Source organism: Mustela putorius, unplaced genomic scaffold, assembly GCF_011764305.1.
Source record: "Mustela putorius furo isolate JIRA1106 unplaced genomic scaffold, ASM1176430v1.1 tig00003845_pilon_pilon_pilon, whole genome shotgun sequence".
In the NCBI taxonomy this organism is placed as follows: domain Eukaryota; kingdom Metazoa; phylum Chordata; class Mammalia; order Carnivora; family Mustelidae; genus Mustela; species Mustela putorius.
Window position 1 is genome coordinate 91,349,484 of NW_025421998.1, and position 72,089 is coordinate 91,421,572.

At 37.2% G+C, this 72,089-nt stretch overlaps 1 protein-coding gene across 1 annotated transcript; it reads left to right on the forward strand.

Annotated features, from left to right (window-relative positions):
• The first annotated feature begins 6,641 nt into the window (after positions 1–6,641).
• On the forward strand, positions 6,642–49,455 carry AKR1D1 (aldo-keto reductase family 1 member D1). The gene is made up of 9 exons (XM_004741688.2): positions 6,642–6,817; positions 18,744–18,911; positions 22,149–22,265; positions 28,058–28,135; positions 31,400–31,522; positions 36,331–36,440; positions 37,596–37,761; positions 45,625–45,707; positions 47,857–49,455. The coding sequence occupies exons 1-9, from the start codon at positions 6,725–6,727 to the stop codon at positions 47,897–47,899; spliced, it is 981 nt and encodes a 326-aa protein (XP_004741745.1). The 5' UTR covers positions 6,642–6,724; the 3' UTR covers positions 47,900–49,455.
• Positions 49,456–72,089: the final 22,634 nt, after the last annotated feature.

Here is a 72,089-nt window from a genome sequence, read left to right on the forward strand (position 1 = left end):
AAAAGCTTGAGATTATTCCCTGCATATTCTCAGACCACAATGCTTTGAAATTGGAACTCAACCACAAGAAAAGGTTTGGAAGGAATACAAACACTTGCAAGCTAAAGACCATCCTGCTCAAGAATATTTGGATCAACCAGGAAATCAAAGAAGAACTTAAACAACTCATGGAAACCAATGAGAATGAGACATATTGGTCCAAAAACTATGGGATATGACAAAGGCAGTTCTAAGGGGGAAATACATAGCCATCCAAGCCTTACTCAAAAAAAAACAAAAAATTCCTAATATACCAACTTTCTTTATACCTTAAAGAACTGGAAAATCAGCAACAAATTAAGCCAACCCCATGCACAAAAAGGAAAATAATTAAGATTAGAACAGAGATTAATGAGTTAGAAGCTAGAGATATAGTAGAACACATCAACAAAACTAGAAGATGGTTCTTTGAAAGAATTAGTAAGATTGATAAACCATTGGCCAAACTAATCCAAAAGAAGAGAGAGGACCCAAGTTAATAAAATTATGAATGAAAGGGGAGAGATCACGACCAACACCAAGGAAATAGAAACAATCATCGGGAATTATCAAAGGATGCCTAGGTGGCTCAGTCTGTTAAGCCACTGCCTTTGGCTCAGGTCATGATCCCAGGGTCCTGGGATCGAATCCCACATTGGGCTCCTTCCTTGGCAAGGAGTCCGCTTCTCTCTCTGCCTCTGCCTGCCGCTCTGCCTGCTTCTGTGCTCACACACACACTCTCTCTCACTGACAAACAAACAAACAAACAAACAAATAAAATATTTTTTAAAAAAGAAAGAAATTATTATCAACAGCTATATGCAAATAGGTTAAGCAAACTAGAAGGAATGGATGCATTCCTGGAAACTTATAAACTTCCAAAAGTGAAACCAGAAGAAACTGACAACTTGAATAGACCAATATCTAGTAACGAGATTGAAGCAGTAATCAAAAACCTCCAAAAAACAGGAGCCCAGCACCTGACGGATTCCCTGGGGAATTCTACCAAACATTCAAAGAAGAAATAATACCTATTCTCCTGAAGCTGTTTCAAAAAATAGAAACAAGAAAAATTTCCAGACTCTTTTTATGAAGCCAGTATTACCCTTATCCCCAAACCAGACAAAGACCCACCAAAAAGGAGAATTTCAGACCAATATCTGGATGACTATGGATGCCAAGATTCTCAACAAGATCCTAGCTAATAGGATCCAACAGAACATTAAAAAGATTATCCACTATGACCAGGTGGGATTTATCCTGGGATGCAAGGGTAGTTCTACATTCACAAATCAATCAATGGAATAAAACAAATCAATAAAAGAAGAGAGAAGAACCACACGGTCCTCTCAATTGATGCAGAAAAAGCATTTGACAAAATATAGCATTCGTTCCTGATTAAAACTCTTTGAAGTATAGGGATAGAGGGAACATTCCTCAACTTCATAAAATATATCTATGAAAAACCCACATTGAATATCATTCTCAATGGGAAAAAGCTGACAGCCTTCCCTTTGAGATCAGGAACACGACTAGGATGCCCACTCTTGCCACTGTTGTTTAACATAGTACTGGAAGTCCTAGCAACAGCAATCAGACAACAAAAAGAAATAAAAGGTATTCAAATTGGCAAAAAAGTAGTCAAACACTCTCTCTTCACAGATGACATGATACTTTATATGGAAAACCCAAAAGTCTCCACTCCCAAACTACTAGAACGCATACAGCAATTCAGTAATGTGGCAGAATACAATGTACAGAATCAGTGGCTTTCTTATACACTAACAATGAAAATACAGAAAGGGAAATTAGAGAAACGATTTCATTTACTATAGCACCAAGAACCATAAAATACCTGGGAATAAACCTAACCAAAGAGGTAAAGGATCTGTACTTGAGGAACTACAGAACAATCCTGAAAGAAATTGAAGAAGACATAAAAAGATGGAAAACCATTCCATGGTCATGGATTGGAAGAATAAACATTGTTAAAATGTCTGTATTGCCCAGAGCAATCCATACTTTCAATGCCATCCTGATCAAAATTCTACCAGCATTTTCAAAGTGCTGGAACAAATAATCTTAAAATTTGTAGGGAACCAGAAAAGACCCCAAGTTGCTAAGGAAATGTTGAAAAAGAAAAACAAAGCTGGGGGCATCACCTTGCCCGACTTCAAGCATTACTACAAAGCTGTGATCACCAAGACAGAATGGTACTGGCATAAAAACAGACACATAGACCAGTGGAACAGAGTAGTGAGTCCAGATATAGACCAGCAACTCTATGGTCAAATAATCTTTGACAAAGCAGGAAAAATATCCAGTGGAAAAAAGACAGTCTCTTCAATAAATGGTGCTGGGAAAATTGGGCAGCTATGTATAGAAGAATGAAACTCAACCATTCTCTTGCACCATACACAAAGATAAACTCAAAATGGATAAAAGAACTCAAATGTGAGGCAGGAATCTATCAAAATCCTAGAAGAGAACATAGGCAGTAACCTCTTTGACATTAGCCACAGCAACTTCTTTCAGGACATGTCTCCAAAGGCAAGGAAACAAAAGCAAAAATGAACTTTTGGGATTTCATCAAGATCAAAATCTTCTGCAAGAAAACAGTCAACAAAACAAAGAGGCAACCCATGGAATGGGAAAAGATACTCGCAAATGACACTACAGACAAAAAGCTGATATCCAAGATCTATAAAGAACTCCTCAAACTCTACACCCAAAAAACAGATAATCACATCAAAAAATGGCTAAAAGACGTGAACAGGCACTTCTCTAAAAAAGACACACAAATGGCTAAACAGACACATGAAAAAATGCTCATCATTTTTTCTCAATGATGAGATACCACCTTACACCAGTTAGAATGGCCAAAATTAACAAGAAAGTAAACAACAAGTGTTGGAGAGGATGTGAAGAAAGGGGAACACTCTTACACTGTTGGTGGGAATGCAAATTGGTGCAGCCACTTTGGAAGAGTGTGGCGATTCCTTAAGAAATTAAAAATAGAGCTACCCTATAACTCTGCAATTGCACTACTGGGTATTTACCCCAAGGACACTGATGTAGTGAAAAGAAGGGCCACCTGTACCCCAATGTTCATTGCAGCAATGACCACAATCGCCAAACTGTGGAAAGAGTCAAGATGCCCTTCAACAAATGAATGGATAAAGAGGATATGGTTCATATATACAATGGAATGTTACGCCTCCATCAGAAAGGATGAATAACCAACTTTTGTATCAACATGGATGGGACTAGAGGAGATTATGCTGAGTGAGATAAGTCAAGCAGAGAAAGTCAACTATCCTATGGTTTCGCTTACTTGTGGAGCATAAGGAATAACATGGAAGACATCAGGAGAAGGAAAGGAAAAGTGAATTGGGGGAAAGCGGAGGGGGAGATGAACCATGAGAGACTGTGGACTCTGAAAAACAAACTGAGGGTTTTGGAAGGGAGGGCGGTGGGGGGTTGGGTAAGCCTGCTGGTGAGTATTAAGGAGAGCATGTATTGTGTGGAGCACTAGGTGTGGTGCATAAACAATGAATCTTGGAACACTGAAAAAATAAAATTTAATTTTTAAAAAAATATAAAATATAAAATTGCAAAAAAAAAAAAAAAAACTAATGAGCAGGCAAAAGTGTCAGCCTCGTTTTTTGCAGAACTTTGGAGTCTAGTCAAGGGTGGCTCAGTGGGTTAAAGCCTCTGCCTTTGACTCAGGTCATGATCCCAAGTCCTGGGATTGAGCCCCGCATAGGGCTCTCTGCTCAGCAGGGAGCCTGCTTCCTCCTCTCTCTCTGCCTCCTTCTCTGCCTACTTGTGATCTTTGTCTGTCAAATAAATAAACAAAATCTTAAAAAAAAAAAAAGAACTTTAAACAATCAGGGGTATGCTTAGTGAAGAAAGAAGCTGCTGCTTTTCAGTAAGAGAGAGTGTTGGCCTCTCGACCTCACATGGCTTGCCGACCATCCCCCACAACCCTGATCCATGGCAGCCATGAGGACTAAGCCCACACTCCTGGTACAGGATGCTACTGCCACAGGAAACAATGGAGATGTTATTCTCAAAGAATTGTCATTGTGGGTCTCAGCTTGTCTGGTGGCTCCGTGAAGGAACGTGCAAGGGTTTGCTTTTACTTTGCCTAACTTAAAACATTTCTAGGACAAAGGTAGCTGCCCAGGAGGCTTTTGTGGTATGCATTTAAAGACAGAAATTTTAGGGGCACCTGGCTGGCTCAGTCAGTGGAGCGTACAGATCTTGATCTCGGGGTCATGAGTTAGAGCCCCACATTGGGTGTAGAGATTACTTAAATAAACAAACTTAAAGAAAAAGAAAGAAATTTTGGCTCTGGCAGCCTGGGGTTAGTTGGGACAACCAATAGACTGAAAAGCTTGGGAAAGGAGATACGTGATGGTGGGGGGTAGAGGCACTTTAATCAAGAAGGCCACAAAAATGTCAGAGCTAGGCACGTGGTCAAAAAGGCCTGAGAAGACCCTCAGCGTTTTTTATCTAATAAATATATTTATCTCTGACTGGCCTTCAGGCTCCATGCACGCTGGGAGCAAAGACTAAGGCAGCATTGTAAGCAGTGGGGGTAAGCACTGAACTCATGCCCCGAAGAGGTCAATGTGCAAAGACTAAGAGAATTCTTTTTTTCTTTTTTGCTCCAAGTGTTGAAGGAAACCCTCAAAACACCAAGTGACCATGACTGCTAAATTCACTGAACACCACTTTCACATAACAAATAGTTTAGAGAAATGGTTAAAATAGCAACCAATAACAACCCACAAACAAGCAGTAGCAATAAACCCTGAGGAGGAGGAAATATCTGGTTTCCAGACCTGTCACACTGTAATATTCAAAATCTCCAGTTTTCAACCAAAAAACTATAGAGCATGCAAAGAAACAAGAAAATATGGCTCTTTCACAGGGGAAAAAAAGGAAATTACAAGTGTCCAGGATGTTGGGGCATTGGACTTACTAGACAAAGACGTGAAATCAACTCTCTCAAATATGCTCAAACAGCTAAAGGAAGTCACAGGGAAAGAACCAAAGGAACCAGGAAAACCCCATCCCACCAGATACAGAACATCAGTAAAGAGGTAGAAATTATAAAAATGAACCAAACTAACTGGAGAATTTCAACTGTAGATTTGAGACCGCAGAAGAATTAGGGAACTTGAAGATAGATCCATTGAGATCATCCAGTTTAAGAAGAAAAAAGAGAAAAGAATGAAAAACTAACTAAACCAAACTTAAGACACCTATGAGACACCATCAAGTATACCAACATATACATAATGGGAGTCCGGGATGGAGAGGACAGGAAGAAACTAAAAGAAGGTTTGAAGAAATAATGCCTCCAAACTTCCCAAATTAAATGAAAATCATGAATCTAAATATCCAAGAAATTCATTGAGCTTAACGCCAAAAGAGTGAATACTAGTAAAAATAGAGAAACATATACAAGCCAGCATCTAAGCACACAAAGATGTACAATAAGTATTTGTTGGATCAATTTACAAACGATGTTGAAGACCACCATTGCCCGTGTTTCACGCTGCCCCAACCTACTTTAAATCATCATATCCACTGGCTGGTCATGTGTATATAAACAAGAATGGCAGTTCCCAGGGAGAGGACAAGTGAATTCTAGGGAAACTTCAGCACACTTTCACCACCCTGAACACAGTTGTCCTTGAGGTCACTGGGTCCAAAGCTCACATTTTATACACAAAACAATCCTTTGGAGGAAGACTCTAATAAGCTTTTGTTAGTTGTTTCTCTACCCACTACTTCTTTCCTTTTCCTTAACAATCTCCAGATTCTACCCAGAGGACATTAACCCCAACTCTAAATTTAGAAATGGCTTCTAGTTGTCTGCAGGTGATCAATCTTTTATGTCCGCTTTGACCATCATGATCGGCTTAGAGAGGCATACATGAGGGAAGAAAAGCAGTAGAGACCAAAAGATCATGGCTAGGGTGCTGTGTGAGCAATGGGGAAAGTTAAAAATCTCTTTTTTGTGTAGGTTGTATCTGGGACCATGTCACTCTAAGGACCGGTCACCACTCTTTAACAGTAAGGGGTGAGTCTGCTGAGAGAGCAAGGAGGCAGAGACATGGACTGAAAGGTTACGAAACTGGTTCCAGGCCACCTCACTTATTCCTCCAGCCCAGTGTTTCCCAAACTAAAATAGGTAATAAAATCCCAGACCCCTTTTTAGTTCTGCTGCTTCAGAATCTACAGGCTAAGACCTGGGAAACTGCTGTAGTCTCACCTGAAGCCAGTCCTAATGTTGAAGCTTTCAGAAACATTAACCAATAAATGTCCTTTATAATTTAAGAGAATTTGAGATCAGCCAGTTACTTGCCAATGAAAGCATCCTGACTGGTAGAAGCCAGCTAGATTTGTTTCTTTTGGGGGTTTCCCTCTTTATAGAGAAGTAAGCATCAGCTCTAAATGGATTATGTTATTTACATGCCTCTGATAAAGTTCAAAGGACAAGCTCTGGCTTTTCACAACAACCTGGAAAAAAAACAGGTTGAGAAATACATCTGCTAATCTCTTTTCCCTCCCACTGCTCCTCCCTCTGGCTCTTCTTAGATTAATAGGGCCCTAGAAGATCTTTTCAAAGAGACTCCTCTAGAGGCATCCAGAATCAGTGCTAAAATTTGAAACCCAGAGTCTCTCCAGGATGTACCTCAGCGCTGCAAATCACCGCATTCCTCTAAGTGATGGAAACAGCATTCCGATCATCGGTCTTGGGACATACTCAGAACCTAAACTGGTAAATTTTTCTCTCTCTCTTTTATTTTAATGTTTTGAAACTCTCCTAGAACATAATCTTTAACTCATTTTGAGTGGATCTCATTGATTGACTTTTTATAATGAAAGTTATCTCCAGAGTACTATTTGGCATTATGAGTACTGAGCCAGAGGTTAAAACTCTATCAGTTTATAATTTAAAATTATCTTTAAGCTTAGAAGATGGGACCTTTCTTCTTCCTTTGATGAAATTTAGCTGAATACGGATTATTAGAATGAACTGAGGCACATGAAGTTTCTGAGTTTACCACTTGTGGGGTTTTTAAAACTTTTATTTGAGAATTTCCAGTTCAATCTAACAAATACTTAATAAAAATCTCCAGGTATGAAGCACTAGGCTATAGAAGCTTCAGATATGAAGGGAGCAGTGTCTGTGCTACCTAGGTATTAGAAATCAAATAGGGGAGGCAGATTCTTTAATAGCTAATTATAGAAGGATGAAGATAAGAATAAATGCTATCCTAGAACTACAGACTATTTCTCTGAAAACACTGAATTGTTAAATTTGACCTTCAGGAATGAGTGGGTTGCCATTTAAACACAGTTTCTACTTGTAAGAAAAATATCTTTCTGCTTTCCTCATTGCAATTCAAATTTAATGCTGATTATCAGAATGAACCATCGTATGTGTAGAGATGCTACCAGAATTGTAGCATTAGATCAGATTTGTGTGATCACATAGGAATGACCTCCAGAAAGCTAACCACGAGTTAGAAGGCAGAAAAAGAGAGCTGAGGCAGGGCGTTTGGGGCAAAGGAGAATTACAAAGGCACAACGATAAATGATATGTCCAGCAAAGGCCAAGCCCGCAGTGGCTGGCACAAGGAATTAGTGGTGGAAGCAACGGCAGCTAGCTCTGGAAATGCAGGTTGAGACTAGATCATAAAGGACCTTGAATGCCATGCCAATGAGCTGGACCTTCACTCTGTATAAAAGGAGGAATTATGTGAGGTTTGGAAACAAAGGAAAAGCATCATGAGATCAGTACTTTTGAAAGATAATTCTGGGGCAGCACAGAGAATGGAAGACAGAAAAAGAAAAATAAGCCTAGAGTAAGCAGTTAGTTAACGAACTCTCCTATCACAATCCCACATTCCATTGCAATTGCCCAGTCCCCTTGTTTTTGATAATGCGAGGGAAAACCACTATCGGAACAATTACAAGGATCTAAATCATTGGCCCCTTCCTCTTCTTTCTTTGCCCATTATCTGTCTTTGATCTCATTCACAACCTTGGCTCCGACCACATCCATGCAGAGACACCTATTTCTTTTTTTTTTTTTTTGGTTATATGTCCCCATACAACTGTGGACCGGCTACATCAGAACCCCTTGGGGATTAAAAAAAAAAAAAATACAGATCCTCAGGCTTCACCTCTGTTCTACTGACTCTGGATCTTAAGGGATAGAGACTGCATTTAACAAGCTCTTTGGATAATTCTGTTGGACAGTCAAGTATGTACTCTGTCTTCCTCAGACATCTCTAACTCAAAATGACAGAATTACACTATCCATCTCTCCTTCCCCCAGCCCCTGAAATACTTCTCCTCCTAGAAAATAACATTATCACTCTGAGCCCCCCAAGCCAGAAGCCTGACCATATTCCTACATTCTGCCCTCTTCCGCATGTTTCTCCTTGTCCACATTCTATCCAAATGATTGCTATTCAATTTATCTCAGAAATATGTTTTCAATTCATACCATTCTCTCTAACTCCTTTGTCACTGCCTTAGTTTAGGTTCTTAATTTATCAGTAAGTTATTCTCCCAATTTTCTCCCCTCCAGTTAATGATCCAAACTGGGGCTCTCAGGATCTTTCTCAGACCCAAATCTGATCATGTCACTTCTGTGCTGAATTATTTCAGTGGCTCTCTTTCAATTACAGGGTAGAGACCACATTCCTGACCTTGCACACTGAGCTTTCAAGGTTCAGACAAGATCCATCTGTCCAGCATAGTCCACCACCACTCTTCTACCTTTCCCTCTGGGTGTAAAACCCACCTGGATGAGTTCCTGGAACAACTCTCCCATCTCCATGCTCATGAACATGCTGCCTTCTACCTGGAACACCCTTTCTCTTGGCTTTTCACTTAGCCAACTTCTACTAAACCTTCAAGACTCAGCTCAAGGACACCACTCCTTAGAATCCCCACCCTCCATCCACCACAACTTGTCCCTCTTGTGTGTTCACATGGACTCTTTTACTTGACTCTACTGTAGATCTTATCACACTGGATTGTAATCCTTGTTTCTCTACAATCTGCCCCACAAGACTATGAAATCCATTATAAAAGAGATTTCAGTTCTGTATTTCCAAGGTAGTATTTAATAAGTAATGGATATTCAGCTGATGCTTTCCAATTAATTAGTTTATAAAAGGGGATCTCTATGTTTGTGAGCATGTGACACTAGGAAGATATAAATAGACATGACATAATAGCGAACATTTTGAGGACACTTAACATGCACCAGGAACTCCTTTGAGGGCTTCACATTACATGTATTTTCTAATGTAATCCTCAAGACATTAAGAAAGATACACCATGTGACCCCATTTACAGATGATAAAGCTGAAGTATAGAGAGATAAAATTGCTCCAAACTTACAGTGCTAGGGAACAGAGTTTGGATTTGAACAGATGTACTTTGGGTCCAGACCCAATATTCTTTTTTTTTTTTTAAAGATTGATTGATTGATTGACTTGACAGAGAGCGCGTGCACAGGCAAGGGATGTGGCAGGCAGAGGGAGAGGGAGAAGCAGACTTGCAGAGGAGCAGGAAGTCCCAAGCAGGGCTCTATCCCTGGACGCTGGCATCATGACCTGAGCTGAACTCAGATGCTCAACTGACTGAGCCATCCAGATCCAGTGTTCTAATCCCTCTACTCTATTGTCTGTTACGAATATATCTAATGTCAATGAAACTTCAAATTTCTATAACTTTCTGTGTATTTCTATTTATGAAAGTACATAGGAATATACATCCTGAAAGTATGTAGAATGTGTGTGTGTGTGTGCGTGTGTGTGTATCCTGAAACTCACTTGGGCTCAAAGTGTTGTACCTAACAATAAGTACTATTAAGTACTTTCTGGGTGTCTAGTAATATTCAATGCTATAGGTTAGAGACATTCAGAATCACATGTTATTTCCCCAAGAGTTATAATTCACTTCAGAAGATAAGACATACACCAGTTAGACAATATGATGTAAGAAGAATACTATGAAAAATGGAGGTCACGCACACACCAACTACATTTGTGATCAGAAAATATTACCAACTGTAAAATAATGAATGGAGTTAATGGTCTCACAAAATCAGAAACTCTGATGTAACGAAAAATATACCACATTTATCTGGAAGGTTTGTTGGGCTGCAGAGGGAGATGAGGGGTGGGAAGAAAGGATTATCTCACATAAAGCAGATTCATGGCTTTCTATTCCAACCTATATAAGGGCTAATTCCTTTATCATCTTCCCAGGACCGATGAGGAAGAGGCTAGAATTATCCGTGCCCAAGTCAGCCACCTTGAAATGAAAGTACTCAATTGGATTTAACTTCAGAATCAGTCTTAGTCCTAAAGGCAAAGTCTGATGCCAAAATTTAGTTTTCTCTACTTGGCATGCCTGAGAGTCTTTTCAAACCCTCATTCCACAACAAAGGGTAGAAGGCAAATGCCAGGCTGAGGTAACTCTTTACCTGAAATTCATTTGTGTTTTGTGTTTGCGGTCGTGTCAGTCTGTATCTGTCTTGGGATCCTGCTCACTTTTTACAGAGAAGTTAGACAGCAGGAGAGGGCCGGGGAAAGATCCAGTGACATCTTCAGGGGATTACTTCAGAATTCAATTCAGAATTACTTCAGAATTCAATTACTTCAGAATTCAGAATTCAAGGGATTACTTCAGAAAGAGTAAGAGCCCACATGAAAGGCCAAAGTCAGAAAGGCTAACAATGTCTCGAGTGACCTCTGCCCTGGTCAGATTCCACCAGAGCATGTAGGGACAGGAACTGGAAAAGCAACTTGGAGGAGCAGTACCATGAAGCTGTGTGAGGGGCCCCAGCCCAGCTTCTCCTGGCTTTCAAAAAGATTTTTCTTTCTCTGAATGTGCCCAAATTTCTTATAAAGGTGTTTCATGCCCATGGACTCAGAGAATTTAAGATGGAACCAGCACTTAGTGTCACCAATCACTCTGTGCATTACGCCACCTGGTGATGGCTAATGAAAACTAAAAACGTGCAAATTATCTAGGTGACTCTTTTCCTTTTGAAAGCTTCCCAGAACATTTTCATTCAGGAATGCAATAGTTTATAACAGCTTCCCAACAGATTTCCCTACAGCTCCATCTGAAAAGCTCTGCCACATGACAGTGTCTTATTCCTTTGGATCTCACTCCTTTTTTGAGTTTTGATGAAAATTAACTGTGTTTTTATGAACATCAGCCCATGGAGTTAATAGCCCATATTTATAAAAAAAAACTTCAGGTAAAACTCAAGAATGTTACCAGATGTGCAAAGGACACAAGTCCAGGACCACTGGTAAATATTTTCACAGAGAAAGAGACACATATGACTAAAATATAAGGAAAAGCTGAACTGCTTTAAGAGAGATGAAACTGGTTCAAAGTTAAAGTAGAAATGAGAGAATCAGTTACAAGGTAGATCAAGTCCTAGGAAGTGGAGTGGGGGTCGTAAATTGAGATTTCTGTAGCTGCAAGCAGTTTTCAGTCTGAAGAGTGAGCCGAAGGCTTTGTATCTGGGGCAAAGGAGAGGTGAAGTCCAAACCTTTCATGAGTACCAAGGGGGAGCTTTAAACATCAAGTACATTCTGCCCCTGATCTGGATGGGGATGGGAGGCACAGGCTTAGGACTGTTCTCAGGATTTTGCCATCCTTTAAATACCGCATGCTTTCTCCTCAATGCCCATCGAATCCTTCTCCTCTTCTCAACCCAAGGAACCTTGTTTCGCTTTGTTCTCATACCAGGCATATTTATTATACACTGGGAACCACATGTTAAAGGAAAAGAATAATGCAATGACACTTGTTATAGCTTGAAAAGGAGAACTTGATTCACAGGCACGTGCTGTCGTGATAGGTCTAGGAACCACTGTGATGGGATTTTGCACGAGGGGGTACTGAGAGTCTGGGCTTCGACTCTGAATACAGTATGGGCAAGTCGGAATTTACAGCCAAGGTCAGTGGCTGGAAAATTACTGAGAGGAAACATCAGGGATAAGGGGGGATTCTTGTGAGCCAACTAGACATCACCTGGGCTGGTGGTGGCAGATGACGACTCTAACTAGACAGGAAGGGGGAATCAGATATGGAGGGTGGGGGTTGTTCCTAAACAGACTTATCAGGATTCTTGCTGAAGTTGGGTGATGCAAAGGCAAAAAATCCTTGTCTTGTGCTGGTGGTTCTATAGCCTCTACCTAAAAAGACCAGGAACCAGGCAGGAAGTTCGATCAAGTGTCAGGGGAGCTAAGTCTATTTGTCTGTTTTGTCCTGCTTTTCCTTTCTAATAGCAGGCATGAGAGCAAGATTAAGCAGAACCAGAGGTCCACCGACCCGTCCAAGGATAGCGACTTTCTCCACTACAGCCGATTGTATGCATAAGCAAGGGTCCAGTGTGGCCTGATTTTCTAACAGTTTTCGGGAAATCTTATAAAGTAGTTATTAATTTTAAGTAATAGAAGCTCATTTAGAGTTTTGTGAAATGCTCTGTGAGCTAATATTCTGAGGGTCAAGAATTCAGTTGGTGTTTATTTTTACTTTTAATATAGGGTATGTTCGGAGGGTTTGTTTTTTTTAAATTTTTTCAGCATGTTCTGAGTTCTTTCCAGTACATGTGATCTCCTCACCCTCACACACCTGCCACAGAAGCCTTGGCTTTAAAAAATCAAACACCAAGAAATGACCTCTGCATTTTGTTTATATATGTATATATTACCTTCCTTCTATCTATCTTATCTATCTATAGATATATGGAATATGGTGTGTATGTATACACACACACACACACACCATTATATATACATATATACCATTCCTCTGCAGAGTTACTTAGTGCTGTACACCAAGCTACAGCACTGGTATGGGGAGAGGGAGCCATTGGGGGTAACAAAAACATAACAGGGTGTAAAACATAGGTTTATTTTTCAAAAATATTAACCTGCCCACATTACAGTGAATTAAAATGAGAAGAGACAGAACACATAGAGATCAGGTGAGAAGGCCTCCATAACAAATCAGGCAAAAAAGAACAAAGACTTGAACACGGTCGGTCGCTGTGAGGAAACTGATTTGGCTGGAGCCTTGGAAGGAAGTAACTTGGCTGAAGGCCACACATCCCTGGGAGAAGCTCTCCAAAGCTGGCGACCATTCGGATCTAGGCTAAGGAGAACAGATGGGAGACCCAAGGCCAAAAATGAGGCTTTAGACCAAAGTTCTTCAAATCTAAAGCTTTGAAACTTACTGAGTCACTTATCCTCTTATTTTTGATCTACCTCCTTTTCTTTTTTTAACAGTTAACATTTTGAAAGACAATGGACTTAAGGAGGGACAGATACTTAGATAGCTAATATTTCTTTGCGATAAGATCCAAAATGAGAGTGTACCAAACCCCAGAAACTCTGGGTGTGTCTTTTTCAACCTGAAAGCCTTCCTCCGTCACGACAGGATTGCTCTTCTAATTTTTATGATGATAATTTTCTTGCTTTTTTCTAACAGTTACACAACTGTAACATTTCTATACAATATTTGAACTTTATATGAATAGAAACACTGGACGTACTTTTTTTCTGCTTCTTTTTCTAAATATAATGTAAATTTCACCCATGTTATTAATTGTGGTCTTTGGGCACCTGGGTGGCTCAGTTGGTTAAGCCACTGCCTTTGGTTCAGGTCATGATCCCGGAGTTCTGGGATCGAGTCCCACATCAGGCTCCCAGCTCCTGGGAGTAAAATGGGGGTGCCTGGGTGGCTCAGTGGGTTAAAGCCTCTGCCTTCAGCTCAGGTCATGGTCTCAGGGTCCTGGGATGGAGTCCCACATCAGGCTCCCAGCTCCTTGGGGAGTCTGCTTCTCTCTGACCTTCTCCCCTCTCATGCTCTCTTTCACCCTCTCTCTTTCCCAAATAAATAAATAAAATCTTAAAAAAATCATGGTCTTTGACCATTTTTATTACTCTGTAATTGCTTAATTATAAAAATATGCCAGCATCCATTTTACTGTTTTTTTTTAAGATTTTATTTATTTATTTGACAGAGATCATAAGTCGGCAGAGAGGCAGGCAGAGAGAGAGGAGGAAGCAGGCTCCCTGCTGAGCAGAGAGCCGGATGTGGGGCTCGATCCCAGGACCCTGAGACCATGACCTGAGCTGAAGGCAGAGGCTTTAACCCACTGAGCCACCCAGGCACCCCCATTTTACTGTTGATGGACATTTGAATTGCTGCCAGTTTAGGGCTTTGCAGACTCTAGTGCTGCAGATTCCTACACAGGTCTTATTGTACACATGCATGAGTTTCACTAAGATGTACACCTAGGAGGGGGACTGCCATCCCATCGAGTACAGTATCTTCAATTTTAGGAGATGATGTCAATATAAAATAATTTCCAAGCTATTCATATAATTTACACTTTTTCCAGCAATGTATGAGAGTACCCCTGCTCCACATGCTCACCAACATTTGGTGTCATTTTAATTTATGCAGTTCTAGCAAGCGTGGAATGGTCTCTTGTTGTGGTTTAATTTTCATCTCCTTTACTCTAGATGAAACTGACCAGTTTTTCATATTTTTATTAAACATTTTGGTATCTTTTGCAAAGTGCGCCTTCTGTGCATTTTTCTTTATTGGACTTCTCTTATTGATTGTGGATTTGTAAACGATCTGGTATCAGTCCTTTGTCAGTTATACCTATGTGAAAATACCTCTTCCTATTTGTCTTTTTACACTTTTAATGATGTGTTGACAAAGGAGTTTCTTGGCTTTAATGTGGTCACATTTATCACTCTTAATGTATCATTAATACTCTCTGTAGCTTAAGAAATCCTTCTTTACCCTGGTGTCTTGGGTTGGCTACTCTGGAGAACAGCCTCTAAGAAGGAGACTTGCATGCAGGCGGCTTAGTGGGGAGTAGTCTCAGGAATCAGACCTGCAGGGGAGTAAGAAAAGTCAGTCTGTTTGGTGTAAAGAATTGCACTGTGATCCATTTGCTCATTAGTCCCACAGGGAGCTCTGGAATGGTGCTATAGGGTTGTGCTAAGTTGAGGTAAGAGAGCCTGGCTGTTGTGTCCAATATCATTCATAGAGGGGATCAGATGTGAGTAACCAGCAGCCAACCCTGCTGGCAGCTGAGCAAATGAGTGCCTCCATCCTGTGGTACACCGCGACAGCCACTACATTTTACCCCTGGTGCCAACTGAACCTACTGGCTTTGTATGCTGAGTTCACCCCTGGGAAAAGCTCTTCCAGAATTTTGCTGGGTCTGTCTCTTGGAAAAGTTTTTAAAGAGGTAGGTTAGCAGAATGGAGTAGCTCCTGTGACTAAAGCTGCCTTCAATTTGCAACTTCTCTCCCTCCTAGACTACCCATTCTAGATTTCTCTCCTCCTTAACCAACATCTCTTCTGATCTAGGTGGCTTATGAAATATCACAACCTAAATCCTTATCTCTCAAGTTGTCTGAGCCCCTGGTCCACTTCTCCTTCTCAGATCATAGCTGCTGCTTTTATCCATTAACTTTCAAAAGTGGGAAGAGGTATTGGATGGCCTAAGTGCCCAGTGTTTTCCTCCCTGGCTTATCAAGTAACAGTGAAGGAGGCATATCTCTTCCTGGGATATAGTTACTTACCCCTGCCGGCCAGTATGGCAACACCTTTCCGCACATACTGAACTCCTGAAATAAGGGGCCTGGGTTCCCCCTGGGAACTAAGACTAGAAACTACGATCCACAGAGCCTTAAATTCACGGGTGAGAAGTATTCATTTTCTAAGTGAGTCAAAGGGAGTAATGCTAAGCTGAACCACTTCTACTGTGTTTTCAGACTTGTGTATACTTACTGGGGACACAACACCGTCTAAATGGATGTTGACTAGGGTATGCGTTACAGCCTGGAAGATGGCAGTGCATCCTCTCCCCTTTTTTAAGTGGAGGAAGGGTGCTGTTGACCATTTTAGAAAACAGAATTCTTTATTTCACTGATATCATCCTTAATGGTGGGTCAAAATTTTGCATTTAAGATTCTACTATCATATCCTTTATTTAGGTCTCCGAATATGGTATTCTATTTGATCTTTCTGAGTTTTCCTTACAGTGAATTTTCTTAAAGAATCTATCAGAATGCACATACAGTTCTCTTGTGCTACATTTAAGAATTATAAAGAAGCATTTTTCTCACATCCATATTTCCAACTACTTCCTCCATATTGATTAGAATTAAGTCCAAAATAGTAATTCACCTCATTGCTGCTTCTGCCATATGAAGGAAAATATTTTTAGCAAGCAAAGGCTGTACCAGATATTCAGCTTTTAGAAAAGGCTCTTTCATGGTAGCTGAATAATAGAAGACTCTCACTACTATAACTTGCTTCTGTGCCGTGTCTTTATGAAATAAAGCATCATTCGTACGTTACTTCAGACTAATGGTTAATACCATGCTCCTAACTTAATCTTTGTCTTTCTCATCTTCTTTATCCTAAATGCTCTCCCCTATGCCTCTTGTCTTGGGTTGATCTTTGAAAACATGAGCATATATTTTAATATGCATTGTTTTGGGGGGGTTTTCCCCTTGTATTAAATCTATTCGTGTTCTATACTTACATTTACCAATTTCAGCCACAAAAATTTCAGTGCTATTTCTGAGATTGTATTTACCATTCCACATGAAGTCTTGTTCTTTCCATTAATACTATGTATATACTGATAATGGAAGTATATTTTTATCTTTTCCCTTAAATTTCTGGATTCTACCCCAAGCCTCCTCTTCCAGTATACTTTTGTTGTCACACTTGTTGTCGTCCTTAACATCTCATTTTACAGAGTGTTTTGCAGAGCTTTTTGGCCTCAATTTCTATTCAAGCTCTATTAATCATGCTGTCAATTAAAAAATCTGAAGAGGTATTTCTGACATTCCTGGAATGTGTCTCTTTTCCTAGCTATTTGATATTTGTGACTATGAATCTTATTTTCTAATACCATCTGTGTAGCCAATTTGTTCATTTTTCATATCCTCTTATTTTCCTAATAGTGATGACTTTCAACTGAAGTAGGGAAAGAAAATATAATTTATGCTTCCAGTGCTTTTTATTTCCAGCCCAGGACTATAAAGTCACTAGAAATGTACGAGATTTCTTGTCTCACTCAATCTCAATAAATCAACTTCTGTGGGCCAGAATTCACAGGTCTGTTGAGATTTGTCAAGCATTTGGTTAGAACACTGAAGATACAGAAGCAAGCACAAGTAGTTCTCAACATTTGTGAACAAGATCAGAATGATCACCATCTGAATAAGGGATCAATTAAAATCTACAAATAAGATTAACCCTCTCTTCCTTCACACAACCTAAAAGATGATTTAAACATTTTATTTGGCAAGCCTAGATGCTTGTCTTGATGGAAATATCCACCAAAGCTTCCATTTTTCCTTAAGAAAAAAATGTAAGTAAAATGAGACACATTCGGGGCGCCTGGGTGGCTCAGTAGGTTAAGGCCTCTGCCTTCAGCTCAGGTCATGATCCCAGGGTCCTAGGATCTAGCCCAGCATCGGGCTCTCTGCTCAGCAGGGAGCCTGCTATCTCCTCTCTCTCTCTCTCTCTCTCTGCCTGCTTCTCTGCCTACTTGTAATCTCTCTCTGTCAAATAAATAAATAAAAAATATTAAAAAAAATGAGACACATTCATGTTTATTTAAAACATGTTATGTCATGTTTAGTTATGTCATCATAACTAAAGAGCAGTGATTTATATGCAATCTGAAACATGGATAACTTAACACTTCCAGTGTCAAGAGTTTTTCAGGTTTTTTGGTTCTATCAACATCCGGGAGAGAGTATATTCATATGTTTCATGCAGGTTAATAAAATGAACAAATATTTGGCTACCAAATTTAATAAAAATATATCTTGAAAATCTAACATGCCCCCCAATACTCTTCTTTCTCAGTTAATTGAGGAATAATTGATATACAATAAACTGTACTTATTTAAAGTATTCATTTTGATGAGTTTGACTCATGTACACCCATGAAGCCATCACTACAATCAAGATGGTGAACATATCCATCACTGCAAAAGTTCCCTTGTGTTGTTTTATAATCCTTCCCTGCCACCCATGCCTGTATCCCCTGTCCCCCACCCCAGGTCATCATTGATCCGCATCTACACTATACATTAGTTTCCATTTTCTGGCATTTTATATAAATGGAATCATAATGTTTTTATTTTTCATCTGGCTTCTTTCACTTAGTGTAATTTTCCTTATAGTCACCCATGTGGCTATAGCAGTACTTCATTTCTTTTTACTACTGAATGATATTCCATCCTGTGCATGTATCTCTGTTTATCCAAAACTTTTTTATAATGGAGCCTTCTTCAATGAACTAGTGCCTTCCTATAACATAGATGTCATGCAATCTCTTGTCGGTGGTAAAACTGATCAAGTTTCATTTCTGAGGCCACAAAGCTAGGGCAGACTTGGTATGGAAGGAGTCCTCCACTGAAGGTGGGAAGGGAATTCCCTGTGAGGTCAGTGTCCTCAACCTCCCGACGCCATCTTCCAATCACAACATGGAATTGGGAACTTGTCCTTTGTTGTAAAACAATGTCTATGTGCAGAGCATCCTGATGAAGAATGATTAAAGGAAAGGTCCTTTTCTCTTCTTCCCCACCTTGCCTTTTCAGACCCCTAAGGGGACCTGTGCAAAGTCAGTGAAGATTGCCATCGATGTAGGGTACCGGCACATTGATGGGGCCTACATCTACCAGAATGAGCACGAAGTGGGGGAGGCCATCAGGGAGAAGATAAAAGAAGGAAAGGTGCGGAGAGAGGATATTTTCTACTGTGGAAAGGTAAGATCTTCCCTTCATCCTCCAATTCTTTATATTAATAATGGGTCTTGTATCACTTTTCTCTGTTAAAGAATGTTGGGCTCACCAAGAATAGTGAGTTCTCAACTCCTAAATTCCTCATTTGTGCCTAGAAGTCAGGGACTGATTAATTAGCTTGTTGAAGGTTAAGGCAATACTCCTTCTTCATACATGGGCATTGATTTAAGACAGTATGGGAAGAGCCAGAAAAAGAACTGGGGAGTCAAGGCAAGGGGGGGGTGTTGGTGGTGGTTCATATTACATAAGCATTTGCCAAAGCTTTCTTTAAAAGGGCAGCCTTCTTTTTTTTTTTTTTTTTCTATGCCTATTTGTCCATAGATTACTGGTTTTTTGGTTTTTTTTTTTGTTTTTTAAATTGAGCTACAATTCACATACCGTAAAGTTCACCAGTTTAATCAATGGCTTTTCATGTACTCACAAAGTTGTATAACCATCACTACTACCTAATTCCAGAATGTTTTCATCACTCCAAAAAAGAGCCCCATACCTACCAGTAGTCACTCCCCGTTTTTCCTTCTCCCCCTCCAGTCACTGGCAACCACTGACCTGCTTTCTGTCTTTATAATTTTCCTATTTGGGACAACTCATACAAATCAAACATGATACGTGGCCTTTCGCATCTAGCTTCTTTCACTTAGTGTAGCATTTTCTAGGTTCATTCATGTTATAGCATGTATGAGAATTTCATTTCTTTTTTTATGGTCAAATAATACTCTATTGTATGGATATGTGACATTTCATTTATATCATTACTTTTGAGCATTTGAAATTTCCAATGTTAGAAGTCACTATCCACTGAAGAGCAATCAGAAAGATAAAGCATCAAGATAAAGCCTGTGGAAATACAGGTTGCATATTTCCAAGCAGCTTTGCAGAAATTAAGCTGTACAACTTTGGAGAACATGTAATACAACTCTCCTGAGTGTTCTAAAAGAGAACAAGATACCGCTTCTGACTTCATCCACTCCCCAGACACCCCCTCCTCCTAGCTCCCTACTCAGGCTCTTTGCCAAGATCCCTAGGAGTTTGTGGTGCCCCAAGTCTCCAGCCACTTACAGATTATCATTCCAAGGGGCCACATATAGCCACTGTCCCAAAATATCAGCCTGAAGCTTTTTACTTTATCATAGCTTTATAATTTTGATTCCTTAAGATTTTATTATTACGGTCTCTCCTTAGAGTAAATACCAAAGATTAACCTGGTGCTCCCAAATATTTCTGATGAAAAATTTCTTGAACTCAGATCCTGAGAACTAAGACCAAAGAAGCCTGCCCAAAGTGAGGAATATTTTTGAAGATTTATGTCTTATTCAAATTTTTTTTCAGACTTTTACATCCCTCCCCATGATATATTCTTATTTGTTTCATTTTGTTTCAGGGTAAAAATTAGGTTTTTAAGTTACCACTGAGAAAAATAAACCAAAAAACTTTTCTTATCTCCCCTGGTAAACAGTTAATGTTATTGCAGTATCTATCATATTGGAAAAATTGAACCAAATTATGTCATCCATTTCATAAAGTTGCTAAGAGTTAACATTTACAAAGCACTTAAACATAGTACTTGGCTCAGAGCTAGGACTGTTTGTGTTTGTTGAATAAAAATAACATGTATAAGAAAGAGTTTTCAGCTCAATAGGATGGCAGCAATAACACACCAAATGGGCCCACAGTAATGACAAAAACACATTTTTCCACTACTCCTTCTACATTATTTTTGCTTCTTTATACATTTAAGGCAAGAAAAAAATTATTGTCCAATATAAAGGAAAATTAAATTTTACCAATTTTGCTTGCCCTTACTTATGACAAAAAGGGTACAGAAATTTCATTTTTTCCCCCAAAAAACACTTTGAACATATTTGATGCTCCAAGAAAATGTATAAACTTATCCCAAGGTTCGGAGGCTCCCTCAGTGCCCTATGCTTTTTAGACCCTGAGGGGATACACCTGACAGTTTGACAATCTAAGCCTTAATCTTTCATTATCTAATATTTTAGAGACTGAGAATTTCTTTTTCTTTATTTCTTTCTTTTGTTAAGCTAAGTTTCTTTTCTTTTTTCCAGCTTCATTGAGGTGTAATTGACATATAACATTTTATAAACTTAAGGGGTATACCATGTTGATCTGATACACTTCTGTATTTCGCAAAATGATTTCCACCATTGTGTTAGCTAACACCTCCATCATATCACATAATTGCCATTTCCTTTTTGAGGTGAGGACACTTAAGATCTCTTAGCACCTTTTAAATATATGATATAGTAGTGTTAACTATAATCACTATGCTTTATATTAGATTTTATTGTATATTTATATATCTCATATATAAATTAGAAAGTGTTTAATATAGTTAATTGAATGATATAAAATACATATAATATAAAATATATTTATTATATAAAACTAAATTAATAATATTTAGTTAGTTAGTTAGTTATATTGGATCCCTAAAATTTGTTTGCCTTGTCATTGAAAGTTTGTATGGATTGATCAACATCTCCCCATTTTCATCTGTGGATAGCTGTCAAATTATTGACCTTTATTGGAGAGGCCCAGGCTGGGTCCTTCACACCACTATTTTAGTGATTATTATTAGTTTAGCCAGAGAGCCAGTAATTTCATAGTATGAACTGGCAGAATTTCCCTGGGGTCTGAGTAGGACCAAATGAGAACAAAGGAGCAGAAAAAGGATATCGAAACGTTTGCAATAACTTAAAGTTTCACCAGCTTCTGCACCACCTGTCCCAAGGTGAAGGATCCGGTGAAGTCACTCACACAACCATATTTCTTGTCCACTAAAGCACATCTTTTATCACAGTGTCATGAAAATAAAGTGCTAAACCCAACCCTCTAGTGAGACCCATGTTCCCTAGCTACACAATGAGGAAAAGCAAAAGTAATGAAGGTCAATTCAGAAGTTAGCAGAGAGCAGGGCAAGACTTTGTCCCTGAACTAGGTACTCTGTGCTTCAGGTGGATTTTCAGGTCTCTGGTACTGTGTTTGGATAAAGTATATTCCAGGTGTCAAAAGTTGTATGAACTCATCCTATACCCAGATGACACTGCAGCATAAAGATATTTTTGTAAAATGAAAAGAGTGAATAATGTATAGGAGTGCTTTATTAAGAATAAAGGGCTGCATGGTTGTTTTAAAAAAAAGTGCAGATGTTAGTTAACTATCATCTTTTTATTCTTTCAGCTGTGGGCTACAAAGCATGAGCCAGAGATGGTCCGCCCAACTCTGGAGAAGACACTTAATGTCCTCCAGCTAGATTATGTGGATCTTTACATCATTGAAATACCCATGGCTTTCAAGGTAAGTGCAGATGCCTAGAGGCTAGGTCTCTGCTCGCTGGCAACCATTAGCCAGCAGCTGTGCTTGTGATGCTATGAAACCAGTTTATTACTTATCACCATAGAGTGTTAGGGTGTTCTGTTACTATAAATCAGATAGTACTGACCAACCCCAACAAATGCCTACAAAGATTATGTGTAACAGACTCAGTCCTGGAACCCTAGTTTCTTTATTCATAATCCAATGAACTTGCTAATATATCTGCCCTTTACAACTATAGTTTAAACCCTCTCCATCAAACCAACATGAAGTCTCCTGACTGCCCTCTATATTTTAGCTAGCTAGCATTCAGACACACCCTTCTTGTTCACACAGTCATGAAAATGTCCCTGCAGAACATAATGCAAGATAATATATACAACTGAAAACCTGCTCGCCTCCCACTCCCTCCAAAATGACATAGCTCAAAGAATAGTCAGGTTTTTGAAGCCAGATCCAAGGACAGATTATTTATGTGATATCTATTCTTCTAGTTCAAATTCACTCCTCCTTTGAACTTTCTCAGTCTATGGGCTTGTTAATTGAACTACCCACAACACACCTGTATATGCCCTGCTAAAGAGCTGTCACTGCATTAAAATTTCATTGAGGGCAGGAGAGATCGAAAAACAAAATTGGCCGCTTGTCCACAGGATAAATCAGATCCTGCTGCTAGTCAGGAAGAACAAAGACTCTGCCAGTACAGTGGCCAGAATTCCTTTATGTAGCCAACCTGGTTGCCCCTGTTTTGTTCTCTGGAAACATTTCCTTCTCGGCTATCTTCTGTGGTCACATCCAACATGGACTTCAGGAAACATTGCCCTTTTGCATCCTACTTCATGTACATATAGATTTGGGGACTTCATGATGGCCTTGGTAATCATAGACTTTCATAGTTCAGATTTCATGGACAAAGAAATATCCCTTAAAATGTAATATGCTTTCAGTAAATTCACATTCAGTCAAGTCCATGAATGAGCAGTTAAAACTAGAAATCTAATAGGGTCACATTTCCTGTATCTAACTTGTGGCCTATGGTTTCTGTCTCTTAGTCAAGAACTCCTTATTCTACTCACCTCCCCCATCTTCAGCTTACTGACCTTCATCTGACATGAAATAATATAAAACAGGCACAGTTAATGTATTCCTTGCACCCAGTCTGTACCTCATTGCATGGTGCACCTTTGTCCAGTAGGACATCTGTGGCCAGAGATCTTGGCTTCAGACACAATCAGAATTCTCCCAAAGTCCATTACTTCCCTCTAGGATTCCTACCTTCCTGCTTTGGCTGTCACTAACTTCTCTATCTCCTAAAGGCTCAGATCTGAACCTCTGTCATCTTGGATGACATCCAGAAGTACAGAGTATGCATATTAGAAAAATAACATCTTACCTCTCATTTTACAAGCCTAGTAGCAACAAATACATCTTTCTTCAAGACCTCCTTGAAGACTGCAAAAATGACCAACAAATTCTAACACCCAGTGGTTTTCTACTAAGTCCCCTAAAGCTCCAGTCTTAGTAGGCCCATTTGTTTGCATCTCAGGACAGAACAAAGCAACAATTTAACAGATTGTATGCTATTACAGAGCAGGGATTACCAGCAACTTGAGATGGGATTCTTCTCATGGTCCACAAGCCCATGTTGACCTCACCAATTTCCCATTTTGGGCCCACTACTTGCCATAGCCCAGCATCTTTGTATTAGTTAGAACTTGTTATAAATGGCAGAAATCCAACTCAAATTGGTGTTAGCTAAAAAAGGAGCTAAGAATTCCAAGGGGTATCTAATTCAGGCGCAGCTGGATCCTGAAGTTCAAACTATGTATTCACCCCTTCATCTCTGTTTTGGTTGGCTTCATTCTCAAAAATCCTTCTCTATATGATGGCAAAGTGGCCACTGTCATGCCAAACCTCCTTTGTCAGCACAATATGAGAATTCAGAGAAAGAGAGACCACACAGTAAACCTCATGTAGAAATACCAGCTAGCCTTCATTTGGTTGTGTACCTATTACTGACTAATCTTTGCTAAAGGCCAAATGAGTGACTGACTGACATCTATGACCAAACAACATGGAAAGAGCTCCTCCAGAGGGGACAGAGTAGGTATGATAGAAAACAAAATAACAGATATCTACTGTACTTAATTAGAGGCCACTTAACATAGCGGTAAGGAGCATGAGCTCCAAAAGCAGGCTGCCTAGTTTGAATCCCAGCTGTGTCATATACAGGCCAGATGACTTGGTCAGGTCATTACCTGACCACTTTCCACAATACCTAAACACCAGGCAGTAGAAAAAGTCCGTATGGGCTTTGGAATCATGCAGAAGGGGGAATGAATTTCAGCTTTATTATTTACTAGCAACAGTCACTTTGATCTTTCTTTCTTTCTTACTTTCTTTTTGTTCTTTCTGAAATTCAGTTTCTTTATCAGTAAAATGGAGACAATAGGCAACTACCTTGACAATTGTGAGGAGTCATTAAATTATATATGTGACATTGCTGGCACAATATCTAACATTTTATAGATAATAAATGAAAGATGATATTCTGAAATCTTCACATGGAAGGGAATGTTATTAATAAGATATCCCAATAACCTAATTTCACAGAAGAGAAAGTTGAGGCCCCAAACAAGGAAGTAACTCACTCAAGTTTAAAGTTCATTAGAATGGGACCAGATGGTGGGTTCCCTGATGCCAACCTCATTCTTGTTCTCTTACATGACACTGCCTTCTGCCTTGTCTTTCCAAACCTAGCAATCCCAATACTCTGTGGACTATAGTGATTTTTTTAAATTTCAGGTTCTTGGGACTTGTAACTTTAGCCCTTATCCTCACATAGCTAACTTCACTCATGTTCAAATGGTAGATTTCTAAGCTAAGTCTTTAAGATTTGGAAAGAGCCTATATCTAAAAGTGAGAAAATGAAATTTACTTCTCTGTGGCTGACCAATGATTTGTAAAATCTTTTTGGGAAAGATAAAGAATTTCCATTCCTATTCTCAGATGGGATCAAGGCTCAAGGATACAGAGAGACAGTAAAACTTTTAACAGTAAGAAATTACACAGTATAATGACATTACTTCTCACACGAACCTATAATTCCTATAATGGAGAAATCAATCTTTGTAGCCAAAATATCACATGCTTTTTGAATCTCATCATATTTTTAACAAGAAAACGTTCTTGCTAAAATATTTTTACACTTTAATATTTTTTAAATGTCAAGTTAACAAGCAGATACAATTTTAGAACAACAAAATTTTAAAAATCACAATAGGACATTTTTAAGGATTTTTTTAAAGATTTATTTGAGAGAGAGAGCATGAGTTGTGGAGGGGGAGCAGAGGGACGAGGGGAGAGAATCTTGAGCAGACTCCATGTGGAGCTGGACAAGGGGCTCAAACCCAGGACCCTGTGATCATGACCCGAGCTGAAACCAAGAGTCTGACATTTGATCAACTCAGCCACACAGGTACCCCATGATAAGACGTTTTGAAAAGAAAGAAGTTACTGCTGAGTAGAATGAGAGTCAGTAGCATGGGTTTTTATAGGGCTGGATTATTCTTCTAGCAATATCTTACAGTAAGGAGCAGGCATAGAGGACAAAGACAGTGGGTTTATCAGGATGAATGGATTGGTAAAGTAGACACAGAGGAAGGGAGGCATCATAGAAATATTTAACATGGGGACAGTCTTCATAAGGACTTAATTAAATCTGGAGAAGTAAAAATTATTTAACAGAGTTCATAATAGAGGCATAAAAAAAGCCATTTCAGAACAGAAGGAAAACTAGGAAATGCAAAAGGCAAGAAATATGGAGAAAGACTGGAATGAAAAATGTGGGTCATAAGTGTTGAGAAGTTCAAAGAGCTTAATAATCAGAGATAGAAAGGGTAATTAACATGAATGGTTATGGGGCATTGAGGAGAAATGAGCCCTTTTCCTGTTCTCAGTGATACAGAGGAATTGAGAAATTATTTTCACTAAAGAGTGTAATGGAGAAAATGTTATCACCGGGGGGAAGTTTCATTCAGGTGAGATGACAGAAGGAAAATTTTTCAAAAATTTTAAGAGTATAATTGATTTTTCCGGTTGCTTTTCAACAAAAAATTTCTATTATCAAGGTCTACAGACTTCCATCCTACCATCCAATTCTAAAAGACACTTGTCCCCATATTATCTGATCTCTTTCAATACAGGTGACTACTGCCTTTTTCTTTGAACATTTTCAGTTCATGGCTCTATGATAACACCATCTCAGAATGCTTTGACAGATTCTTCCCTGTCAACCTCCAAATGTCATTATGCCAGTACTCTATTCTTAATATTACCTTACTGGGCCACACCTTCTCTAAAGGTGATCAATCAAATGGATTGAACACCACTTTATATGCTGAGGACTTCCAGATTTGTCTACAGTCAAGACTTCTCTCTCAGCCTCTCTCAGATTTCTCTGTTTAATTGCCTCCTCAAATACCCAGTGAATGTCTAATTGCCATTTCAGTCTCAAAATATCCAAAACAAAACTCTTGGTGGCTAGCTTAAACTCAGGGAATGATCACCACCAGCCAGCCAAGGAGCCTAGAAATCATCTTTTATTTCTATCCTGTTTCCAAGCCCATAAGAGAAGGGTCCTATTTTTAGATAAGTGAAAAAGGAAAAAATCTGAAAATCAATGGTCAGTTTGAACTAATCCTTTAGTTGAAAAAGGATTACCCAAAAACTAGGTTTGATACTGAGATACTTTGTGAAGTAGAAAGCAGATGCTAAACTCCTGGAGGGCCCAGAAAAGAAAAGAAGAGAATCATTGGGCAGATTCATCAGAGCTAAGAAGTAATGGGCTGAGTTTTCCCTTATATGTAGGGAGCATTCCACTTATTAGCTACACTTTTCTTAGCTGAAGAACTTCCTCTCACCCTTCATGATGATCTTTGGTTTCTTATCAGAGTAAGAAATTTGCTGTTTTCAAATTTGGCAAGGGTTAGTGTTAGGTCAAAATACTGAACATAAAAGTCTTAATTCTCAACTTCTACTCCTTGTTTATGAGTAATTTTGTTATTAACTATTAGAGTGGCTGGTGGTGAGTGTGGCAAAGAATTGCACGAAGAGTAGAGCAAAGCAATAAACAGGACAGAGTTTATTCACTCTCCAAGGGAGGAAAGGGACGAGACATCCAGAGAAATGTTGGCCCCCAAGGTTCTGTCAGGCTGGGCCTTTTAAGGGACTTCAAAGGATCTGAGAGGGTTATAGCTGTACCCATTGCCAGGAGTGGGGGTTGGGGGGGTGGTGGTAGGGGAAGGGTTGACTCAGCCAGGTAGAGCAGGAGGCAACAGGTTTTTCAAGGGGCTCTGTCCAAGGCTCATCTGGGATGTGGGCTAGAATATATTTTGTAGTTGGTGTCCATTTTCCAAAAATGTAGGGCACCATGATCTAGAAAAACAGGGCAAAGTACTGACACCTGTGAGATTTGTCTGTATGTGTGGCTGGGGTCATTGTGGGAGCGGGGGAATTGAACAGATTCCTTTCATTACAAGAGAACATCATGGTTTAAGAACAATAATAATCTGTCAATAAATAAAGGAAAATGAATGCCTGGGTGAGATAATGAGACTAATGTGTCATATTTATTATATATAAATATAAAAATAATTAAAATTGAATTGCTTTCTCAGGGCCAGGCTATATGGTATAATGACAACTCAAATTCCATAATTTTAATTCCCAGATATAAATAAAATAAATTATACTCATTTTTTTTTTTTTTGTAGCCTGGAGATGAACCCTATCCTAAAGATGAGAATGGCAAATGGTTATATCACAAGTCAAATCTGTGTGCCACTTGGGAGGTAAGTTTAAATGGGTCTCTTTTCTTGAAGACTACATTTTTAAACTGTGATCTGACTATTCCTGTTCAATAAAGGGAGAGATGCAGCCTTTACTCCTAATGGAAAGTAATAGTAAGAGCAGGTATTTTTAAAAATAAAGTTGTGTAAAATTCTCACTTCTTTGCACTGAAAAATTCTTGATTTTGTTTTGATGGAAAAGAAAAATGCCAAAAGAGAGAAGTGTAGAAAGAAAAAGAAAGTAGAGGAAGTAAGTTCTAATGTAACTATAAATAAAAAATGTATAAATGGGATAAATTCACAAATTTTTGAAGTTTCTCAAATAGAATTTACAAAAATCAATAATATGTTTAAAAGAAACAAACTTAAAACAATTCATGAAAAACTGAAAGAAAACTCTGGTTCCAATTCTGAGCAAGCTCCTTCCCCAGGATCATCAGAGTAGGAAAACTAGGAGAGAGTAATGAGAAAACCTGCATGGATTTATGATTGGGGTGGGAGATACAGATATTTTGAACTGGTTTGTTTATGAGGTAATATGACAGCTTTTACCTAGAGTAGAAGGCAGCCCAATAAGCTGTAAGAGGATAACATAGGACAAGACCTTAGAGTTCTTTTTGCTGTTTCTTCTCTTCTGCTATAGCTTGGAGCAAATCTTGTCTGCTCCACCCGTGCAGAAACTTAAGACTCATGTTAAGATGACTTCAGGAATCAAATCAGAGTAGCACTAAAAACCTGCACTTGTGAGAGGGTGAGAAAAACCCAAGTTACTGTCTGACCTCTGGTAATTGTTTCCCTCCTTCTCCCATTCCAAACTCCAGAGGCTGGGAAATTGCACTTTAACAAGTACCTCTTTCTAATGGACTTCCACCCTATAAATAATAGCTGAACTGTGCAATTGTTTTGAAGGGTGAGGAGGCACTGACTGCATTTTCTGGTGCCTGGGACTCTCCACCCAACAGACCATAAACTCATTCTTGACCTCACTGTAGATGACTAGGTTTGGAGTGTAGTGTTCCCTTCCAAGTGACAGACTGATAGCATAGCCGGTATCCCCAGGAAAAAAAATGTGTTCACAGCCCCAAATTACAAGGCATTTATTTTACAAAGAAACTTCATATTTTATTTAGAGATCTGAACATAAACAGAACAGAGAACCAACAACTTTTAACTTTTTAAGCCAAATAATATATTCAAGGAGATAAGATATTAGCAATATGAAACAAGAACAAGAATACATCTTTTTAAAAAACAAGCAAAAATAATAATTAGAAAAATGTAAAAGAATGCAATCAATGGGATAATAATAGAATAGATACGGACAAAGAAAAAATTATCAGATTGAATATCAGAATGAGGAACACTACCACCCAATATGAAGAAGGAAAAGACAGGAAAATTTTTTTAAATATGAAGGAAAAGCTAAGAGATGTGAAGGATAAAATTGGAATTTCTAGTATTCATAAAATAGGAGTCTCAGGAAAAAAGGAAAGCAAAAAGTAAAAAAGGTAATATTTGGGGGGAAAAAAAGAGATAAAGGGCATGGATTGCCAAAGGAAAGAAAGAAAAGAAAACCCTTACCTAGACACATTACAGTGAAATTTCAGAATATCAAACATACAGAGAAAATGTTAAAACTTCCTGAGTATAACAAACAAGCCAGTAAGGAAAAAAAATTGAAGAAACAAAAATAAATCAAGGAGAAAACAGGAAAAGAAGAGAAGAGAGAAAATGAATAGATGGGAAAAATAAAAAACAAAGAGCAAGATGGGAGATTTAAACTCATTTATATTAATAATCACAATATATATAAATAGTCTAAACAACTCAGTTAAAAGGCAGAGATTATCAGAATAGATAAAAAGCAACACCCTGCTACATAAATTTTTAAAAAATCCATTTTAAATAAAAAGATACACACAAATAGGTTAGAAGTAAAAGCTTAAGGGAAAAAGTAAAAGTATAAAAAAGATACACTATGCTGACAGTAATCAAAAGATAGCTGGAGTAACTATTTTAATATCAGCAAAGACTTCAGAGCAAAATGTATTACCAAGCTTGGATAAAGAAGTTTGTTTTATAATAATGAAGAGATTAATCCTAAACATCTTTGTACTTAATAACAGAACTCCAAAATATATAACACTTAAATGAAGAGAACTAAAAAGAGAAAGAGAATAGTCTGAAATAATGGTCAAAGATTTTAAAACCTCTATCTCAATAATTGAGATAATAAGTAAACAGAAAATCTATAGAAGATATTTGAACTTTATCAACCACTTGATCTAATTGACATTTATAGAATACATTACCAAAATATAACAAAATGCTGTTTTTCAAGTGCACATAGAACATTTTAACAAAATTGTCTATGGTCTGAGACATGAAACAAATCTCAACACATTCAATAACATTCTTTATGCAAAGTAGGCTGTCTGATAAAATTAGAATTACATGCTCTACCAACTAAGATGGCCAGGTACCACTACTGAGAATAATTTTTAAAACTCTAAGTAAAAAGATATATCATGTTCTTTGATAGAAAGACTGAATACATTAAGATTTTAATTTCCCCCAAACTGATTGAAAGATTCGATGGAATCGTAGTCAAAATACCAAAAGAAATTGAAAAGTTGATTCTAAAATTTATAGGGAAGTGTAAATAGCATGAAGATAAAAGATTCAATTTACCAAGAAAATATACCAGTTTTTAAACACATATGTACCATATAAAATATCTTCAAAATATGTAAAGCAAAAGTTGATAAACTGACATTGATAAATGCTTCTAATATAGTGGGAAATTTCTTACATGTCCCTTTAAATTATTGAGAAGCCAGGAAAAGCTAGATCTAATTTTGTATATTGTGTGTGTGTGTGTGTGTGTGTGTATGAGAGAGACAGAGCAAGAGGAGAGAGATTTGTATCTAATAAAAGGAGATTATACATTTTCACACACACCAGACATTTTAAAAAATGGATCAGATACCATGCCATAAAGCAAATCTCAACAGATTTCAAGAAGTAAAATCATTCTTAATGGGCTAGTATACATTGTGAAAATTCAAAGGAAAGATAGGCTGTACAATATTTCCAAAACTAATTCAAGTATAGAATTCCTGTCTGTCTCTCCCACTTTTTTTTTCTTCACAGAATGTGTATTAATATATCCAAGGACTGACTTTCTTAAAGAATTCATCAACACTCTCATAAACATCCTCATTTGTTTTGAGGCTTTTTTCTAACCCATTGACCTTTACTCAACAGGCTTTGGAAGCTTGCAAAGATGCTGGCTTGGTGAAATCTCTTGGAGTATCCAATTTTAACCGCAGGCAGCTGGAACTCATCTTGAACAAACCAGGACTCAAATATAAGCCAGTCAGCAACCAGGTATAGTTTGCTAGGAGGTAGGAGGTGAGAGGGGGAGGGTGGGGTGGGGGAAGATTCCAATATTTACTTACCAGGAGAACCCTGGACTAGAAGTCAGAAATCTTGTGGTCACTCTACATATATCTCATCATAAGACCCTGAGAACAAGTCTTTTTATTTCTCTCAATTTATGTCTCTTAAAAAAAGAATTTGCAAGTTCAGATTCAGGCAAAAATAACCCAAAAATATTTTTGAGGAAAAGTGATGAGGAGAAACTAGATGCTAAGATATGCAGCCAGATGCTAAGATATGCAGAGTACTTAAAATTATGTAAGATTAGTGTAAAAACCAACAGATAACCAAATTAATAGAAAATAAGCAATACCTTAAAAACAGGCCCAAGTATAATAAAAACTTAATGTAGAAACGGTAACACAAACTAATGTCAACGGCAAAGAGATGAAATTTTCAGTAAATAGTTTGGAGGAAATGGCTAATTGTATAGAAACAAATACAGATCTTTGCCTCATGTCATACACCTAGTAGCTCTTCAATCAGGAGTTAAAGATAAAACAGGAAGTCACTTGTGAACACTACAAAATGGTTTTAGTTTTCTAGAGCTATAGGTAGAAACAAAGCCATTGGAAAATTATAAAAGAAACTGACATATTTAATAGTATAAAAACAAACTCTAAAAATATTGGAAACAAAGAATAAAAAATGGATAATTATATTTTTAAATATAACAGAAAGGGAGATCATGTCCTTATGAATTAAAGCTTAATAAGAATTAATGAAAAAAAACTAAAAATACTAAAACTCCACAGAAAAGTGAGCAAAAGAACTGTGAATAGAAATTCGAGAAGACAAATTTTAAGACTAGTAAACATATAAAAAATGTTCAACTGCGCTAGTAATTACAAGTATTATTTTGTATCGTATATCAAATTAGCAAAGCTTTTATTTTTTAATGTAATGTTCCATATAAGCAAGTGATAAAGTGCTGCTGGCAAGTAAAAATTTGTTTGTCCTTACTGGAAAGCTATTTGGCAATAAGTGTCAAGAGCCTTAAAAAATGTTTATAGTCTTATATTCCTAAGAATTTGACCTTGTGAAAAAGAAAATCTGAAAGCCTTCAGGTGTGTTTGTCACAGCACTGTTTATAAAGACCAAAAAAAAAAAAAAAAAGGAAAGGAAACAACACAAATATGAAAAATTAGGAGAATATTTAAATTATAAAACTCATATAATGTAAAATCTTAATTAAAGATGTTCTCGAATCATTTTTGAGCAAAAGAGCAATGGCCATAATATTAAGGGGAAAAACCAGGATACAAAATGTAATTCAATATTGATGTGAATATATTATTTAAAGACATGCATAGAAAAAATATTGGAAAGAATCAAAATACTAACTGTAGTTATCTCTGGCTGAGAATTACAAGTGAATTTTGTTTTCTTCTTTATGCTTTTCTATATTTTCCAAGTCTTCTGTAGGGCGCATATGTTACTTTTATAATCACAACAAAGTACTGTTACCCACCAGTTAAATGGGGATAAAGATACTCTAAGAAGCTACATTTAAAAAACGTTTTTTGGGTATTCACGTATTGGAGTTATGGTTGACTTGTTTTCTTGATTCATTGGTTTTAGCAACTCAAAACAGTCTTGAGTTCATAACGGAAAGAATGAATTATTACCTATCATAACAATTACCAGCTAAAAGACCGGTGTTGCTGTGTTTAGAAGTATTACTTCCTATGATACTTAAGCCAACACTATACCATGTGCTCTTAAGGAGCCGAGAGCAACAACCCTTGATTTCGTAACTGATCTCCATCTATCCCTTTGTTCTTACTCTAACCCTCACTAGCACGTCTCCCTCCTGCACCCTACAAGAATAATATTTTGTTATAAAAGGTTAAAATGATAAATGTTTCTTCTTACAAATATACTAAGAAAGATGGTGATTTTTGACCTCAGAATGAAAAATGAAATAAGAATTGCCGGTGTGTCTCCTCATGCCAAAGAAGAGGAAACTAAATTTCCCATTAGAATAAATCTGAAGTAGAATTTGCAAATTTTTGTATTTTTTCATAGACTTTATGAACAAGGGCCAATAGAATATGACCTTACTCTATACTCATTCTCAGAGCCTGAGTATTCCAAGCTTCCTTAGTACTATCCATGGTGTCTATCTAAACAAATGTGTCTCCAGGCTCCATCCCTGGCTTAGCCTCTCTGAAAGCCTTCCTGGTGGACAAGTTGTCATGCAGCATTCTCCCAGCCTAATTCAAAGTAGACTGTGGATCTACCTCGGGCCATTTAATCTCACACACCCGACTCTACTAACAAACGAAGGGAGGGAGGTGGGGAGAACGGTAAGATCTCCAAGTTCTTCAGTTTTTCCTAACCCTATTCATTATGCTGAAGTCATAGATGTTCTGATCAGAATCAATAAGTACTTTTTGAGTGACTTAATGAAATGGAAAACCCAACACCAATTTCTTTTTACAGAAAGACACAGGAAGGGGTTAATGTCTTCCTTCACAGGTTTTGTCCAGCTTAACTTCACCATGTGAGATTTTGGTATCTGAAGTTCTGTACTACCAAATAGTGTGGTAAAAGCCCCAGACCTGTCAAGACACTGACACGTGACATCAATTTTACATAGTATGCAAGAAAAAGTAAAGACTGCATCTCCATTGGCCCATCCACAAAGGGCTATACCCTGTCTGTAGCAAAGAAGGAGCAAGTGTGCTTAGATATGCTTCTCCTTGGAAATGAGCAAGTTCCAGGGCAATGATGACATCAAGGCACTGTGACAACAGAAACCATTACTACCCCCTACCTTAAACTGAACACCAAGCTGCAGTCCTGACAAAGCCCCTCCTGTAACAGTCCCCAGCATCACTAATACTTCCTAAGGTGCTAACTTGGTCCTCTCTGCATCATAACATTTTCATTCAACAGTCATTGAGCACCTACCTGCCCTAGGCCAGGCACTTTCCTAGGTTCTAGGCATGCATAAGTGACAAAAGACAGATAATGCCCTTCTTCTTGGAACACCAGCTGTCTAGTGGGGAGCACACATTAATCAAACAATCACAAAAGTTATCAATAATTAGAAACTGAGATAAACACTCTGAGAAGAAGGAATATGGTTCTCTGTGAATTCATAAGCACTTGGATCTTAGTTTATCCACTCCAACCCCCAGCATTTCCCTTACTGGTTGTCCCTTTAGTGATATGCTGTCAAATTTTTACCTGACAACTATCAATCCAAAGATTTATATGCTATTTTAAGTTATGTTGTTGAGTTTCTATGTTAACTCAAAAGCTTTTGTTGAGCAGAAGTTTCTAGTATGTTGCACAACACAACTCTCTGTGTAGTCCCAAGCTTCAGTTCAGTCACAGATCCTAAATGTGCATACCTATCTGTTTTACTTCTAACTGTAATAGACTCATTCCCCATACCTTCTGCCACAAGCCGTATGCGGTCTTTTTAAAAGGGTAGGTTATAAAACTGTTTGATGTGTATGTGAGCACACACATACGTATATATATGCATACATACTTCTACATATTTAATAGGCCAAAGACAAGCAACAGCACACCAATTTGATTAGAAAGGAGTCCTTGTGAGAAAATGAAATGTTGTGTTTGGAATGAGCAGGTGGCCATTAAGTTAGGGAACTCATACTTAGTTTCTAAGCAGTGGAATGATGTGATATACGTGTTTTCGAGAGACCAGTCTACCAATAATAGACAAGATTGGAATTGAAAAAGTAGGGAGCAATGTTGGAAGTCGAAGAGGGTTAAGGAAGGAAACACTAAGAAGTGTGATTCCTGCCTTATTTTAGTCTGTGTGTTACTTTGTAGAATTATTTAAGAAATGTTCCAAGGGGGAGAAATTCCACAAGTGTTTCTTAGGGTAAGGGAACAAGATTATGTCGAGGGAAAAAAAAAAAGCTAATCAAATTAGAGAACAGAAAGGAGACCCACCACGAAGAAGCCCAGTTTACTTTTTGCCATTTCATAAGCAGCATCTCCTTGTGCCTTCTAGAAATAAAACTTGTCAAATACTCACTATTCCAGACAATGAAGATAATAAATATATGCTTCAATTATTTCAATTCAGCCTTGGTTGATTTTGATTTAAAAAGAAAAAAAAGAATAGGTCAAAAATTATCATGGTGGTTAAGAAGAAACTTTGAGAAGAACTTTCTGACACGGTATTTTTAGTGCAGGAATCTTGCCAGTAAGATACTAAAGATGAACATAGGCCCGCACAGGGTGGTGTAAAGAACTCTTAGCCAAAACGACAAAATTCATCTTTAGATTTCATTTTATACATACTTTACCCCTTGTGAAAATATTCTTAGATGCTTGAGAGCTACAGGGAGAGGGCTTCTGCAACATGTCACTTCTACTTACCAAGACTGTAATCTGAACCTTGAGACTGGGTTTTTTTTGTTTGGTTTTTTTTTTTTTTGGTTACAGAAAATTGTATTTGTGGAATGGTGACTATAAATAATTAAGTCTGTTCCCTCAAAGTTTTAAACTATGATTACTTTACAAAATTGAATTTGTTCCCCACTCACTTACTTTAGAATTATTCCACAGATGGTGACCTCACTAACCTCATTTTAATTAATCTCCCCAACAAACAATGTAAACTTTCTTGTTAGGAAAAGTATTTAGCATTTGCCTCATTATCCATAATACTCAAAAGTGGGTTTTATTGAAAAACTTTTTAAAAACTGTGTAAAACTGCATTCACTACAAGATTTTAATTTTGTGTTCTGCTTTCCAATGCAACCGTGCAGGTTGAGTGCCATCCATATTTTACCCAGCCAAAACTCTTGAAATTTTGCCAACAACATGATATTGTCATTATTGCATACAGCCCTCTGGGTACCGCTAGGAATCCAAGCTGGTAAGCAATACTGAATGTCTCTTCAGCAGTGTTTCCTTCAGTGTAGAGTATGAGACTAATGTGAATTATTTGATTGGCATAACTATATGGCTCTGTGATTTTAAGAAAGTAAGTTAATCTCTTCAAGCCATTCTCTGTATATACAAGTTGGAGCTAATAAAACCTTCCTCACAAATGTAGTATAAGAATTGATTATACTGGGGCACCTGGGTGGCTCAGTGGGTTAAGCCGCTGCCTTCGGCTCAGGTCATGATCTCAGGGTCTTGGGATCGAGTCCTGCATCGGCTCTCTGCTCAGCAGGGAGCCTGCTTCCCTTCCTCTCTCTCTGCCTGCCTCTCCATCTACTTGTGATTTCTCTCTGTCAAATAAATAAATAAAATCTTTAAAAAAGAAAAAAAGAATTGATTATACTGGGGCGCCTGGGTGGCTCAGTTGGTTGAGCAACTGCCTTCTGCTCAGGTCATGGTCCTGGAGTCCCGGGATCGAGTCCCGCATCGGGCTCCCAGCTCCATGGGGAGTCTGCTTCTTCCTCTGACCTTCTCGCCTCTCACGTTCTCTCTCACTGTCTCTCTCTCAAATAAATAAATAAAATCTTTAAAAAAAAAAGAATTGATTATACTGTATGTATAAAATTACGTAACAGTGCCCAAAATATAGGAAATGTTCAGTAAATGTTAGTTTAGGTATTATTATTTGACAAAGAGTCTCCATGACCATATATATCCCCCAAATTTAGGATTTTTTGATCTCTGGATTCAAAGATAGCACTTCTGATGGGATGTGTTCCACAGACTTAAGTAGACATTTTTTACATGAAGATGACTCTAAGAGTTGTATGTAACTCTGTTTCTTCCACTTTGGTCTTCCTGCCTTCCCCTGTGCCTTCATCCAAGTCAGTTCTCTCTCTGAGACCCATCAAAGAAATACTGTTTACCCTCTGAAAGAGACAGCTCGATCAATTTGCCTCTCTTGATATTCTCATGCTAAAAGCAGCTCTTCACTGAGTACTTTGCTCCAGGAGAAATTGGTGATTGAGACCTGACCGTGTCCTGGTAGGGGACCAGGTGGATGGGGAGGAGATGAGGAGGGTGAGTGAGGATGATGTTCTCATTACTTGAGCTAAATATGATGCAGGTTTTGATTTTTCTTTTCAAGGGTGAATGTATCCTCCCCACCTTTGCTAAAGGATGAATTTCTAAACGCACTGGGAAAAAAGTACAATAAGACAGCAGCTCAAGTTGTTTTACGTTTCAACATCCAGAGAGGAGTGGTTGTTATTCCTAAAAGCTTTAACCCTGAAAGGATCAAAGAAAACTTTCAAGTAAGAGAACTGCTTCTGGGAATGTAGAAAGTTGAATTGTTTGGTTTTTTTGAGAACTTTCTGTTCAGATTAATAAGAAACTTGTGATGCCTTCATATTTTATTTTATACCTGCTCCCCAACCCACACTCTGTAGATGTGAATTAACTTTAGCTGAATCTGAGACAGTTCCCCGCACTTTGGGGATTGCTTTACTGCTTGTATATTACCTAGCTCCCTTATGTCTTCTGTTTCCTTACTTATTGACTCTTGGCACTACCTACTCAGTTCTCCACCAGCACAGCAGGAATGGAAGGTATAAAATTTGAAATTCATAATAGTAAACCTTCCACCTTCTTAATGTCCCTGGTAAAAGCTAGGGACAAATTTGGAAATTATTGAAAAGGATCGTTTGACTTCAAGAATGTTCATTGCCTTTATTTCCTCTATAAATAATCTGTATCAGCATCATAACTTACAGGTGAGAAGAAGCCACTAGACAAGGGAGTGATTAGTTTACTCTGCTAGTACTCAAGGTCAAACTTCTAGGTAAATACAGCTATAGAAAAGTACCATGCAAAATTAATTAATTACTCATCAGTTAATAATCTCAAAAAATAAGTTGTTATTATCTCAATTTATAAGTTTAATAATCTCGGTATTTAATAAGTTTTACTAAATAAAATAAAAAAATAAGTAGTTTAATAAGTTTAATAATAATAATCTCAATAAGTAAATTGATAAAGATAAGACAAGATTTATCCCCTCAGATAGGAAAATAATCAGAAATTGAATGTATATAAAAACAGACACTTTCATATACTCCTGTTAAAGATATTAATTGGTATATGATTTGAAGTAGCAGGATGTCACTTCTCCAGATCTATCAAAATTCAAGCCCACATATCCATTTGACCCAACAATCTTGATACTATATTTACACATTCATGCACACATATATGGATATTTACTACAGCATGATTTATTACTTTTTTAAAAAACTGGAAACAATCATTAGTAGAATGTAAAACAAATTATATTTGTACAATGAAATATTATACTATAGCTTTTTTAAAATAATAGAGTGAAAATTGAAGTACTGCCATGGGAAGATATTGATGATACTAGACAATTTATCTTCAGAGTTTTTGCTACTGCATGACAGAATGCAACTCAAACTTACAAAAGGGAGACATGATTTATTGGGCCACATAACTGGGAAGTCCATGGATAAATCAGGCATGACTGGACAGGAGTATTCAAATGATTTATGAAAGGACTGAGTTCCCTTCCCCCCTCTACACTACCTCCACCCAACCTTCTCTGTCTCCACATGGTGACACAACATGTCAACATGACAGCTCTAGGCTAATCTATAACTAATAATCAGTGAAGATGATCACAGGTAAAGCTTCTTATAACAATCTCTATCAATCCTTGATTGTCCCTTTGTGGGGCATGCACCATTCCCAGATTAATCACCGTATCCAGTGAGTAAGATACTTTGATTGGCCCCCTGGGCTACATCCCTAATCCTGTACTAGAAATGGATTCATGTGACAAACAGCCCTACTAGGTGATGGAAGAGAAGTTCATAAAAGGAAAAAGGGGATTCTGTTATTAGCAAAAAGAGGAAAGAATGATACATAGTTATATCACTACTGATAGCATTTTAACATGTAAGAAAATAGCTCTTACCAAAAGGAGTTGACACTGTTTTCAGCCATCTTAAAAGAATAAGATATCTAGATGGCTAATGTGTTAGTTCAACAAAAGTTAAAACAAGTTTTGATGCACCTGAAACAAATATTTTCATGGATTCCAAAGTTTATTATTCAGAAAATGAGAGTGGTTACTAGTGGTCCGTGTAATGGAAGATTAAAGCCTTTGGACTTTATGTTATTTAGTGAATCACAATTTTGTAGTAAAAGTACTATCATTCCTTTAAAAATTTTATTGCAACCATTTCTGTTATAGCCAATATATTTCCATAACCCTAATGATAAGGAAATGGAGTTCAGAGGTTCACATACCACAAGAAAATATGAAAGAGATACAGATCTACAAGGAAAATGGCAGTGGAAATCACAGCCAATTTTCACTCTATGGGGTTTGTATTTGCCCTGTAACCAGAAATTTTGTTGGGTGGTACAACCAAGAATTGACTAAATAAAAAATTATTATCTTTTAGAACTGAGGTAAAGTAATATTTTAAAAGAATGGGAAATAACCACAGAACATAAAGGGAAAAGGGAAAATTAAGTATGTTTACAATAAAAGAAGAAAAAGTTACAGAAATAAAAATTATGTAATAAAAAGTTAAATCATAAATTAAAAACAAAAACTATATCAAATTAAAGGTAAAAATGAAGAAAATTAAAAAGCAGGATATTTTTAACATTAAAACAACAAGAAATCAAATTTTACCACCCACCTTCTGCCTTGTTGCCATCACCCACTGACCCCCATTCCTTGAAGTTTTTATCTCTTGATTCACTATCCCTCTCTCTGAAGCCACTCCCATCACATTCTTGGTGAATTCAACATACATATGGATAGTCCTTCCAATAACATGGCCTGATAGTTCTTTAACCTCCTCGCCAACAATGATCTCGTCCTGTATGTTCCAGCTACTAGCTCCCATTGTTATTCCTGGGAACTACAGTTACTAATACCTAATAACTCCTTCATACCCCTCAAAAATACCCCTCTCTCTCCTGCATTATCTCTCCACTGCATAACTCCTATCAACATACAAATATGCTGCGATCTCCAGTCTTGGAAGCTATATTCCAGTCTAGACTCATGTTCCTCTACAGCTATTATCCAGTTCTTTCTTTCTGTTTACAGCAAACTCTTAAAGGAGAATTCTATTCTCACTACCTACAAGTCTCTTTCCCCAATTCTCCCTTAAACCCATTGAAACCAAGCTTTCTTGTCAAGTTCACCAGTGACTTCCACCTTGCTAGATCCTATAATCATGTCTCTGTCCTTGTCTTAGTAGATCTTTCAACAGCATTTAATACAGTTAACACTTTGTCTTTCTTGAGTCTCTACTACAAGAGAAGTAGATTGGGGGGTGGGGGAAGCAGAATATCAGGAACTAAGTTTGTGAGATCCTGAATAAGTGAGTAACTTTGGATAATTTTGGTCATAAAAAAATGATAATAAATCCACATAAAATAAAGAAAAACATTGCATAGAAAGAATGGAGGGAGAATTTGGATGTTTACCTTAAAATGAAAACTGAAGGGGTGCCTGGGTGGCTCTGTCAGTTGAGTTTGCAGAAAATTATGAAATAATTTTAATTATTTCATATTCAACAAAATTTAAGTTACAATTGTATATGTGTACTAAATCTTAGAAGAAATTTTAAAATATGCTTGACAAAATTATGTGATAACAGAATGTGGCATTCTCTACTTCACAAAGGTTTTTGTAAGTGATCATAAAAAGAATAATTATGGTAAAGTTTCACAGGGCTTCATCTGAAGATTATACATAGTTTGATTTTTTTTCCAAATAACACTCTTCTGATGTATCAACTAGCCTCTAACTGCATCAGATTCCTACTTGAAAAATATTTTGCCTGTAATTAAGGCAAACTAAGATGACTTTCATTGATTTAATGAAATCCTGCATCTTTGCCAAGATTTGCAACTTCACTTTATATTATATATTCACTGAAGACAGAAAATGACTCACCAACACTCAAAAAGTGGACCTAATGTTAAGCAAAAATAAAGTTTGAGTAAGGATTTATTTTATAAGTCATTGGTCATTCATGACTTTTTATGTAATGCAGACTTTTGACTCATGACACAATCTCATAAACTCAACACTTGGATAATAATCAAAGAAAAGCATTCCCTGAAAAGAACACTTGGAAGCAATCCATGGGGGTATGATTAGGTAAATCAGGTTACATCTATACTATGAATGCAGTGATTAAATTAAAGTCAGTCTATCTATTTTGATAGAAAAGAGTCACTGAGACATATTATGTGAATGAAAGTAAGTTGCAGAATAATAAAGATATGATACAATTATTGTATTTTGCTCTTAGTGTGTTGGATGTTTGGAAGGAATGTTTGGGAAGAAGAAAAATACTGGAGTGGTGGGTAACAAAAGGACCTTTCATTTCTTACTCCATGCATGTCCATATACTTCTGTAGTGTTTTCTTTCTCACAAAAAAGCATATATTTATGTATCACTTATATAATTAAAATTGATAAATATAAATTATTGAAATAAAATTTAAGGGATAGCAAATTAAAACAATGAAATAAGAGAAGATCATTATAAATAAACCAAATGTTAAAAATGTAAATAAGCTAAAATAAAATATTAAAATGTTAATAAAGGACAATTATAAAACCAGAGTATAAAATGTACAAGCTAAGAAAAAATAAAACAATGAAAATGCAATAGAATTAAAAGGTAGAAGATCTATTAAAAAAAATAGTGAAAGAAAAGATTAAGAGGATAAAACAAAGCAAATTCAAAGTTAAAAATATGCATAAGCAAACTTAGAGACTAGGGAATGTTTTTAAAAACAAGTGCACAAAGGCCATAGTCCAAAGTCAAAAGTTTAGCATCTCTCCAGCAACAATAAACAACTCCTCACTCTGGGATTTGTAGATGTCCTGAACATAGGTTATTATAGGTTATTTGGAATGTCCTGCAAGATGGCCCCAGCAGGAGTATCTCAAAGACAAAGAGCAGAACAGAACCCTGACTCTGCATAGGGATATGGCTCCCCAGCACCAGCCTAACTTCTCTCACATTTGCAGATATTCATAATTTTTTTTATTTTTTTACTTATTATTTATTTTTAAATGTATTTATTTAAATTCAATTAACCAACATATAGTACATAATTTACATTCATAAATTTTTAACATGAAAATCTTTTATGTGTATGTCACTAATTACAGAGCTTCAACATAAATGAAGAATTAAAACAAAATATCTGACAACTGAAAGAAAAAAACTAACAATTATTTTTTGTATCAATTTTTTATTTACATCCTAATTGGTTAACATACAGTATAATATTGGTTTCAGGGACGCCTGGGTGACTCAGTTGGTTAAGCAGCTGCCTTCGGCTCAGGTCATCATGATCCCAGTGTCCTGGGATTGAGTCCCACATCAGGCTCCTTGCTCAACAGGGAGCCTGCTTCTCCCTCTGCCTCTGCCTGCCTGTGCTCGCTTTCTTGCTCTCCCTCTCTTTGACAAATAAATAAATAAAATCTTTAAAATATATATATTGGTTTCAGGAGTAGAATTTAGGGACTCATCGCTCATATAACACCCAGTGTTTACTACAAAATGTGCCCTCCTTAATGCCCATCACCCATTTAGCCCATCCCCACCCCCCTCCTGTCCAGCAACTTTGTTCTCTATGGTTAAGAGTCTCTTATGGTTTAGTTCCCTCTCTCTTTAGTTCCCTCTCTCTTTTTCTTTTCCATCCCCTATACTCATCTATTTTGTTTCTTAAATTCCACATATGAGTAAAATCATTTGGTATTTGTCTTTCTCTAACTTATTTTGCTTTGCACAATATTCTCTAGCTCCATACATGTTATTGCAAATGGAGAGATTTCACCGTTAATTATGGCTGAGTAATATTCCATGGTATATATGTATCATATCTTCTTTTTCCATTCGTCAGTTGGTGGACATATGTGCTCCTTCCATAATTTGGCTATTGTTGATAATCCTGCTGTAAACATCTGTGTGCATATATCCCTTCAAATCACTATTTTTGTATCCTTTAAGTAAATATCTAAGAGTGCAATTGCTGGATCATAGAGTAATTCTATTTTTAACTTTTTGAGGAAACTCCATTCTGTTTTCCATGGCTGTGTAGAGTGGCTGTACTACCAGCTTGCACTCCCACAAACAGTGTAAGAAGGTTTCCCTTTCTCCATATTCTTGCCAACACCTGTTGTTTCCTGTGTTGTTAATCTGACAGATATGAAGTGATATCTCATCATGGCTTTTATTTGTATTTCCCTGATGATAGAATGATGTTGAGCATCTTTTCACATGTCTGTTGGCCATCTGTATGTCTTCTTTGGAAAAATGTCGTTCATTTCTTCTCCCCATTTTTTAACTGGATTATTTGTTTTTTAGGTGTCAAGGCCTTTATATATTTTGGATACTAAGCCTTTTATCCTGATAAAGTCTAATAGTTCATTTTTTATTTTGTTTCCCTTGCCTCTGGTAACATGTTTCATTAAGAAGTTGCTATGGACAATGTCAGAAAGGTTACTGCCTGTGTTCTAAGATTTTGATGGTTTCCTGTCTCACACTTAGGTCTTTCATCCATTTTGAATTTGTTTTGTGTTTGGTGTAAGAAACTAGTCCAACAAAACACCATTTGTTAAAGAGATGCTCTTTTTCCATTGGATATTCCTTCCTGTTTTGTTGAAGATTAGTTGACCATATAGTTGTGGGTTCATTTCTGTGTTTTCTATTCTGTTTCATTGATTTATGCATCTATTTTTATGCCAGTACTATACTGTCTTGATTACTACAGCCTTGTAATATAATTTGAAGTCCCGAATTATGATGTTCCTAGCTTTGTTTTTCTTTTTCAAGACTGCTTGGGCTATTTGGGGTCTTTTTTTTTTTTTTTTAAATATGGGGTCTTTTGCGGTTCCATACAAATTTAAGTATTTTTTATTCTAGCTCTGTGAAAAAATTGTATATTAATAGGGATTGCATTGAATGTATCGATTGCTTTGGGTGGATTTAACATTTAATAATATTACTTTTTCCAATTCATAAACGTGGAATGTTCTTCCATTTCTTTGTGTCATCTTCAACTTCCTTTCCTAAGCGTTCTCTAGTTTTCAGAATACAGTTCTTTTCCTTGTTTGGTTAGGTTTATTCCTAAGTATGGTTTTTGATGCAATTGTAAATGGGATTGATTCCTTGATTTCTCTTTCTGCTGCTTCATTATTGGTGTATAATACTGCAATAGATTTCTGGGGTCCCTGGATGGCTCAGTTGGTTAAGTGGCCAACTCTTGGTTTTGGCTCAGGTCGTGATCTCAGGGTTCTGAGATTGAGCCCTGCATTGGGTTCTTCACCTAACGCAGTCTGCTTATCCCTCTCCCTCTGGTCTTCCCCCACTAACACACTTTCTCTTTTAAATAAAATCTTAAAATAAAATAAAAAGAAAAAAGAAACCTAACAGATCTCTGAACATTGATTTTGTAGCCTGCAACTGTTGAATTCATGTACCAGTTCTAGCAATATTTTGGTAGAGTCTTGTGGGTTTTCTACACAGAATATCATGTTGTCTGTGAATAGTGAAAGTTTGATATCTTCCTTGACAGTTTGGGTGTCTTTTTATTCCTTTTTGTTATCTGATTGCTGAGGCTAGGACTTCCACTACTATGTTAAATAACAGTGATGAGAGTGGACATCCCTGTCTTTGTTCCTAACTGTAGAGGAAAAGCTCTCAGTTTTTCCCCATTGAGGAGGATATTAACTGTGGGGTTTTTGTATATTGCCTTTATGATATTGAGGAGTATGTTCCCTCTATCCCTACTTTGTTGAGGGGTGTTTTTAGGAATGGATGCTGTACTTTGTCAAATGCTTTTTCTGCTTCTATCAAAAGGATCATATGTTCTTATCCTTTCTTTTATTAATATGGTATATGATACTGATTGATTTGTGAATATGTGAACTACCCTTGCAGTCCAGGAATAAATCCCACTTGGTCATGGTGAATAATTCTTTAAAACATGTTCATAAAAAAAAAAGAAGGGATGCTTATACATTTTTTAAGGGCTCCTGCTGCTGGCCCCATTCCCTTTAACCCAGACCCACTCTCTACCTTCAATAATGTCTTTTACTTCTGTTATTTCAGATCTTTGACTTTTCTCTCACTGAAGAAGAAATGAAGGACATTGAGGCCTTGAATAAAAATGTCCGCTTCGTGGAGTTGCTCATGTGAGTATGGAGGGACCATTCATCAAGTACTGCCCAGTGGTATTAGATTATCCTAGGTCCATAGAAATCACAAGGATAAAGGCCAGTGGGCAGCATGTTCTGAATATTAAACAGGTCCAGGTAAATTACATTTATTCTAGGAAGTTTCTACAAGGTACAAGTTTTATTTAAAAGGTTTCTGACATTTATGACATCCCATGACTTAGGTTAGGGCATGACAGGCTAAATCACTTGATGAGAATTAAGTCATAGTGCATATACTAATACAAATATAGAACCTACCTAATTTTTCCTAAAAATCAAAGTGATGCACAGTTTAGGGCAAAATTATCAACAAAAAAGAAAGAGACATGGGAGCATAGTAGAAAGAGTACCACATTAGAAGCTAAGAACCTAAGATTTTAGGCAAATGCTTGCCTGTAAGATGTGCAGCTTCTAACCCCACCTATTGGCTGACTTCCCACAAGCAAAACTCCTTACGCTCCCTCAAAATGTTGCTAAATTCAGCTAATCAACTGAAGTAGCCCTTTATTCTCTAAATAGTACAGGGCCTTTAAAATAACAAAAGACTACAGTTCATACAGATATGATTATCGTATACATATGTATGTATACACTTTTTTTTTCTTTTTTTCATTACTATTTCCAGTTCTTGAAATCACCTGGATAGTAATCTGCTTGTAATAACTCTACGTGAGCATTTGGAAAATGCTCATCAGGGTGGTTCGTACAGTTTGAACACTTATCTTCCTGGTCCCCTATTTCTCATGAGTCAGAAAGTACAGTGACTATGCTAATATCAAATTTCTGAACCAATTTCTGAATTAATACAACAGCCTCCTAATGTGAATTTGCCAAGGATAAACATTATTTGGCATCAAAAGGTACCACCTAGCCTTGGGAACAAAAAGGTAAACACAAACACAGACCTAACCAAATACTTATTAGTTAATTAATAACTCTTGAAGATGAACTATTTCTATTGAATAAATATCATTAAATTAAGAGATAATAAGAGACAGCCAATCCACCAACATACTGTTGTTGTTGTTGTTGTTAAGATTTTATTTATTTATTTGACAGAAAGAGAGAGAGATCACAAGTAGTCAGAGAGGCAGGCAGAGAGGTTGGGTGGCGGGGGGAAGCAAGCTCCCTCAGCAGAGAACCCCATGTGGGGCTCGATCCCAGGAACCTAGGATCACGACCTGAGCTGAAGGCAGAGGCTTAACGCACTGAGCCACCCAGGCACCCCATTGTTGTTGTTGTTTTACAGTTAGTTGGTGACATTATTTAGTTTGACATATGACCTATTTAATACCTAATTCCCACAACACTGGGAAAATAACTCATGAAATCACTAGAAAGATCAGCAAGGAGAAACAAATAGTAGGCCACACTGATCAAAAAACTGAACCATTTAGGGATGCTAGGCCATGATTCTTCTCTGTGTTTCATCCAGTTGATCGTTGACATTGAAGAGCTTTTATTTATTTTATATTTTAACTTAAAGCTCATAGTACTTGCAGAGAACTGAATCTTAGACATGGTCCATGGCAGGCACAATACACGCCAGTCCTTTTTTATTGACTGTTCCATCACTGTTGTTTAAGGGATAGGTTCATTATCATCATCACTACTGTGGAAACTTACTTCACTGATCACCTTTCTAGGTCTCAAATTTTCAGTTATCAGGAGTCCAGTGAGAAGGGCAGGTAATAACTCTGAGAAGAGAGTGGTACTGATGGGTCATAGAAATTTAAAGAGAAATGTTTATGTGGATATTTAATATGGAAGGCAGACTGTGTCCAAACAGCAGAGGAGAAGAAGGAATTGAAAAGATGCATGAAAAACTACAGGCAGGCATTACTCATCTCCTGTGCTCTTTTTCTGAGCAAAATGTTGAGAGGGACGCAGCCAGCCTTCCAACACACACACACACACACACACACACACACACACACACACGTGCACATGCACTTACCCAGGGCTTCAGTAAAAGATGCTGGCTTGAGGGAAAACAGAGGAACAGAGAGGAAATGAATAAGGGAGAGAGGGAGGGGTCAGTGAAATTGTCAAAGGAGGCTAGTAACACATACAACTGTGTAATGCTTGCAGTGAACTTTTTCCCTTTGGGGAATTGTTTTGACAGGTGGTGTGATCATCCTGAATACCCATTTCATGATGAATACTGACTTCAGAATGCTCCTGAACTGATTTTTCCCTCCCATGAATGTCAGAACCTTGGGCCAGGTAGTTCCCCCAGATGAAGAAATTTTAAAAGTTTTACTATCTTTAGATAAAGTGATGAAGTTAACACGCTTAAGTTTTGTGCAGAGTAAATGACTTTGGCTTAGGTATATAAAGAAAAAATATGTTTAAATCTGTTGAAATAATTATTTGGAAATTATAAGCTAATATTTTATTAGATCAAGGTCTTCTGGTTTCCAGACCCAAAAAAAAAAAACCCAAAAAAACACTAGGCTTTAGAAAAGATAGCAGAGGCAATATAAAAGACAAATAACTCATGAATGTGAGTCCAGCTATTGGCAGTCTGAGGTCCTTACTTTAGCAGTTAACAGTGCAACAAAGAGGGTGGTAAGCTAGTGCGTGCAAGTGCTGTCAGTGACTTTGATGATTTGGACCATTGACTGTAACACACACACAGCCGAGATAAGATCCTCACAAGCATTATTAACAAGGAAGTGATTTGCTACACCTTGTGTAAAGAGAAAGAGCTAAGCATAGAAAAGTCTTAAAATAGAGCTAATTAAACACCACAGTGGTCAGCAAAGACATAATGATTTGGTTGTTGTTTGGCTCCATCCAGTGTGTGTTCATTTAGCTTCTGAGAGATGGCTAATTGCTGGTTCTCTCTTGCATGCTTTCAAGGGTCTGAGAATGAACATAACTGGTGAGCTATTTTTCCACTGTCTATCACTCTTGCCCTACTCATCATATATCCACCATTATGTGAAGTAGCTTGAGACAATCAACCGACACAAATAAAACCCTGAATCATTAAAAAAAAAAAATTCAAAGATGACTATTTTTTTAAAATAGCCTCCATGCTGGGAAACCAGAACTCATGACCCTGAGATAAAGACCTGAACTGAAATCAAGAGTCAGATGTTTAACTGACTGAGCCACCCAGGTGCCCCCAAAGATGACTATTTTAAAAGAAGGCATTTAAAAAGGAAGCCAGTCCCGGCTGGCTCACTTGGTGGAACATATGACTCTTAATCTTGGGATTGTGAGTTCAAGCCCTGTGTTGGGTACAGAGATTACTTAAAAATAAAATCTTTTATAAAAAATAAAGTTAAAATTAAAAAGAGATTTCATGAAATTATTATACTTAGGACTTTGAAAGTGTCATTGGAATTTCAAGAAAGTAGCAAGTTTGAAAGAACACTGGTAATTTTACTGTATGTAAATTTTTAATTTTTGAAAAAGAAGGTTATTAGAATTCTGCAATAGAGATATACCAATTGTCAATTCAACTAGAACAACGTGTTTTTTTCATTCATATTAAGTCGCTCTCATAGGGCAAGAGAGTTCGTCAAAAATTTTGTCTTTCCAAGACCAATTGCTTACAGATAACCTGCAGTGACCTGAAAGCATACACTTCTGAGAAATCAGCACTTTAATTCGATCTCTACTCACTGTATCCACTGATTCTAATGTAATGCTGTTCTCTGGAAAATATTTTGTTTACCAGAAATAATAAAGCGTGATGATTTATTGAACCACATGAATGTCCATTTTGTTGCTAAAGGCAGGGAAAGAGAAGAGTCATCTGAATTCAATTCAACTAAAGGACTTTTGATTAAGTTCTTACTGTACATTTAGCATTGGGAAAAGGGACGATAAAGGGTATCATAGTATAAGAACAGAAACTTAAGCCGTATTCCCTGTTATAAAACTTCTTCAAAATATTTCAAGAGGCTGGTGTGGAGGAGCGACCATACCTTTCAAACCATTTTTAAAAGACAGGCACTTGGAAAGAGTCCTACCACTTCTCAAAGGAAAAAATAGTTGTAAAGATTAGAGGAGGGGAACCCTATCTTAGTTATACAGAGATGAGGGGGGAGGAGTTGAAGACAGAAAACAGGAAGTCCAGGAAAGACTAACGGTCTGATATGAGCTTCTGCATGTCACCTCTCCCTCTGCTCTCACCCTTCACAAGCTTCCCATCTATTTTGGGATGAATTATGTCCTCCCCATCAAATTCAAACCTTAAAGTCCTAGCCTTTAGCACCTCAGAATGTAACCTTATTTGGAAATAGAGTCACTGCAGGTCATAGCATATGTAATTCATTAAGACGAGCTCATAATGGAGTAGGGTGGCCTCCAATCCAGTAAGACGGTACCTTATAAAAAGAGAAAATTTGGACACAAACAACATACAGGGAGAACACCATGTACAGATCAAGACAAAGATACAATGATGCTTTAAATTATTTGTTCCTTATATAAAACAACAAATATAAAGTAACTCACCGATAATAATGCAATAATAGTAGAAGAATGTAATACCCTACTTACATCAATGGATAGATCATCTAAGCAGACAATCAACAAGGAAATAATGGCTTTGAATGACACACTGGACCAAAGAGGCTTAGCAGATATATTTGGAACACTCTCTCCTAAAGCAGCAAAACACACATTCTTTTCAAGTGCACATGGGATATTCTCCAGAATAGGTCATGTACTAGGTCACAACAACACAACAGGTCTTAAGAAGTACAAAAAGATTAAGATCATACCATGCATCTTTTCTGACCACAGCACTATGAAACTTGAAATCAACCACAAGAAAAAATTTGGAAAGACCACAAATACATGGAGGTTAAAGAACATCCTGCTAAAGAATGAATGAGTCAATTAGGAAATTAAAGAAGAAGTTTTTTTTTAAAAAAAAATACATGGTAACAAATGAAAACAGGAACATGATAGTCCACACTTTTGGGAAGCAGCAAAAGCAGTCCTAAGAGGGAAGTATATGGCAGTACAGGCCTACTTCAAGAAGGAAGAAAAACCTCATATAAACAACCAAACTTCACACCTCAAGGAGCTAGAAAAAGAACAGCAAACTAAGCCTAAAGCCAGCAGAAGGGAAATAATAAAGATTCATGCAGAAAAAAAAATAATATAAAAACAAACAAAAACCGTAGAAGAGATCAATGAAACCAAGAGCTGATTCTTTAAAAAAAAAAAAATTAGTAAAATTTATAAACTCCTAGCTAGACTAATCAATAAGAAAAGAAAAAGTACCCAAATAAAATCACAAATGAGAAAGGAGAAATAACAACCAACACCATAGAGGTACAAACAATTTTAAGAAAGTATCAAGAAAATTGGGGTATCTGGGTGACTCAGTCAGTTAAGTGTCTGCCTTGATCAGGTCAGGTCATGATCCCAGGGCCCTGGGTCAAGGTCCATCCACATCAAGTTCTTGGCTCACTGGGGAACATGCTTCTACCTTTCCCTCGCTCTCTGTCTGCCTCTCTGTCTGCTTGCATGCTCTCTCTTTCTCTCTAATAAGTAAAATCTTTAAAAAAAAAAAAAGAAAGAAAGAAAGAAAGAAAATGTTATGGAAATTTCCTGCCAACAAATTAGATAACCTGGAAGAAATGGATAAATTCCTAGAAACATATAAACTTCCAAAACTGAAACAGGAAGAAATAGAAAACTTGAACAGACTGATAGCCAGCAAAGAAATTGAATCAGTAATCAAAAATCTCCCAAAAAACCAAAGTTCAGAACCAGATGGCTTCACAGGGGAATTAGACCAAAGATTTAAAGAAGAGTTGATACCTATCCTTCTCAAACCATTTCAAAAATTAGAAATGGAAGGAAAACTTCCAAATTCATTCTATGAGGCCAGCCTTATTCCCATTCCAAAACCAGACAAAGATTCCACTAAAAAAGAGAACTATAGGGGCATCTGTGTAGCTCAGTTGGTTAAGCGACTGCCTTCGGCTCAGGTCAAGCAGGGTCCTGGGATCAAGTCCCTGCTCAGTGGGGAGGCTGTTTCTCCCTCTCCTTCTGCCTACTGCTCTACCTACTTGTGTGCTCTCTCTCTCTCTCTCTCTTTGTCAAATAAATAAGTAAAATCTTTAAAAAAAGAGAGAGAGAGAGAGAGAGAGAACTACAGGCAATATCACTGATGAACAGGGCTGCAAAAATTCTCAAGAAAATACTAGCAAATCAAATCCATCAGTACACTAAAACAATCATCCACCACAATTGAGTGGAATTTATTCTTGTGCTGCAAATACAGTTGAATATTCACAAATTGATCAACATGATATACCACATTAATAAAAGGAAGCATATGAACCATATGATCCTCTTAATTGCAGAAAAAGCATTTGATAAAAGGTACAACATCCATACTGGATAAAAACCCTCAACAAGTAGGGAGAGAGGGAACGTACCTCAATATCATAAAGGCCATATTTATTGCAGCATTATCAACAATAGCCAGCCTCCTCCCCTCAAAAAATCAATAATCAAATTATGGAGAGCCCAAATATCCATCCACTGATGAATGGCAAAATAAGATGTGGCATATATATACAATATACTATATATATATATATATATATATACACACACACATACAATATACACATATATACAATATACATGTATATACAATATACATATACAGATAGTATATATGTATATTATACGGTATACAACATACATTTGCATACAATGGAATATTTCTTAGCCATAAAAAAAGAATGAAATCTTGCCATTTGCAACAACATAGATTGAGCTAGAAAGTATTCAAAGTGAAATAAGTCAGTTGGAGAAAGCAAATACTATATGATTACACTCACATGTGGAATTTAATAAACAAAACAAATGAACATGGCAGGGTGGTAGGAAGAGAGGCAAACCAGGAACACTCTTAACTATAGAGAACAGAGTTAATGGAGGGAAGGTGCTGGGGGGATGGGTTAAATGGGTGATCAGTATTAAGGAAGGCACTTGTGGGGGCACCTGGGTGGCTCAGTGGGTTAAGGCCTCTGCCTTTGGCTCAGGTCGTGATCCCAGGGTCCTGGGATCGAGCCCCGCGTCGGGCTCTCTGCTCCACAGGGAGCCTGCTTTATCCCCTCTTTCTGCCTGCCTCTCTGCCTACTTGTGATTTCTCTCTCTGTGTCAAATAAATAAAAAATCTTTAAAAAAAAAAAAAAAAAAAGGAAGGCACTTGTGATGAGTACTGGGTGTTGTATGTGAGTGATGAATCACTGAATCCTATACCCGAAACCAATGTTACACTGTATGTTAACTAGCTGGAATTTAAATAAAAACTTGAAATTTTTTAAAAAAAGAAGAAGAAGACATACAGATAGTCTAGGGACAGATGAAAAGATACTCAGCATCACTTACCGTCAGGGAAATACAAATCAAAAATACAATGAGATATCACCTCACAACTATCAGAATGGCTAAACTCAAAAACTTAACAATAGGTGTTGGGAAGGATGTAGGAAAAAAGGAACACCTACGCACTGTTAGTAGGAATGCAAATTGCTACAGCCCCTGTGGAAAACAGTATGGAGTTCCCTCAGAAAGTTAAAAATAGAACTACCTTACAATCCAGCAATCGCACTACTGGGTAATTCCCCAAAGAACACATAAACACTAATTCAAAGGGATACATGCACGCCTATGTTTATAGCAGCATTATTTACAGTAGCCAAGATATAGAAGCAGTTGTAGTGCCATTAATTAATGAATGTGGTATAGAGATGTGGTATACATATACAATGGACTATTATTCAGCCATGACAAAGAATGAAAACTTGCCATTTGCAAAAACATAGATGGAGCTAGAGAGTATTATGCTCAGTGAAATTAGTCAGTCAGAGACAGACAAATACCATGTGATTTCACTTACGTGGAATTTAAGAAACAAAACAAATGAGCAAAGGGAAAGAGAGAGAGAGACAAAGTTAGGAACAGACTCTCAATTATAGAGAACAACCTGATGGTTACCAGAAGGAGGTGGATGGGAAGACGGGCGAATTAGGTAATGGGAATGAAGGAGGGCTCTTGTGATGAGCACCCGGTGTTGCATGGAAATGTTGAATCACTATACTGTATGCCTGAAACTAAGATAACACTATGTTCACTAACTGGGATTTCAACAAAACCTCAAAAAAAATAAATAAAAAAACAATTATTTGTTCCTCAAGTGTTGGTGGAATTTACCTGAGAATTTCAGGTAAATTCCATTCAGGTAATTTCCATAGGGAGACTGTACGTTCTCTATTTCTTCTAGGGTCAATTTTCAAATTCATCTTCTCAAAATTTATCAATGTCATATAATTCAGCAAGGGTAAATATATTTGTTCATTTACTTAACAAAGGTTTTTGTGTGCCACTCTGCTGGGCTCTATCCTAGGCAGGTGGGATACATCAGTAAACAAAAGTCCCTCAACTCTGCCCTTACACTCTTAGACTCTTCTGCTCCCTTTAATTTTCAAAAATCCGGGCTTACTTCCCCCTTTCCATTCTTATTTTGTATGTCTATCTTTTTAATGTTTCCTATTACCTAATTAGTGGTCTATCAAGTTATTTCTGCTTTCTTCAGAATTTCACTTAGAGCAAATTTCCCAAAGGAAGAGAAAATTCATTAGTTTTGCTGTTTTTCAGTTTCCTAATTTATTAATCTCTTATTTTCTTTTACTGATCTCTTATCTATCTTTCCTCCCTTGTCCATAGATTTCTAACTTCTTAAGTTGAATACTTATTTCATTGATTTTTGGTTTGGTTTTTTTTTTGTTGTTGTTGTTGTTATTTATTTTGGTTAGTAATATAAATACTAACCATTATAAACATTAAATATAATGAACTTTACTCTGAGCAACTAACTGCTTTAGTTAAAATTTAATAAATCCATTTTTATATTTTTCTAGACATTCTGAATTTCGGTCTTTTCTTTCTTCCTTGATTTAGTCTTATTTACAAGAGTTCCTGTCTTATTCAAGTTCCAGTGTTAGAACTTTTTCCCCTGACACTTACATTCCACTTTTAATCATGCTGAGCTCAGATATCATCAATCAATGTTTTAAGTAATTCATGGGATTGTGACAAGATACATTCTATTTTAAAGTACTGAATTGGATATAATGGACATACAATTCTGTGTTACACATTTTTATCATCTAGTATTAGAAAAGCTATTTTGAGTAGTGGATCTTTTCTTTCTTTCTATGAACACAGAGGTTCATAACTGGAGGCAGTTTTATGCCATCCTCCCCTAGGGAACATCTGGAGACATTTATGATTGTCACAACTTGTAGGAAGTGAATGGAGGTGATAACTATTTAGTAGGTAGAGGCTAAGGATGCTGCTAAACATCCTACAATGCATAGGACAGCCCCCACAACAAAGAATTACCTGAGCCAAAATGTCAGTAGTGCCAAGGTAGAGGAACCTTGCTAACACCAGAGTCTTTCTTGCTAGATGTTAAGATGTGCTGATTCCTAATGCCATAATTTCAGCTCATTGTACATAAATTAAAGCTAATCCACTTAGGCTCATTTTTTACAGCACTTATAGTAAACCATCCACCCTTTATAATTTATCCATATCTTTTCTTTTGCATTTTATCTTCCCTCAGATTGTTAAACTAGTAACAGCTTTCATGCTTTCAGTATTTTAGTTTAAAGCACATGGGGGAAATAGTCCCAGTGAAAATGAGTTAACACAGGAAACAGAAATTTTAAATTATTTCTATGGCATGAGTCAAGAGAATTATGCTCTGATAAATAACAGACTGCTATTAAGAAATAGAAGCAATCTGAAAGATTAGATTAATAGTAATCCAATTTCCTTCCTGCCCTAAGTTTCTTGAAATAACTAAGCAGAGATCCAGTTCGATAGATCAAATCCACAGTATCTCTAGAATAAAAACTGGGTACCATCAGTGAAGAAAAATCTGTAAGGATAGAAAGCAAAAATAATTGGACTGACAAACAAGAACAGAAAACTGTAGCCCAAAGGTCTTGCACAACAGCAATTTCAGATATACCTTAAACTTAGTCAATAAAAAAGAAAAAGAAAGAAAGAGAAAAAGAAAAACTGGTGGTTCTAATGACCTCACATTCCATTAGAGCCATTCCCTCTGTGTACATGGTTCCCCAGGGCAGACAATAGCTATATTGTTCTTCAAGCTGAAACCCACTTCTTTCTAATTTCAGTGAATACTAGTCCAGAAAAAGGTAGGTCGTGACACAATATTGAGACTGGAGAGAAAAACATATCACAGTCTGGGGTAATTTCAAAAACCACACAACAGACAGACAGAGGGAGAGGAAGGAAGAAAAGAAGGAAAGAGAGAAAGATGGAAAGAGAGAAGGAAGGAGAACAGGCGGGCAAGCGCAAAGCCGATTCTGGCATTTACTTCCGGGATAAAACTATGGAGTGGGGCAGGGGAAGAGAAGCTGACAACAGAAGGAGGAAATAAGAAGACACATCAAGTCCCGTGGCTCTGGACCAGTGTCTTATGACTGAAGGACCCCAGAATTTGTTACTCCATAAGATCCCACTTTGACTAAGAATTATTTTAAGCCGAAGGCAACTGAGAAGAAACAGATAGAAGGAAAACTCTTTGCCCTCCTGCTCCCTAAAAGGAGACATCAATTTACAAAGGTGTCCTTCCTCTCTACCAAGAAAAACCAAAGTTAATCCCTGGGGACACCTTTAGATCCGTATCAGCCTGGAGATGGCACCAGAGGAATTCACACAACACCTTACTAACGAGCCTTTACCTTCCATTCGTCTCCCATATATTTGCCGTTCCACAGTTTGCTGCCCTCTGGAGACTCAGGATTCTTTCCCTTTGATATGTCACATCTCCAAAAATTTATTGTTCCTTTGCAAAGGAGAAATATAAGTCCAACTTCTAACCAAACCTTTGCATTACTTATTTCTGGGTACTCCTATGTGCTATGTGCACAATACACATGAATTAACTTCTGTTCATTTTTTTCTTGTTGTTCTATCCTTTGTCAGTCCAATTTGCATGCCCTGGCCAGAGAATCTAAGATGGGTAGTGGAAGAGATTTTCCTTCCCACAGGTGACTATGTCACGTATAAACTAATATTATCCTCTAACATCTTCCTGGGAGAGACAAAGAAGCCAAATATGTGAATGTCATCATCAAAACCATAAATCACATTTCTTGCCAACTCTGGGCCATCTGGGCAAGGAGTCTCTGAAAGGAAATTTAAACACCAGGACCAACTATAGAAGGCTAAGAAACAAGAACGGCACATAGGTTCTACCAGCCAGTGGCAAGGAAGACAGCAACAGGGTTTTACCTACAATGGCCGTGGGTGATTCAGAGTCTAGGAGGCAGGACCAAATGAATAGAGGCTCCAAATGCACAGGTGACATCCAGAATTCTAGGAGCATTCTTCAGAGGTGTGTGACATGAAGAGGTCTGCCCTCAGGCACAGCTGTCACACCCGCATCTAACTATATTAGCACCATCACTTCCCACCTCTCTTCCCAGGCTCTTTTAACAGGGAATAGCATTCTGCCCTGGTGGTAGATCTCTTTAGAATACTTCATATGTCCCACAGAATAAGTCTCTGAAGACAGATTTTTTACCACGTAATGTAAAAGAACAGCAACATGCTAATACCTATTGACCCCGCATGTATCCACACAGGCCGCAGAGACAAAGCTTGAACCACAGCTGATCCAAGTCTTGGCTGAACAGCCTGGATCCTCCCAAAACATGAGTGCATAGGAGGCTTGCGAAAAACAGCTAGAAGGCCATGTCACTCACTTCCCTAGGAGGCTGAGATAAAGCAACCTCCTCCCAGGCTCTGATGTGGCATGAGGCTCTCTGTCTCATCTCATCAAGGTACAGCTACAGGCTTAAGAGTAGCTTAGCAGGGCGCCTGAGTGGCTCAGCGGGTTAAGCCGCTGCCTTCTACTCAGGTCATGATCTCAGGGTCCTGGGATCCAGTCCCGCATTGGCCTCTCTGCTCAGCAGGGAGCCTGCTTCCCTCTCTCTCTGCCTACTTGTGATCTCTCTCTGCCAAATAAGTAAATAAAATCTTTAAAAAGAAAAAAAAAAAGAGTAGCTTAGCAGAATCATAGAAGCGGCTCTACAGAAGTGGAAAGGACCATTATACCTGCTGCAATTACCTGGGCCCTTTTGTTTTGGTGTTGCCCGACACAAGACACTAAAGAAAGGAGATTGTTATTGTAAGGGACTTAGAGACTGAAAAAAGGAGAGATTATGCTTCTATGTTCAGAAGAAACTCATAAAATTCCTTACATTTCAATAATAATTTTTCCCTGAGGGTCCTGCTAATATATAATTATATGTCTTTGTTTCTTTAATGGATCAATATTTTTATAAATACCAACATCTCTGTCTCTGTTCTGCTGTCTTATCACCATCCCAACTCCAACTTGCCCAAGAGTTGATAAAATTTCCCACTTTACAAATGTAATTTTTTTTTCAGGCAAACATGTATCTTATCTACCTCTAGGAAAAATAAATCAAATTATAAGATTTATTAAAATTTAATGGAGCAAGTTCTTATTCTAATTATCTAATAGAAACAATATTAATATATCAAATATTAATATAAACATCAAGAGAAACTCAAAGATTTCCAGGAATTTTTTTTCTTTTTTATGCTTTAAATGAACTGAGTCTAAGAAACAAATGTTTTGATAAAGCAATAACTGGAAAAGTTTTTTTTTAAAGTTTAGCTATGAGTTCAACAGTTAACTAGTTGGTTAGTTGGAAACATGTCGAAAGCAAAAAAAATTTTTTTAAGATTTTATTTATTTATTTGACACAGAGAGAGAGAGAGAGATCACAAGTAGGCAGAGAGGCAGTCACAGAGAGAGAGGGAAGAAAGCTCCCTGCTAAGCAGAGAGCCGATGCGGGGCTCTATCCCAGGACCCTGAAATCATGACCTGAGCTGTAGGCACAGAGGTTTAACCCACCGAGCCACCCAGGCACACCAGCAAAAATTATTTTTTAAGCATTTTAAAATTTTACTATCTGACACATAGTTACATAGGGAAAAGTTTTTTTATAATAAGCAAGATGATTCCTTGGATGAGTTAGACTGGTTTAATACTTTTGGCTCAGAAATACCAATCACTTCTTTGATTTTACTAGTATAAAATTATTTAGCATATTTTCTTGGATTTATTTTCCAATAAAAAGGATAATGAATTTGTTTTCTAAATTTCCTCTACTGATTTTAATGGTCAAATAAGCTAATTCATATAAGATTATAAAATATTAAAATTACATGTCAAACTAAATTATAATAGATAATTTTTTATAAGAAGGATCCTTACCATACTATAAATCATACAGACTTACTATGCCAGCATAAATTATAACACCCAAATCCTTACTTATAAAACTTTAAACTAATATTAAATTGAGTTAATTATTGAGTTATCTTTAAATACCCAGAAATTTTCCAAGTAAGTGTTAAAACCAAGACAGCAGGCCCAAAATGGAGTCTCTGATGCCAAGCCTCACCTCACCAAACCAAGATTTAATTATAGTTTCAGCTCTCTCCGAAATGAAATCTTAAACCGGTCAGTCAGGAATCATCTGATCAGCACGAGTTAGGTAATCTGCCTCACACAACCCTGCCAAAGACAACCAATCCACTTTCTTGCCTACTACCACTTCCCTGTTCCTGTTCCCTTCTGCCTATAAAAGTTTTTCACCTTGTACAGCTACTCGGCCAGTTCCCTTTCCATCTGCTACACTGGATGCTGCCTGACTCATGAATAGTTGAATAAAGCCAATAAAATCTTTGAAAGATACTTCTTGAATTTTATTTATTTATTTATTTTTTTCAGCATAACAGTATTTATTTTTTTTTTCACCATACCCAGTGCTCCATGCAATCCATGTCCTCTATAATACCCACCACCTACCTGGTATCCCAACCTCCCCCGCCCGCCACTTCAAACCCCTCAGATTGTTTTTTAGAGTCCATGGTCTTTCATGGTTCACCTCCCCTTCCAATTTCCCCCAACTCCCTTCTCCTCTCTAACTCCCCATGTCCTCCATGCTATTTGTTATGCTCCACAAATAAGTGAAACCATATGATAATTGACTCTCTCTGCTTGACTTATTTCACTCAGCATAATCTCTTCCAGTCCCGAATTTTGTTTTTTAACCTAAAATAAAGCACAACACATTGGTCACTAAACATCACTTAATTTGCCCTTCTTTTTCTTACAAAAACTGTAGTAGGGTCATCAATTAGCAGATTAAAAGATGAAAATGCCTTTAAATGGTAATGAGGTCTATTTTTGCCAAGATAAACTTGATGACAGATAATTAGTACTCATGAACAAGCATAACTAGATAGGTCTTACTTCTCTGCCTTTTAATCTTCTCTCTCTCAGAAGGATACAAAAGTTGGTTGCTATAGATGAAGATTGCAGAAGCCATCTCTTAGAAGCCAGATCCTAAATAGATCTTTTCCTTCCTTAACAGATATAACCACAAACCCAACTTCTGGCAATTTGTAATGATGCTGAACCTCTTTCACTGTTCATAAACACTTCTGTTCAGATATAGTTACCTGACACCCAAGCATGACATGTGATCAGAGGCTTAAGAATTAACATCTATACTTAATAGCAGATATTGTGTCTTCAAAGTTGTATATGAAGTTGCCATGCTATGAAAATCAAGGACTTTCCCAATTTCTCTGTGAAACCAAATAAAATTGAAGATAATCCACCATCACAAAAAAAAATCTCATTTTTAAGCTTAAAACCAGTGAGGAAAATGCATTATTTTATTCCCACTAGTTTGTACCAAACAGAAAGTAAAGCTTTATGGTCAATAGAAAGGCAATTACCTAATCTGCATTCTGTAAGGAAAAAAACAAAAACAAAAACCTTAATTATTGTTAGAATCTTGCCTTATTCATAACTTTTATAAACCCCTAAAAAACTGAAGCTGTAAGCAAGAACTGAAACCTACCTAAACAATCATTTGAACACACACAAATGAATTTCATTTTATTATTCCAACCTTTGATATATCTCTTAATCATTATTTATAAATAAATGTTGTTGTTGGGACACCTGGGTGGCTCAGACATTCAGCATCTGCCTTCAGCTCAAGTCATGATCCCAGGGTTGTGGGATCAAGCCCTGCATCGGGCTCCCTGCTCAGCCGGAAGCTTGCTTCTCCCTCTCCCACTCCTCCTGCTTGTGTTCCCTCTCTCACTCTGCCTCTCTGTCAAATAAATAAATAAAATCTTTTTTAAAAAATGTTGTGGTTGAATTAAAGTAGTCTGTTGCCAGAAGACTTACATGCTAATACAAAAATTTAGTGGACTTTGTTTTCCTGCCCAGAAATATCTTCAATAATCAATAATGATGAAAACTTACTTTGTAGATAAAATTTTTTAATGTATGCAAAGTACTCATGTTAAACTGAAAAGCTCACATCATTCCCAAAGCTCTAAGAAGAAACTGAATATTCGATGAGAAGAGATGAGAAATTCATCTCACTGAGTATTAACTTATTTATGTAGTTCATTATATACAGCAGAAGTCAGCCACATATGCAAAAGGGACACAAGCAATACACCTCCACAGAGTAGCTAGTCTAGATGTACTACAGTTTGGATGAACCTTGAGGACATTCTGTTACGTGAAAGAAGCTAGTCACAAAAGACAAATACTGTATGATTCCATTTACAGGACGTTCCTAGAGTAGTCAAATTCACACAAGAGAAAGTAGAATTGTGGTTGCAAAACACTAGGAGGAGTGAGAGGATGGCAAGTTAGCGTTTAGTGGGTATGGAGTTTCAGTATGGAAAGATGCAGTTAGCGTTTAATGGGTATGGAGTTTCAGTATGGAAAGTTTTGGAGATGGTGAAGACAGTTGCCCAACAATGTGACTGTACTTAATGCCACTGAACTGTACACATAAAAATGGTTAAAATGATAGGTTTCACATTATATATGCCACAGAAAGGAGAAGGGGAGAGAAGAACTTAAGTCTACAACCTGGCTATACAAACTGGTTAGAGACATTGACCCTGAGGCCAACTAAAAGGCCCCCAAAACAGATCACCAACAAAGGAGACAGCTCCCTGTTTGAATTCTTTAATTCAAGAATATGTGACTCAAGATGACATCATCCTGCCAAGACCTTCAAATTATGATTCATAATCAGAATATAAGATTCACGTTTGAGCTTGTGTTCTATTTGTTATCTCAACTCACTTTTTTTCTTCCTTCCTTCCCTTTTTAGCATGGGTACCACTATCAATTTCCAATTGTTGAATTTATTTTCAGCCTTCCCAAGTATTTAAAACAAAGCCTAACATCAAAACTTATCAAAAAGGATCTAAGACTCTAGATTGCACTCTTTTCTACAAAGATTCTACTCTGATGAGAAGTTTCAAATCTGTGATCCATAAATTAGTTCTAATGATGAACCAAATAAAAAACTAGTCCATAAAAGCACACAGAAAATGGTTTATTTAAACTCAGGAAAGCTACTTTCCTTGCCAAACCATGGATTCCCCATTTTCTCTTAATATTTACGGTTATCCTCATACTTTTGTGTCCTTCCCCACTGCCTGATAGCCAGGCGCCAAGATGTTACTCCACAGGCATTCCATTATCCCAAGCTGACATCCATAAGAATGTATGAAGAAGAGACTAACTAACCCCTTCTAGCCAAACCTGCTCCATTTGGAAACTATTTGACTCAAAGTGGAGTTGAGAAATTCCTTTGAGCCAAGTGGTACCACCCTGGCCTAACTAACGGTAGGGCTAACAGAATGACCCAAGCAGACATTACACAGATTGTATGTGTATTATTGTATGTAAACTCCCAAATTCTTCTGGAGAATCCATGAACCAATGAAATTATCAGATACCAATAGTTGGCCTTCTCAAGGACAAAATACACTGACTGACACATAGACTAGCTGCCAACTAGAAACCTGATGGGAAATCGGAAGGATATTGCAATAATATTAGGGATATAGTGTTATTTGACAATAGTGACAATAGCCTGTTTTGAGTTAAACATACATCAGGGACACTCTAGAGCAACCAATTTAAAAAAAAGGGCTAATAAGTCAATAGTAGAGATAAATGCGATCACAAAAATATCAGTTAATCCAAAATAAGGTAGGAAAAGAAGAAAAAGATATCAAAGAATAGATAGAACAAATAGAAAGCTTATAGGAAGATGGTAGACACAAACCGGGTCAATATTCAGAATTACATCCAATGTAATATGAGAATTCAAATTAAAAGGCAGAAGTTGTCAGACTGAATAAAAACTTAAGATCCAGCTATAAGCTATCTTCAGGAGACTCACTTTAAATATAAGTTAGAAAACAACACAAACAATAATGAGTTCACATTACACCTGTTAAATTAGAAATTTGGGGGAATATTGGTTTTCATGAACTGCCGATTCAAGTGTATACTATCAGCACACTCATTCCAGAGAGCAATCTGGCACTTGCAAATTCAGTCTGTGCATACCCTATGATCCTTCTATTCCACATCTGAGTATTTATCCAAAAGAAATTTCCACCCATGTCCATAAGGTTGCATGCACAAGGATATTTGTGGAAGAATTGTTTGTTATTAGTTGGGTATAAGAAGTAAACTGGATGCCCATGCCTGAAGAGAGTGAGTAAAATATGGTAAATGAACACCATGGAGTACTATGTAACCAGAAAAAACAACAGGCTAATTATAAACATAACAATATGGATCTTTATAACATAGCACTAAGTGAGAGAAAAAAATAAATAAACAGAATGAGATCTAAAACATGATACAGTTTATGTAGGGAACATATATCTCAAACAGTATTACCCATTTAGAGCAATGCAAACAAAAGAACATGCATTTAAAATATCAGAATGGTTGCTTATATATGTGACGGAGTCAGAAGATAAAGAGGGATAAATGACAATACGTAAATGTAAATGTATGTATATTTAAAAAAAAAAAAAGGAAGAAGAGTCCCACCCACTAATAATAATGTGCCCATAGGGGCACCTGGGTGGCTCAGTCATCAAGTATCCACCTTCTGCTTGGGTCATGATCCCAAGGTCCTGAGATCAAGCCCCACATTGGGCTCCCTGCTTGGCAGGAAACCTGCTTCTCCCTCTCCAACTCCCCCTGCTTGTGTTCCCTCTCTCACGGTTTCTGTGTCAAATAAATAAATAAATAATTTTTTTTTTTAAATGTGCCATAAACTGAAGCATATGATTAACTCAACCCCCTGCACATAAAGTGCAACTTACATATAATATATATAAAATAATATGTTATATATTCAAAATCATTGGTATTTTCCTGTAGATTTTTTTACCTTATCTTCAAATTATTTAAATCACCTCAATTTTTTAATCAACCTGGTTGATTTATTCTTTGTTTTTGCATTTAGATCTTTATCTCATCTGGAAATACTTTTGTATTTGCTATGCAGTATAGTTATAATTTCTTTTTTTTTTTTTTTTATGGAAATCCAGTTGTCACAGTGCCATTTATTCATGAAACCATCCCTTCCTCCCTGGTATTAAATACCTCGTTTATCATATGCTTAACTTCCATATGTACATGAGTCTATTTCTGGGTTCTTTTTTATTCCTCTGATCTATTTGTTTATTTCTCTAGCAAAGCTACCAATTACCGTTGCTTTATAATGTATTTTAGTATGTTAGGTCTTCCCTCACTATTCTTCTTCAGCAATTTCTTGATAATTATTCTGTTTGGGATTGCATGAAATATATATATTACTTATATATGAGAAACATTGGCAGTTTTATTATATGAAATTCTCCCACCCAGAATCATGGTATATCTCTGTGTTCAGCTCTTATTTTATGTCCTTCAGTAAAACTGTGTAGTTTTCCTCAGACAAGTGTTTTGCCTTACTTGTTTAATTTATTCCTGAGTAATTTATAGCTCTGTTGCTACTGTAAATTGTTTTCTTAATCTCCATTTCTAACTGGGATACTATTACGAAGAAAGAAAATTCGTTGATTTTTTTACTGCTTTTTATATCTAAAGATCACTCTAAATTATGTTTTCCTACACAATAGTATTTTTCAAATTTTGAATATCTTGAATTTTCAAGTATCAGGTGATAGGTAATTGTTTTTCTTTTTTTTTTTTCAGAGCAAGCAAGAAAAAAATTCAGAGTCAAACTATACCTATTTTACACACATACAAGTGAGCAGAATATTTACAATATTGCTTAAAAACTGGAAAATTTTAAAGTATTTAGTTTACCACTACATAAAGTAAATTATGAGTAAATGTGTATCCAGAAGTAAATATAAACAAATATAAACATAATAAAATGAGATATTCAGGAAAAAGAAATGATCTATATGTAAAATTAAGCAACTTCTAAGAGCCAGGACCAACAGAAAAGATTGAAAGTCATTTTTAAAAAATATTTTATTTATTTGACAGAGAGAGACACAATGAGAGAGGGAACACAAGTAGAGGAAGTGGGAGAGGGAGAAGCAGGATTCTTGCTGAACAGGAAGCCTGATATGGGACTAGATCCCATGACCTGGGATCATGACCTAAGCTGAAGGCAGATGCTCAACAACTGAGCCCCTCAAGTGCCCCAAGGTTGAAGTTTAATGTAGAGAAGCATTGATAATATTAAATTAGTTTCAATAAGATGAGTGCACATAAATTTATACCAATAAACAACATCACATCAACTATAGGCAATCATCCCTGTGCATGTGGGACTTTAGAAAAAAGACCATGCAATCTGAAACAGCATAGCAATCTTACTAATCAACAGAAAAAATTAAAAATGACTATAATGTTCACAATTTTTGTCAAAACACTACTCTTGATTATAAATGTATTGCGAAATAGAGGAAGCAAGATGGCAGAGGGTAGGAAACTGAAATAGCCTTAGGTCGCAGGAGTTCAGCTAGATAGTTATCAAACCATTCTGAACACCAACAAACTCAACAGGAGATAGAAGAGAAGAACAGCAATTCTAGGAACAGAAAATCGACCACTTTCAGGAAACTAGGACAGACAATGAAGTGAATCTGAAGCCATGGGAAGATACACGACAGGGGGAGGGATGGCTCCTGGCAAGTGGTAGAGCAGTGGAACACAAAGACAGATCTTTTAGAAGTCTGCTCCACTGAGGAACACAGCTCCAGAGGCTAAGCGGGGGTGGAGCCCTTGTGGGGACAGTACGGTCTCAAGACCTGTGGGGTCACAGACCAGGGGTGTCTGAGTGTGGCAGAGCTTCCAGGTATTGGAGTGGGGAAGCTGGCTACAGAGACAGAGCTGAGCAGTGAGCTCTCAGCTCAGGGTTACCTTAAACCATGATCCAAGGCACAGTTAGACCACTGCTCTTTGAGCAGGAACCCCACAAGTGGCAGATCCGGGAGACTCACCTTCCTCCCCTGAGAGGAGAGGTGCAGGAGCGTGCTGCAGGAATCAGTTGGGTTTGGAGAATCCGAACAGGGTGTGCACCAGAGATAGAAATGCTCAGTCACAGGCCAGGTGAGCATGGAGTGCAGCCAGAGACCAGGGAGACAGGAGGGATTGACTGCTTTTCTCTGAGGTCACACTGAGGAGTGGGGCCCAAGCTCTCAGCTCTTGGGCCTGGAGATGAGGAGGCTGCCATTTTCATTCCTGTCTCCCAAAGCTGTATGGAAAGCATTCAGGGAATAAAAGCTCCAGACACCACCCACGCAGATTACCTATCCTGGCCCCTGGCAAGTGTGGTGCAATTCTGCCTCGGGCAAAGACATTTGAGAATCAATGCAACAGCCCCCTCCCCCAGAATATCAGCAAGAACATCCAGCCAAAACCAAGTTCATCAAGCAATGACAATGGCAGAACTCCAGAGCTAGGGGAAAGCAACACATAGAATTCATTGTTTTTTTCCAGTGATCCTTTAATTATGCAAAGTTAAAGTTTTTTTTAATTTTATTTTTTTTCTATTCTATTTTTTAACTTTTCCTCTTTCCTCTTTTAATGTTTTTTAACTATTTTATCTTATCCATACCTTTTTTAAAAAAATCTTTAAAATTTTCATTGTTATAGTCATATTTTATCCCTTCATTATTTTAACTTTATTTTTTGTATACATATAGGCTTTTTTTTCTTTAAAATTTTGGGATATAATTTCTCCTAATAGATCAAAATATACCCTAAATCTAGCTCAAGCCTAATCACATTCTCTCCTCTTTTCTTTTTTCTTTTCCCAACCAACTTATCTTATCAATTCTTTCTTAGAATCCTTTTTTAAATTTGCATCTTTATAGTCATATTCCATCCCTTCATCATGTTTACCTTTATGTGTGTGTGTATTCCTTTCTTTAAAATGTTGGGAGGTAGTTTCTTCTAAGAGACCAGAGTACACCCAAAACCAAGTATGTGGCTCTGTTCTATTCACCAATCTAATATATATATTTCTTTTTTAATTTTTTCAATTTTTCCCCCCTTTTTTCTCCCCCTGGTTTTGAATCTCTTCTGATTTGGTTAGCGTATATTTTTTCTGGGGTCTTTGCCACTGTTTTAGTATTTTACTCTCTCATTCATATAGTCTTATCTGGATAAAAAGACAAGACAAAAAAACTCACCACAAAAAAAAGAACAACAGGCAATACCAATAGGTAGGGACCTAATTGATACAGACATTGGTAATATGCCAGAACTAGAGTTCAGAATTACAAGTATTAAGGTGCTAGCTAGGCTCAAAAAAGGCATGGAAGATATTAGAAAATCCCTTTCTGGAGAAATAAAAGAACTAAAATCTAACCAAGTTGAAATGAGGTGCAATAAAAAATGGAGTTTCTTACCACTAGGATAAATGAGGAAGAAGAGAGAATTAATGAAATAAAAGCCCAAATGACACAGAATAAAGAAGCTGAACAAAAGAGAGACAAACAACTACTGAACCATGAGAGGAGAATTCAAGACATAAGTGATACCATAAGACAAAACAATATTAGAATAATTGGGATCCCAGAAGAAGAAGAAAGAGAGTGGGGGGGAAGAAGGTATATTGGAGCAAATCATAATAGAGAATTTCCCTAATACAGCAAAGGGAACAAGCATCAAAGTCCAGGAAGCACAGAGAACACCCTCAAAATCATAAAAATAGGTCCACTCCCGATCATCTAATAGTAAAAGTTACAAGTCTTTTTTTTTTTTAAGATTTTGTTTATTTGACAGACAGAGATCACAAGTAGGCAGAGAGGCAGGCAGAGGGAGAGAGGGGGGAAGCAGGCGTGAGAGAGCCTGACACAGGGCCTAAGCCCAAGACCCGGAGATCATGACCTCAGCCAAAGGCAGAGGCTTTAACCCACTGAGCCACCCAGGCACTCTGGAAATAAAGGCTTTAAATGACACACTGGATAAGATGGAAATCACAGATATAATCACAAAATTCCACCCAAAAGCAATAGAATACACATTCTTCTCTAGTGCGCATGGAACATTCTCCAGAATAGATCTCATCCTGGGTCACAAATCAGGTCTCAACTGGTACCAAAAGATTGGGATCATTCCCTGCATATTTTCAGATCAAAATGCTCTGAAGCTAGAACTCAATCACAAGAGGAAAGTTGGAAAGAGCTCAAATACATGGAGGCTAAAGAGCATCCTTCTTAAGAATGAATGAGTCAACCAGGAACCTAAAGAAGAATTGAAAAAATTCATGGAAAAAAAATGAAAATGAAAACACAACTGTTCAATTCTTTGGAACACAGCAAAGGCGGTCCTGAGAGGTAAGTATATAGTGATACAAGCCTTTCTCAGGAAACAAGAAAGGTCTGAAGTACGCAACCTAAGTCTATACCTAAAGGAGCTGGAGAAAGAACAGTGAAGAAAGCCTAAACCCAACAGGAGATGAGAAATCATAAAGATCAGAGCAGAAATAAATGAAACAGAAACCAAAAGAACAATAGAACAAATCAATGAAACTAGGAGCTAGTCCTTTGAAAGAATAAGATTGATAATCCCCTGGCCAGACTTATCAAAAAGAAAAGAGAAAGGACCCAAATTAATAAAATCATGAATGAAAGAGGAGAGATCACAACCAAAACCAAAGAAATACAAAGAATTGTAAGAACATACTATGAGCAATTATACACCAGCAAATCTGACAATCTGGAAGAAATGGATGCATTCCTAGAGACATATAAACTATCACAACTGCACCAGGAAGAAATAGAAAACCTGAACAGACCCATAACCAGTAAGGAGACTGAAGCAGTCATCAAAAATCTCCCAACAAACAAGAGCCCAGGGCCAGATGGCTTCCCAGGGGAATTCTACCAACATTTAAAGAAGAGTCAATTCCTATTCTCCTGAAACTGTTCCAAAAAAATAGGAATGGAAAGAAAACTTCCAAATTCATTTTATGAGGCCAGCATTACCTTGATCCCAAAACCAGACAAAGACCCCATCAAAAAAGGAGAATTACAGACCAATATCCTTGATGCACACAGACGCCAAAATTCTCACCAAAATACTAGCCAATAGGATCCAACAGTACATTAAAAGGATTATTCACCACAACCAAGTGGGATTTATTCCTGGGCTGCAAAGTTGGTTCAACATCCACAAATCAATCAATGTGATATAACACATTAATAAAAGAAAGAACAAGAACCATATGATACTCTCAATAGATGCTGAAAAAGCATTTGACAAAGTACAGCATCTTTTCTTCATCAAAACTCTTCAAAGGTTAGGGATAAAGGGTAGATACCTCAATACCATCAAAGACATTTCATTCCATGAAAAACCCACAGCAAATATCATTCTCAATGGAGAAAAAATTGAGAGCCTTTCCCCTAAGGTCAGGAACACAGCAGGGATGTCCAATATACACTGCTATTCAATATAGTACTGTAAGACCTAGCCTCAGCAATCAGACAACAAAAAGATACAAGAGCCATCCGAATTGGCAAAGAAGAAGTCAAACTCTTCTTCTTTGCAGATGATATGATAACTTTATGTGGAAAACCCAAAATACTCCACTGCAAAACTGCTAGAACTCACACAGGAATTCAGCATAATGTCAGGATATAAAATCAATGCTCAGAAATCTGTTGCATTTCTATACACCAACAATAGTACAGAAGAAAGAGAAATTAAGGATTTGATCCCATTTACAATGGGACCCAAAACCATAAGATACCAAGGAATAAACCTAACCAAAGAGGCAAAGAACCTGTACTCAGAAAACTATAAATTACTCATGAAAGAAATTGAGGAAGACACAAAGAAATGGAAAAAAGTTCCATGCTCATGGATTGGAAGAACAAATATTGTGAAAATGTCTATGATACCTAAAGCAATCTACACATTTAATGCAATCTGTATCAAAACACCATCAATTTTTTTTCAAAGAAATGGAACATATAATTGTAAAGTTTATATGGAACCAGAAAAGACCCTGAACAGCTAGAAGAATGTTGAAAAAGAAAGTCAACATTGGTGGCATCACAATTCCAGTCTTCAAGCTCTATTACAAAGCTGTCATCATCAATACAGTATGGTACTCACATAAAAACACACACATAGATCAATGGAACAGAATAAAGAGCCCAGAAATGGACCCTTAACTCTATAGTCAACTAATCTTCAGCAAAGCAGGAAAGAATATGTATGGTTTCAGCCCAGGTCATGATCGAAGTGTTGTGGGATCAAGACCAAAAACAGGCTCCGTGCTCAGTGGGAAGTCTGCTTGAGATTCTCTCCCTCTCCTCTGCCCCTCCCCCTACCTACTCTCTCTCTCTCCCTCTCTCTCAAAAATAAATGAAGAAATCTTTTTAAAAAATAATAATCTAGGCACCAAGGACCATATATTATATAATTCCATTTATATGAAATGGCCCAAATAGGCAAATCTGTAAAAACAGAAAGTAAATTAGTGGTTGTCTAGGGTTAGAAGAAAAGGAGAGTGACTCCTAACAGAGTTTATTTTGGGGGTGATTAAAATGACTCATACTTCTATCTGGAAAAGAATAGAAGCCAAATTCCCTGAAATTCCCTCAATTGATTTGTCTACTGAGATTGGGTCTAATATCCTCAAAAAAGGTATCCAACTATAGTCCTGATATCATCAATTATAGTGATTTTCAGATTTCTTTTTAGCAGCCTTCTATTTTGGGGGGAAAATTGCATTTGGGAACCCAACATATAAAAGAAATAAAAGCTATTTTTGATTGACATAATGCAGTTTACAACTTCAAATTTATAATATTTATTATAAAGTCAGTTAATTAAAAGTGAGGCTGTTTTGATGAACACCAAAATTTAAAAGCATATTAAATGTCATAGCAATCTCTAGAACAAATTTTTTTTTTAAATTTTATTTATTTGACAGAGAGAGATCACAAGCAGGCAGAGAGGCAGCCACAGAGAGAGGAGGAAGCAGGCTCCCTGCTAAGCAGAGAGCCCAATGTGGGGCTCGATCCCAGGACCCTGGGATCATGACCTGAGCCTAAGGCAGAGGCTCTAACCCACTGAGCCACCCAGGCGCCCCAACAAATTTCTTTTGTTTTTAGTTGCATAGTACTAAAATTCTTGACACAATGGAGAAATTGTAGTAAAACTAGGAGCTATATTTTTGTTATATTTTAACCATCTTATTTATTATGTTGATAACTGCTTCCTCAGCACTGATAAAAATGACAGCAAAATAACATATACAATTCTGAATGTTCAAATTGTTAATGTGAAATCAGTAATCACTTTAATAGCTCTCACTACTGGAAACAAAGGTAACCTGAAATGTCTATTACAAAGCTGAATCACTAGTAAAATCTAAATCTCTTTGGTGTCTTTATCACAAATATAAATATCAAACATGTAGTCCCCAAAACTTACAGTAAGAGCTGAAATTTTTAGATGATATTATCATTGTATAGTACGCTGTATTATTTCCCTACTATTGCATAACAACCACCTAATGATTGTGAACACTCTCAAGGAATCCCAAGACAAGTGCCCAGAATCTCTACCTTCCACTGTGGAACAATATAAAAGTTTATATAGATATTGTATTATAATTGATGCATAATTTATATTTGTATATTAAAATATCATATATACAATAATAAGTATATAAAATTCTATATTTTTATAACCAAAATTTGGACACAATTCAACATTAAAATAAAGTCAAACAGCTATTCTTTGTCATACAGCACTTTTAAAAGGACACAAGAGTACTAAATATTCTGGATGCCTGAGAATTGGTGTACTCTAATATTCAGCAACCATTGTACCCAACATTTTGAGTCTGTTGCTATTGCAATATTGTATGACAAAGCAGATCTGGG

Coding starts and splice junctions, on each gene's coding strand:
- AKR1D1 (XM_004741688.2), top strand. CDS start 6,725: ATGTACCTCAGCGCTGCAAATCACCGCATTCCTCTAAGTGATGGAAAC. Junction 22,266..28,057: donor AAATACCCATGGCTTTCAAG/GTAAGTGCAGAT, acceptor TTTTTTTTGTAG/CCTGGAGATGAACCCTATCC. Junction 45,708..47,856: donor CGCTTCGTGGAGTTGCTCAT/GTGAGTATGGAG, acceptor TTGTTTTGACAG/GTGGTGTGATCATCCTGAAT.